At 40.9% G+C, this 55,022-nt stretch overlaps 2 protein-coding genes across 4 annotated transcripts; both read right to left on the bottom strand.

Moving 5' to 3' along the window:
* Window positions 1–8,177: 8,177 nt before the first annotated feature.
* LOC117819044 (proline-, glutamic acid- and leucine-rich protein 1-like) lies at window positions 8,178–12,024 on the bottom strand. Of its 3 annotated transcripts, none has more exons than XR_004632428.1 (3): window positions 11,548–12,024; window positions 9,047–10,120; window positions 8,178–8,919 (listed from the first exon to the last, which is right to left on the bottom strand). XR_004632428.1 is itself a non-coding variant. In XM_034692248.1 (3 exons), the coding sequence occupies exons 1-3, from the start codon at window positions 11,627–11,629 to the stop codon at window positions 9,333–9,335; spliced, it is 789 nt and encodes a 262-aa protein (XP_034548139.1). In that variant the 5' UTR covers window positions 11,630–12,024; the 3' UTR covers window positions 8,178–9,332. The 3 variants fall into 3 exon arrangements, 2 of the variants coding, with proteins under 2 accessions (XP_034548139.1, XP_034548138.1); XM_034692248.1 differs by having other exon boundaries at window positions 8,178–9,979; window positions 10,061–10,120; XM_034692247.1 differs by having other exon boundaries at window positions 8,178–10,120.
* Window positions 12,025–16,468: 4,444 nt separating this feature from the next.
* fkbp15b (FKBP prolyl isomerase 15b) lies at window positions 16,469–54,704 on the bottom strand. Its single transcript, XM_034692542.1, has 29 exons — window positions 54,482–54,704; window positions 45,921–46,024; window positions 45,750–45,828; window positions 45,579–45,648; window positions 45,419–45,493; window positions 43,073–43,171; window positions 42,842–42,991; window positions 42,681–42,749; window positions 42,413–42,556; window positions 42,130–42,296; window positions 41,995–42,043; window positions 41,760–41,876; window positions 41,452–41,581; window positions 41,269–41,369; window positions 41,089–41,170; window positions 38,050–38,159; window positions 37,873–37,971; window positions 37,184–37,278; window positions 35,096–35,198; window positions 28,394–28,565; window positions 27,846–27,982; window positions 27,551–27,706; window positions 26,153–26,305; window positions 25,970–26,062; window positions 25,660–25,782; window positions 23,120–23,227; window positions 20,997–21,616; window positions 19,024–19,132; window positions 16,469–17,052 (listed from the first exon to the last, which is right to left on the bottom strand). The coding sequence occupies exons 1-29, from the start codon at window positions 54,529–54,531 to the stop codon at window positions 16,972–16,974; spliced, it is 3,645 nt and encodes a 1,214-aa protein (XP_034548433.1). The 5' UTR covers window positions 54,532–54,704; the 3' UTR covers window positions 16,469–16,971.
* Between the last annotated feature and the right edge of the window lie 318 nt (window positions 54,705–55,022).

Genomic DNA, 55,022 nt, shown 5'->3' with positions numbered 1-55,022 from the left:
AGAGGACACAAGACAAGATCAAATTCTGAAATTGTGCAGAAAAGGCAAAATTTGGTGCATCAAAAATGTTCAGAACTCAGGAAAATAATTATTTTGTTCTTAAAATGTTGCCTGCTTGTCAGAAAGGTCTTAAAAACCACATAAAAAAGAAGTGTGATGGAATCTAGATCATGATCCTGCCATAGGAAAATAATGATACAATACTTTTCCCACATTGCCGGACCCTAATGAAAAACACTTTCCTTCAGAAGAAGATAACATTTGCTCATGTGTACATGGCTTGTGGAGAACTGAGGACTACCTAGTTACTGATTTATTGAGACAAAATTTAAAATGATTGTTATTAAATGAATATTTCATATATAACTTTTGGGATTCCTAAGTCTCAGTAGGAGCCACTGGCCCTGAGGTATTCTGACAACATCATATGTGGCCCTCTTTGAAAAAAGTTTGGACACCCCTGCTCTACATCATGGCAGGAAATTCAGACTTAAGTGTTTAGCTCCTGTTATCTTTGATACTTTGGTCATAAAATTGTCAGCCCACTCACTCACTTTCAGAATATACGCAGGTCTGAGCTCTACCTGTCAATAGTACACAGGGTCATGCCACATTACCTGAAGTCATGACTGAAGTAAAAAAAAAATGTATTATAAAGTAAGCTCCCGAGCCAGAGGACTGAACCACCTGAATGAGGGAGGGCTTATCTCTCCACCTGCTGCAGGATAATGTATAACATGTGATATTTAATATTTTTACATTGAAACATGGGCTGAAGATATGATCACGGGTGCTCAGGTGGAGAATTGTAGCCATCATTACCACCACTAAATGAACCGCCTGATCTGAGCGACGTCTGCTCTGTGATTGCTCTACGTTCAACCAGGGAGACACGACATGTACAACCTCCTCTGATGCATGTCCCGGGGCTTTGTGCTCATCTTACATTTGAATCAGTTTATTGTAGGTGGATTTGTTTTTTTAGTGGATTAAGTGTGTCAATAAACTGAGTTTCTCTGTGTGCTGTCTTGTGAACTGTCGAAAACTACTACAAACTAATGTTTGGATGAGGTTGTGGAGCAGGGGAGGAGCAGGGGGATTGCAAAGACCAGGTCATCACCTTTCGCTGACAAGGTGCAACTTCAATTCACATCTATCATCTTCGTCATTCGTTTTTGAAAATAATCTCTGATAAATGACCTCATGAGAGTCTCAAATCTCAAAAACAAACATCCTATCAGGTCAGAGAGATAGCAGTCATAAATCACAGGCAGCCCCACCCATAATCACACCCTGTTTATCAATACTTTGACTCTAATGAGAGCAATAATTGATTAAATGAACTCTGTGCTTTAAGAGAAAAAGCATGAAAAATACTGTTAATGCCACAAAGTCATTAGGAAAAGGTTTATAAATCAACTGAGAAGTAAGCTTCAAGCAGCCCCCTGCTGGCCGTTTGAAAGAATGCAGTTTGAAAGCTCCTTAGGTTGGCTTTCATTTCATAGCCCAAAGCTTCGTCCACTTCTACGTCCACTTCTCACTGCGGTTGACATTGTTATGAAGCGTTAAACTTTTAATTCAGTTTCTGTTTGTCACTGAAATTATCATATCTAAGGAAAATAATCTGTGCAGCATCATTTTAAATAACAGTATCTGTGTGACTCAGCAGGAAGGGATCCCTCACTCAGCTCACTCACAAGACATAAAATACACAGCACCACATTTTGCACATCCTTGGCATACATCTAACGTGAAATCATGGAACAAGTCCTTTCATTTATTTGTTTATGTGCGGATAAGAAGGAATTCTTACAGACTTCCTGCACGGCACCCTGAGTAATCAGGGAAGCATGTGACCAACACTCAGACTCGAGACGACAAGTTAAAAACACTGAAGGAGAAATGTGTTGTGTTTGTGACGGCTATCAGAACTTGCATCTTTGGCATGCTGGCTCTCACTGAGGGGGATGTTACTGATGAAAACACACACACACACACACATACACACACACATGTTATTGTAGACGTGTGTAATCAGACCCACCAAGTAAGTGATGATCTTTAAATGTCGACACTTTGAATAACTCAACTCAACTCAGTTTTATTTATAAAGCACCTTTCAATCATAAAAACATGCAGCCCAAAGCGCTTCACAGAGTAACAGAGACAGAAAACAACAGCAAAGGTAAAATTATAAAAGGCATGATTATAAATAAAATACTTAAAAATAAAATAAAATCAATACAGTAAAATTAACAAGCACCGCCTGATGTGTGCCACCGCGTGATGTGCTGCAGGTGTTGCTGTGCTGCACTTTAGAGGCCTAGGCTGAAACTGTGAGCATCCTCGTGCAGCTATCAGCATAGTGTACATTGCAGTACTGCCTGTCACCAGTAGGTGCTGCTGTGACTCTAAAGGTGACATATCATGCAAAATGGACTTTTTAATGGTTCTCTACCTGAAATATGTTTCCCTGGCATGTCTACAAACCCCCCGAAAATGAAAAAAATCCATTCTGCCCCTGTTTTGATTTCTCCACCTTTCTGTAAATGTGTGTGAAACGAGCCGTTTCAGACTTCCGTGTTTTTGTTACATAACAACAATATCCGGTCTGTCACGGAGTCAGAGCTCGGAGCTTGTTCAGCCCATAGACTGTATAAAATAATACTGAATCCCCCCTCCGTTTTTCATTACCTGCACAAATGTGTGCTAACAAGGAGCTTAGGAGGGAGGCATGCTAGTTGTAGGCTGTCTTAATAAACACAAAGGTCGGTTTTACTCCCCACGTCTGCAGATTTGAAGATCTAGTGGATGATTTTTATTTGCCATGGATAAGTGCTAGCGCTAGTTAGCATAGCTACATAGCTACATGTCGTAGCTGTAGCTGTGTACCAAGACACACGTCTACATACTGACAAATAAAACAACAAGAAACACAGAATCTGTGACCAATGGTTCAGAAAAGGTCCTGCTGCCTCTCTGGCAGAGGTCGGTTTTACTCCCCACGTCTGCAGATTTGAAGATCTAGTGGATGATTTTTATTTGTCATGGATAAGTGCTAGCACTAGTTAGCATAGCCACATAGCTACATGTTCGTAGCTGTGTACCAAGACACACGTCAACATGCTGACAAATAAAACAACAAGAAACACTATTTCTGTGACCAATCGTTCAGAAAGGTCCTGCTACAGGCGCCTCTCCGTCAGGATCAGATTCTGGATCAGATTCAGGGGGTTGAAGTAACGTGATCTCTGAGCAGCCGTGTATATTCAGCCAACATGTAAACATTAGATCAACGTGCTGGAGAGCCGAGGCACATCCACTTCCAGAGGGGGCGTGGTCAGAGAGAAAACAGAGTGTTCTGAGGAGGACTGAAGAAGAGGGTTTTTCAGGCATGCCAAAATCTGATTTCAAAGTGTTTTTTTGAGCATAAACTTTAAAGACATGTTTTGGGGACCTCTTAGACCAATATATATTGATGAAAAAAGCGTGATATGTCACCTTTAATTATGTACTGAAGGATTGTTTATCACAGATCATCACAGAAAGAGTACAGATCACAAGCATGTTAAAAAAAAGGTTCTGAGAGTAAATACCGCTTGTGTCCAATAGGTGGCGCTATTCATATTGGCATAATGTTTATGTAGATGAGTTAAGGCTGGGACCATGATGACATTTGCAAAATTTGGAAGAGATCGGATAAATGTATGTATGTAAATGTCAGTACCATGTATTTCCTGTGTGTGGCGCTATGACTATAGTAGATAAATGAGCCCATAGATATGTTGAGGGATAGACCCTGATCATGTGTATGCAATTTAAAACAGAATGAACACTTATGAAGGAGCTATAAAGATTTCCTGGTTTGTGGCGAGACATGTAAGTTTAGGGCGTTGGCAGGGACACATCCTTTAACGACAGGTCACAGTCTGACCTGTGATGCTTCATGAAGCTGTAAAGGTCATTTCTGAGCACATTTAAAAAAAAAAGAACTGTTTAAAACATTTCATCACAAAGTAAGACATGTGACTTCCTGTTGCCAGTAGGGGGCTCTATAAGATATAGGTGAGTATTTGCATACAGGCGCATTAAGTCTGGGACAGTTATCATACATGTAATATTTGGTCCTGATCTAACATTGTATGTCAGAGATATTAAGGTTTTAATATACTAAGAGATTTGGCACAGTGCCAAAAACAGTGAAAGCCCTGATGTGGGTGCTGGAGGTATACCTCAAAATTTTGCACTTCCTGTATAGAAGTGCCCCAACTTATGTAAATGGGATGACTTTGGGACACATTTTGGTGAGTTTTGGTCCACGTTGAGGCATGCAAATTTGGCTTTGAAGCAGCAGAAGTATCCTAGCCATCCTTTGGGATACAATAGGGCCTCGCCGCCACTGCGTGTCAGTGCTCAGGCCTTAAAAATAAGGTAGAGTTAAAAAGATCAGATGAATACAAGAAATAAATAGATAAATAAATAATTAAATAAGATAAATAAATGTCAAAGCAATGATTACAATAATAATGATTAAATTAATACAAATAATATTAATGCAGTCCAGGGTTAAAAATAAATGACTCCAAATTAAAAGCTAGATTAAAAAGGAAAGTCTTCAGTTTACTTTTAACTGGAGTTTTAAATCACTGTGAGAGGGCTGAGGGTGACTGGACTGAGTATCACTGATTCTTTTTCTATTGTTCCTCCTTTATTCACTGATTTTTGATATTAAGTCTAGTTTTCAGTATTTTTAAGCACTTCCACACACTTTCCAAATGCCATGTGAGCTTCTTAGTTGGGAAAACCGCTTCGTCCAGACTTTCTGACAGAAGGAAAAACAATACTATAAATACAATAAACCATTTAAATATTTTAGAATTAAAGATGTATGTGCTCAGCAACGAGACATGGACGTTAGGTGACATTGGCACATCATGTACTTCTAAGGTTAGCTACACCTGTTGACAAACACACCTGACATTCTAAGACTATATGCTAAAGATTAGGCACTTAAATCCCACTGACATTTTATGTGCATTATAATTATCTCGAGAAATATCACCGCAAAACTTGCAAACCAAAATTTGGCAGCTCAGTATTTTTCTTCCTTTAAAAATAAATCCCTTTGGGGTGCTGGTGGCCTAGCGGTCTCTCTTCAGCTGTCCTGTCAATAAAGGCAAAAAAGCCCCCCAAAAAATCACTTTGCTTCCCTCTTTTCTTCTCATTTTCCATTTAAAATCTGATACTAAACACAAATATTTACCAACTTCCTTGCATACTCTGCCATTACATCTGCGTACACCACTGACTGCAGACATGTGTTGGAGTGACGTGCAACCTTTATTAGCATGTAGGACTTATATTAACGGTCTCATTATCTCCTTGTGTTTCAGCAAGGTAAGACATTCTTTTCACTAACATCAGTGTTCATAAGAAACTTCAAATGTAACAGAAGAGACACAGCTTATTGTCTACATGCTCCTCTTGGCAGAGTGATATCAGCTTTGAAGAAATCCTCTTCACATTAAGACTTTAATGGACCATCGATGATGTTACAGTACTTTTGTGACTTGACGTGAGCTGCACTCAGATATTAATCTAAACTGAAACAGTGAAATTAGTCTTAAAATCTGTCAGATGATCACTGATTGGTTTCCATATTTCATTCTGGTGACTCTGCAAACATACTGAATCTGTTTGTAAAGACTGATTTAACTCAAGGAAGAGGAAAGTAAGTGTTCATCAAGTCGAGTAAGATATAGAAGGCTCATTCATAGCATGATCAAGTATCTCATTTCTGAGATAGTTGGGGAGTGTGCGGACACAGTTTGGGAAATGTGTCTCAGGAGATATCTGACAAAGATAAACCATGTCAGTGAGGAGGGATGGTGACATTTGGGGGCCAAAACAAATATAAGAATGCCATACATTTCCTTTTTACTCTCCTCTCTTCTCTCAGTAGAGAGGGGAGCTGAGCCAGCCTAAAGCCTGGTTTATACTTCAGAGTCAACTCTACGCCATAACATAGCACTGTCCTACACAGAAGTCAAAGTACGTAGCCTAATGTGTGACTTTTTAAAGATGGGGAGCCAGTGTAAGCTTCTCTACACTGGCTCCCCTTAAAATCTAGACTAGAATTTAAAATCCTTCCTCTGACCTACAAAGCTCTTAATGGTGAGACACCTTCATATCTCAAAGAGCTCATAGCGCCCCATTACCCCTCTAGAACACTACGCTCCCAACATGCAGGCCTGCTCATCGTACCTAAAGTCTCTAAAAGTAGTATGGGAGGTAGAGCCTTCAGTTATCAGGCCCCTCTTCTTTTGAATCATCTATCAGCCAGGGTCCAGGAGGCAGACACCCTCTCTACTTTTAAGAGCAGGCTTCAAACTTTCCTTTTTGATAAAGCTTATAGTTAGAGCTGGATCAGGCTTGGACCAGCTCTTAGTTATGCTGCTATAGGCTTAGACTGCCGGGGGAACTGACACACTGGGATCCTATGCTATCGTTGTATACCTTGAGTTGTTCTTTTATAACGACACTTGGTTTCTCTCTAAGCTACATGTAGATGTCTGTAAACTCTAACTCTGGCCATTCAGTCAGAATCTTAGACCCCGGACCCGGCAGTGAGTACGGGTCAGGAAACCTCAGCCCATTTCTCAGAGTTAGCCTCTCCCTATACCTTGTCACCTTAACAATTAAAATAATTTGAGAAGGCGTCCAGCTGGTCCACAACTTTCTGATTAGCACTGACAGCTAGCTGCAATATGACAAGGAAAAGAAATGCACTGCTAACTAGCGTTCAGGCGGAGTACTGCAGAGCAATGCAGGCACTCCAAAAGTTAACTGTGTGGAGCTCACGACAGTGTAAGTATACACCAGGCTCAACCTGTCTTCTCACCAGTCCTCTCTGTAGGACTCTCTGCAGACTCCTCTCTCTGTTCTTCTCTTCTGTCTGTATGATAGTGTTTAGAGCTGGCATGAAGAGTCACGATAGGAAGTTCACCACCCACTGAAAATGGCTCCGTGGCCCACTTCTTTGTCCCGGCCCTCCAGTTGAGAACCATGTCTCTAATGAATATCCAGTCCAGGTATTGAATGTGAAAACTGATTTCCAAAATTTCAGCCTCATAATCTGCTCTCATTCTTCTGTCATTTTACTTGAGTTTACAGCTCCCCCTGCTGGTCAGAGGCTGCTTTTGCAACCATGAAGAATACTATACCTCTAAAGTCTTTAATTAGTGCCATCCAGTTACAGTATTTCTCAATTGCTAAAACACATTTCTTGACATCCACCACGCTTTTCTCAACACTATAAGCACAAAACCCAATTTTCAAACTACATTCACCAAACCTCTGACTCTTGCTGCAAAACCAAACAATGTTGTCAGATCATACCCCAAGTCAATCAAATGAAAACGATACTGAGCAGTCATTACACACTACATCAAAAAACTTAAAACACAATGCTCAGGATGTGAAGCTGTAGAAACAATGTGTATTGTTCACAGTAGGCTAAATTAATTTAAAAAAAAAACCCTCTTTCTTTGTAGCTTCTGTATCCAGTAAAAATAAAGTCAAAACGAATATAAAAGAGAAGAACACAGTCTATCACAGCAACTTGGATTTCATCAGAAGTTACTGTTCTTTGTCTTTCTCGATTTCGCTCCCCTCCTCTTCCCCCTCGACCACCTTACGCACTCTTCCTCTGCCTCTCAGATTACTAGGATTGCATTAGTGTCACAGAGTCTCTCTCCAAATGTTATTTGTTAGTTATACTAGTATACAGTATGTGAAGTAGCCCTAGGTCAATAGTGTCAATAGAATAGAATAGAATGTACTTTATTATGGTGTGGTGATGTGAATAAAGATAATGAAAAAAAAAAATATATATATATATATATATATCTAATAATAATAATAATAATAATAATAATAATAATAATAATAATACTAATACTAATAATACTAATACTAATACTACTACTAATAAAAAAAAATAATGATAATAATAGTAATAATAATAATAATAATAATAATAATAATAATAATAATAATAATATAATTATTATTATCAGTAGTATTCTTATTTAATTGTTTTGTCACAGTATGAACTTTAATGAAGAAACATTGTATTTTTAATTTAGTAATTTCTGACACTTTATTGATTGGATAAATGTACTGTAGGCACATGACAGATTCATATGATTTATAGTAGGTTTATTGTGCTCTTCCTGGTTTTAAATCTGGATTATTGTGTGTTATTGTTTTCAATATTGTTTTTAATCATGTAATTAGTGTGGATTGTACATATTTTCCAGAGTGGACCTGAAGAAGAGGAGTTGCTACCTTGGTAGAAGCTAATAAATTCAAAATAATACTAATACTTTAAGGAGATAGAGAAGTGTAAAGACAGCATAAAGTAACAAATCAAACATGTTATAATGGTCAGGATTTAATTATTTATTTCCCATTAATGTCTCCGCTTGTACATTAGATGTGATGATGTCTCTTTGTGAGTCTCTCTGTGTGTGTGAGGAGCATCCCAAACCCTCCAGCCCAGAAGAAGCTGAAGTTAACAGCCTCCTCTGTGCTGGTCGGGTGGGGGCGCTCCTCCTCCTCTGGGCTGGCGGCTGCAGACGGTGGTGTTGGGGGTTGAGGGGGGATGGATCCAAAAAACACCCAGAGGAGTCCGACCCTACGAGACAGAAAAACAAGTGAGGAAAAGATCAAACACAACTTTTTAAACTCAGCTCTATGACTTTACTGTCACAGCTGTAGTCTCAGAGAGGATCACTCACCGAGCGCTCTGAAAGAAAGGCCTCCACCCCTCTGCTCCTGGGCTCATCCATCCTCCTCTGGTCCAGGATCTTCTTCTCTCCGTGTCCGCTCTTATTCCTCCTCATCGTCTCCTCTGGTCTATAAAACAAGAGAGTGAGTCAGAAACTAACCAACGACAGAAACATGAGAGTAAAATCATCTTTGAATCATCAGTGATCTAAACTAACAGGAGACTTTGAAACGCTGTGATCAGGAGGGAACTTACCTTTGTCTGCTTCACCTCATCAAGAATCAAAACAATCACAGAGTGAGTCAGAAACTCATCTCTGAATGATTGTTTCACTGAAGATTTGAAGAACATTTGAAACGCTGACATTAAAGCTACTCACCTCTTCTGCAGACGTCTACATTTCATTAAATCAACAATCAGAGCAGTTATTGTACTGTCAGAGTGTGTGTGTGTGTGTGTGTGTGTGTGTGTGTGTGTGTGTGTGTGTGTGTGTGTGTGTGTGTGTATACTCTCCCTTCCTGCAACAAACAGAGTCTTAGTCTCAGTCAGAGTCAGAGTCAGTGTCCTCGCTCCATCCTGTGAACCGAGAAGGACCGTGCCAGAACTTCCCGCTAGTGCTGGAGCCGAGGCCGGACGTTGGAGGAGCCGAGTCTTCGGGGCGGTCTTCATCGCTCGTCCTCTGCCTCTTCGTACTTACCTGCTCCGTGCTGCTCTCCTCCCTGCTCCTCTTCCAGGTGGAGCCGAGGCCTGAGGTCGAGGGGACACACTCTTCTGGACTCTGAGGGACGAAGGATGGACCTGGAGGACCAGAAGAAGGACCAGGGGGAGGACCAGTGGGGGGACCAGCGGAACGACCGGCAGGAGGACAGACTGGGGGACCGGTAGGAGGACCAGCGGGGACAGGAGGACCAACAGGGACGGGAGGAGACACCTGGCGCCATCTCATCCAGAAGCCATCTGGTGGGAGCACCTCCTCGAGGGGTTCCTCTTCCTCATCTTCCTCATCTTCAGCCTCAGTCATGGAGTCGTAGCCAGAGTCGTCACTGTCTCCGTCGCTCCAGTCGTCACTGTCGTCAGTGTCGTCAGTGTCGTCAGTGTCGTCAGTGTCGTCATTGTCCTGCTCTGCTAACAGTCGGCGAATCTCGTTGATGTCATCGATGAAGTATTGGGGAATGCCTGGCTCTCCACCTGCAACAAAAACCACATCATCATCATCATCATCATCATAATCATGATGATCAGGGTTGATGAAGTTTGGAACATCATCACCTGGATCGTCGTTCAGAACGATGATAGGTCCAGGACGCTCGTTGATGAAGACCACGTCATCTGTTGAGAAAGAGTCAGAGCGTTTGAGAACATGGTTTCATATTTTCACATCTCCTTTAATGATGAAGATTTGTTTTACATAAATGACAAACTGAGTAAAGGTTAGAAAAATGTCATCCACATGGACTTAGTACAACTAATGCACATATTCACAAAACATATTTACAAAAGTCACAAATGAATATTTTGAATGAACTCAGGTGAAAGTATTTCTTAAAAAGAAACTTTCTCTTTGTTCACAATGATCCTCAAAAGGAGAGTGAATGTTTACAACGCTTTAATATGAAGCTGAAGAGGTGCTCAGGTAAATGAAGCACCTGTACAACTGAACTATATCAAGGCCTTTATTGTTCATACGGAGGAATATCTTCATATTTTACAATAAGCTGCGAAACATGCGCTTTGCCCTCCATGCGTCATTACGCACGGCGAATAATGGATACATTACAATACAGTCAACAGTTACACCATGCTCAGGCAACAGCATGCTCCTCCAGAATCACCACAGTGACCTCTGTGCAGATCACACAGTTCAAACTCATCTGTGTTCTAGTTTACAGGCTGCTGTCACGGCGCGTGCTGGACGCAGGGCGCGCTCATCCAGACAGCTGCATCTTAAATCCCTCTATTCCCCTTCAAAATAAAACACTCTAATAACATAAATAATAATAATAAACCAACACGTCAATAACATGATGTGTGATGATTTAACACTACAGATCAGTTAAAGTCCAAAGCAGTCAGACATCGCTCACGTGTTTCACATAACTTCATCACAGCAACATGAATCTCTGGGTTTATTTTCAGGAATATCTCAAAACATGAATTCATTAAAGAAGATAAACCCACTAAACGGACTACATGTTTCTGGATCAGCTCCGGATCAATAATGAAGCTTTAACAGTGACATCAGTCGATTCCAGGCCCACATACACACACACGAACGAGCCCTGCGTCCTGATGTCATGACGTTCACAGCTCAGAGTTCCATCGTCTCCATGGAGATCAACGAAATATATTTAAGCATTTTTTAAAGAAAGTTTGATGGAGTCAACATTCTATCTGAAAATTCAGTGAAAAAGTGGAAACTTTGAACTTCCTGGAAACAAAATCCAAGAGCTTTAAACCACTACACTAACTGTTCACACCTTCACACTCTTTCCCGGGAGATTTGAGAAATTCAAAAATAAATATTTTTTACCTTAAAAAAATCGTCGAGTGAAAGTCTACTTGTCCGAAGTTGGAATCATCTCCAACAGAAATATGAACACAGTGTGAAATCCTCTTTTCATTTTACAAAACTCTCTCAGATTTCTGCACCCATGAAGCTTTACAGTGTTTGATTTACTGATCAAGGTAAACCCACGCATCCTTAATGAATCAAATATAAAAATATTAAATAAGGACACAGGTAAAAGTAGACCTACCTGCAGGGTCACGGTCAGGGTCAAGCTGCTCGGCTCCCAGCAGCAGGGGGTCCGGGTGAAGAGGTGGTCTCCTGTGGGCCATATTCAGACTCGTCAGGTTACCACAGTCGATGATCGATCCGGAGAGTTAGTTTGTCCAAAAAGGAGTCTCTTTCCAAAAGTGAGTTTCTCACAGCAGAGTTTGCAGCAACTTGTTTCCAAGGTCAAATGCAAAAGGGGATTCAGAATGGGCCGAGGGCCTTATATAGCCTTGGTTCTGTTACCATGACAATGACTTACGCACGTGCGTGTGCATGTCACCTGTGCTGTAATTTCAGAAAAGTTCAACTGTTATTTTAACTCAGATGTAATTTAGTATTGGAAGTTGTGCACAGTTGTTACTGAAGACAGAGCACAGAGGTTCCTTATGCATCACCTCCAGACTCATTTCTGTTGTGGCCCTGAGAAATAACATGCACAAGTCTCAGCAGCTGACGGTGATAGCAGGCCTTTCAACTCAATTCAATTTGCTTCATTGGCATGAACAAAGACATGTTGTTGCCAAAGCACATAAAATCCATACACATACATTTCAAATTCATTAAATATTATATGCATTACATATATATTCATTACATATCAGTTCTATATTACATATTTTATACGCATTAATGAACGATGGTTCATATCTCAGGGCCCTCACTTGATGTGGTATGCTCATAAAACCTTCAGCTAAAATCAGATATTATATGGTGTGTCCCTCAGGCTGTGACAGTGTGTCTCACCTTCTAGTTAAAAGTTGTACTGTTTTGATCTACAAAGAAAAAAATGACAGAAAAGAACTGATGTACTACTGGTTTACCCCAGCTCTAAGTTATTCAGTCTGAATAAAATATTGATTTGTTTCTACTTTAAATGGATCAGGAAAGTTGTTTGAATTTGGGAACACATTATGACACATAATGAATATCTGTGTTATGTTAGAAGATATCTGATTGGCCCTGGTACTTATAGGTTTTAATGGGTTTGATAATAGGTCCTCTTGACCTGTCGCTTGACCTCACTATGTCCTACAACCTGCACTCATCACAGGACACCTACTTAAAGAGGGAGCAGACTAAATATGAGAGGAGATAAACAAACAAACAAACATCTAATGAAGAAAAAGGTTCCTGAAAATAAAGCTAGTGCTCTCTTCTTTTCGTTCAAATATCATCAATATCCACACTCCCTATATTAATACATATGTGTCATTTAAACAGTCTTCTGCCTTCATTTTCAGTACCTTAATGAAGCCCCTTGTTATGCATCATATTCTTAAATCATAATTATGAGAGTGAAAGTGTAAATGAGGATACATATTTTAAATACGTCCTTAATTGTTGTATGTTTGAACATTTTTCAAAATCTCCCCGTGCTCCCATGTTCAGAGTCACCATATCTGTAATTACAGTATCTTTATGTGCAATAATTACTGAAATAGCAAAACCTTTAAAAATCTGGGTTGTCCTGTAACCAGGGGGTACGGGCAGTGGCTTCACACACGCGCAGGTTGTAGTAAGAAATCAAAAAATCCAGTGAACGCTCATTCAAAGTTTCTTGGGAGGTTTATTGCAAAAAAGGAAGCAACAGCAAATAAACTAAATGAAATAAATCTTCTCGTTGAGTTAATCTGGGGGGAATGTCGGGAGTCTTTTCTCCTGCAAAAGACAGACAAAATGTACAATGCAAACAAGAAAATAAACTAGAATTAGGCTCCTGCAATTACATTTGTGTACACAGTGTAAAGTTTTTATGACTATTTTAATCTAAACTAACATTTTTCAACCTTTTTGTTCTTCTTGTATTTTTCTTTTTTTAATAACTTGTTTACAATGTTTAGTTTTCCCTTCTTGTGAACTCATTGAACAATTAAGCGTCCTCTAAAGGGATCAGTAAGGCTTACATTACCACATCTTATGTTCTGTTTTTAATGCACATTTCTATGCACTCCTTATTTCCACTTTATACTGTACCTTAAACTATAACTACCTCACACTGCACTTTATATTTTGGTTGATTTTAATACCTCGTATCACTGTATACATCATTCAGGGGGCAGTTTGTTGACTTTTATCATTATGTCGCTTTATCCTTTAATGTCCACTTTAATCTGTCATCTCTGCATCACATCCATGTGTACAGTCATGGCCAAAAGTTTTGAGAATGACACAAATATTACATTTTCACAAAGTCTGCTGCTTCAGGGTTTTTAGGTGTTTTTGTCAGATGTTTCTATGGTATAATGAAATACAATTAGAAGCATTTCATAAGTATCAAAAGCTTTTATTGAGAATTACACAGAATTCATGCAATAAGTCAATATTTGCAGTGTTGACCCTTCTTTTTCAAGACCTCTGCAATTCTCCCTGGCATGCTGTCAATTAACTTCTGGACCAAATCCTGACTGATGGCAGTCCATTCTTGCATAATCAATGCTTGGAGTTTGTCAGAATTTGTGGGTTCTTGATTGTCCACCCGCCTCTTGAGGATTGACCACAAGTTCTCAATGGGATTAGATCTGGGGAGTTTCCTGGCCAAGGGCCCAAAATCTTAATGTTTTGTTCCCCGAGCCATTTTGTTATGACTTTTGCTTTATGGCAAGGTGCTCCATCATGCTGGAAAAGGCATTCTTCATCACCAAACTGCCCTTGGATGGTTGGGAGAAGTTGCTCTCTGGGGACGTTCTGGTACCATTCTTTATTCATGGCTGTGTTTTTAGGCAAGATTGTGAGAGAGCCCACTCCCTTGACCGAAAAGCAACCCCACACATGAATGGTCTCAGGATGCTTCACTGTTGGCAAGAGACAGGACTGATGGTAGCGCTCACCTCGTCTTCTCCGAACAAGCCTTCCTCCAGATGCCCCAAACAATGGGAAAGGGGTTTCATCAGAGAAAATGACTTTACCCCAGTCCTCAGCAGTCCAGTCCCTGTACCTTCTGCAGAATATCAGTCTGTCCCTGATGTTTTTACTGGAGAGAAGTGGCTTCTTTGCTGCCCTCCTTGACACCAGGCCTTCCTCCAAAAGTCTTCGCCTCACTGTGCGTGCAGATGCACTCACACCTGCCTGCTGCCATTCCTGAGCAAGCTCTGCACTGGTGGTGGCCCGATCCCGCAGCTGTAACACCTTCAGGAGACAGTCCTGGCGCTTGCTGGACTTTCTTGGGCGCCCTGGAGCCTTTTTGGCAACAATTGAACCTCTCTCCTTAAAGTGATAATTGGATAGACGGTTGACTGAGGTGCAATCTTACTCGCTGCTATAAACTTCCCTGTTAGGCCCTTTTTGTGCAATGCAATGATGGCTGCACGTGTTTCCTTGCAGGTAACCATGGCTAACAGATGAGGAACAATGGTGTCATGCACCATCTTCCTTTTAAAGTGTCCAGTCACTCAATCATGACAGATTGATCGCCAGCCTTGTCCTCATCAACACCCACACCTGTGTTAATGTGTGTGACACCTGTGTGTCATTGAAATGATGTTAGCTGGTCCTTTTGTGGCAGGGCTGAAATGCAGTGGAAATGTGTTTTTGGTGATAAAGTTCATTTTCAAGGCAAAGAGGGACTTTGCAATTAATTGCAGTTGAGCTGATCACTCCTCATAACATTCTGGAGTATATGCAAATTGCCATTATAAAAACTGAAACAGCAGACTTTGTGAAAATGAATACTTTTGTCATTCTCAAAACTTTTGGCCATGACTGTACATCTTAATTATTCCTTTAGTTATATACACCTCAACAGTTAACATTTTATTTTAATTGAATGATTATTAATATTAATATATTTTCATTGGCTTACCATGTCTGTGTTGATGCAACAGTGGTATCCTGTCATATTGTATCTTACAAAGAAGTTTCTTCTTCTGCTGTTTATCTCAGGATTTCACACACACCACATAGTTCATGTTCTCACAGAGTTTTAAAAGTGGTCAGGCTGCTCCAGACAGACATTTTTTAAAAAAAAAGGACAGAAACATTGAATTCAATACATTCATCATGTCTCATTAAAGCTCCTGTGAGGAGTTTTTTTCTGGCTGGTTATGAAGCAGAGTGAAAATAATACTGCTGCCTCTTTATGAGCAACAAAGCAAACAACACCTTCAGGGAGAAAACTGAATATTTCCATCATGTCATTGTTAATGTCTCAGAGTGAAACAAGGAGGCAACAGATTCTTACAGAACGGGGTGAGATTTGTTAGAAAACACAACTGAAACATGTCCAGAACAAAACCACACACACCCACACAAACCCATACACAAAAGTGTGATGCATTCACTAACATCTAACACCCTGCAAACACAAGATGCACCCATTTCCTTGACTGTGATATCCAAGTGGTCTTTAGTCTTTCTAATTGTCTCACCTTGTTTTATGTTAATGTCTGTTGTTGTCTATGATTATGTTTTTCTGTGCACTGTAATGCAATAATAAAAAAATACAAAATAAAACAAATAAAAATAGATATAGAAAATGTCTGACAGAGAGCTCTCATCATCCTGAAACATGGGACTCTTAAAATGAGGATCCTGATATGAATCAGTATTTCACATGGTTTAGTGGTTTTGTCTGGGAGCTTGGCCCTGATGCAGCATTTCTTTAAAAAAATCACTCAACACAAAAAGTGAGATGGGATTTATAAAGTGCGATCACATTATTTAAGTCATAAAAATCTGTAGTAAAGAATAAATCAGCCCAGAGAGTAGGATTCATGAGGAGAACATTTAACACTTTGTCAGATCATTAAAACACAAACAGAAGTTCAAATCAAACACACATTTGTACAGTGCTTTAAGATGTTTTCAAGTGCAAAGCTTTACTTTGACAGTTCTTCAGATATCTCATTTAAAATGTAAGGATCAATAACCGCAGAGGAAAGATTCAACAACACAAAGAGGAGAGATGAAGGCCACATTTCCATGTTTTTATTTTCTGGAATAAATTTCAGGTTAGCAAAAGTTTTTATTAAAAGTTCTATTCCTAAAGCAGCGAGCTAAAAATCAACAACCATTTCATGGTTTACAGTCTGACAACATGATTACTGCTGATTCAACAAACTAATCTGCTACAGTGCCATGTAAAAACCACAATTTAACTGCATCATCGACGGGCATCACATAACAAACGAAATGTATTGGTTTTTGATTCTTCTGTGAATTACAGGCTTGTTATTTTAACCAAAATCAGCGTCTGGAGCTGCAGCTTCGATCTCCAGGAGTCAGTCTGCAGGACGACGACACCGACAGGAAGAGGAGGGCGCTCTGACTGCTCTGTCCAATCAAGTTCAGCAGCAGAGCCGTCTCCTGTCATCTTCTCTGCCCCGACAGGCAGACAAAGCTGGTGAAGCACAACACACCTTTTTTAGTGTTGGGAAATAAGTCGCACACCTGTTTTCTCCTGATGCCTTCAGTTCAGCCAGTCCAGATCCTCCTCATCCTCCTCGTCATCACCAAACAGAGGGGCGGGGGGAGGGCGGCCCTTCAGGCTCTGGACAAACATCAGAGAAATAACAACATCAGTGTCTTTCATTAATCATGTTTTTAAAGATTTGGTGGCAACAGAAGAAACTGTTTTCACACTCAGGACACGGCTGTCTTCTTTCTGATTGGTCACACGGAGCTACAAGCAAAGAGACAAAAACTGAAGGCTTCAACTGAGTTACCTGAAACTGAAGATGGGGAATGAAGGAACATTTTATGGTGATGTTTAAGGACTGATCAAAGGTTAAGAAAATGTCAGACTCTCGAGGCAGAGAATCTTAACAAGGTGCTGCTCTGATCTTTGGAGACGCACCTTTGGATAAAAGCGTCTGCTAAAGGAGATTGTAACATTGTAACATTGTAACATTGTAACATTGCAACATTGTAACATTGTAACATAACGCCCATTTTAGCCTCCCTCCACTGGTTGCCTGTGCATTTTAGAGTCCATTTTAAGATTATTTTATTTGTTTTTAAATCATTAAATGGTCTCGCCCCGCCCTACCTCTCTGAGCTGATCCATCTCTACGCCCCTGCTCGGTGCCTCAGGTCAGCTGATCAGCTGCTCCTGGAGGTACCGAGGTCCAAGCGGAAGCTCAGGGGGGATAGGGCTTTTTCTGTCGCTGCTCCCAAACTGTGGAACGATCTTCCTTTAGCCGTCAGACAAGCCCCCTCACTGTCCACTTTTAAAACTCGTCTTAAAACCCATTTTTATTCCCTGGCTTTCGACTCAGCATGAGACCCTGCTCTTGTTTCAGTGCCTTTTTATTTTTATTTTTATTTTTCAACTTTATTTTATCTTATTGTTCTTATTGATTTTATGATTGTATTGTTTGTTTTTATCCATTATGTTTCTGTACAGCACTTTGTGTCCAACTGCTGTTGTTCTTAAAGTGCTTTATAAATAAAGTTGAGTTGAGTTGAGTTTTAAGGCAGTTCAGTATTTTCAGAGCTCAGCTGCACGCAGTTTCTCTGCATTTACTGCAGTTGCTTCCATGAACAACCAATTAAAATCTAGAAGGGGTGGGATTTTGACATCAACTTTCAACACATATATCTGAGTGGAAATTAACCACACTTGTTTTTTTTCCAGGCACTACTTCCAGGTGCTGCTAATCCTGTCCTGTCCCATTAAAGTTACTAACCACAGGCCTTTCTAGAGTTCCTGAGCTCCCTTGTCCCGTAGGTTCCTCTGGATCTCTGCTATAGATGTCCTGCTGCTTCAGATACTACCATCCATTTCACCACTATCATCTCTCTTCATCTTTCTCTATCCCACTCTCCTCTCTCTGCCTGTCTCTTACTTTATCTCTCCCTATCCCATTAAAGTTCCTAACCATAGACCTTTCTGGAGTCCCTGAGCTCCCTTGTCCCGTAGGTTCCTCTGGATCTCTGCAGTAGATGTCCTGCTGCTTCAAATACTACCATAGTTTACACCACTATCATCTCTCTCTCCATCTCTCTCTATCCCACTCTCTTCTCTCTGCATGTCTCTTACTTTACCTCTTCCTGTCCCATTAAAGTTACTAACCACAGACCTTTATGTAGTCCCTGAGCTCCCTTGTCCAGTAGGTTCCTCTGGATCTCTGCTGTAGATGTCCTGCTGCTTTTGATACTACCATAGTTTTCACCACTATCATCTCTCTCTATCCCTCTCTCTCCTCAGTCTGCCTTTCTCTTACTTTAACTCTCCCTGTCCCTTTAAAGTTACTAACCATAGACCTTTCTGGAGTCCCTGAGCTCCCTTGTCTTGTAGGTTCCTCTGGATCTCTGCTGCTGTGGACGTGCCAGACTCCAGCTGCTACAACTACTACTATCCGTCTCACCACTATCATCTCTCTCTCTCTTCATCTCTCCGATACAGTTAATTCAGACAAAATAGAAAAAACTAAGTCAACACTGAGACACAACAAAACGAAGGGGCTGCAGAGTGCTGGATTAAATCTGGAGAGCGTTCACTCTACACATTCGTCCTCACCAGCTCATCCTCCTCTTCCTCCTCGCTGGGAGCTGCGGGGGGTTTGGCAGGAGCTGTGATCTGGAAAAATGGCTCCTCTCCATTTTCCTCACCCATTCCCCCAGTTAGACTGAGAGAATAGCAGAACAGAGTTCGGGGGAGAGGGGTGGGTCGGACAGGGGGAAGAGAAGAAGAGAAGGAAGAGAAAAAGCAAGATGGGGATAAAGAGAGGAAGAAACAACATAGAAGAGAGGAGGTTAGTTCAGAGGAATACATGCGTTCATCATTAGAGAGGGGGGGCAAATAAATAACACCTGTGGGATTAAACCTGGACAATACAAATGTTAATTATGGCCAAGCTGTCGTCTCTGATGGACATTTTTTTTAAATATATATTCTTGTTGAAATTCTTGTTCTGTACACCTTCTTGTTTGCTGCTGTAACTCCATGAATTTCCCCGTTGTGGGACGAATAAAGGAGTATCTTATCTTATCTTAATCACTGACCTGATAAAGATTTAGAGTTTATAAAGAGATAGAAATAAGATTTAAAAAATAAGTAGAAAACATAGGTAAATAGATCAAAATAAATCAATCAATCAATTTTAGATATTCTAGGAGGTATTGTTTTTATTTTATAGGTTTAAACTGGTCTATATGATCCTGTATATCTGTTCACATTTGTATTTATTTTGTTTATTTATGTGTTTTCATATAATGTCATTCAACCTGGACAGGAAGAAAAGGTTAAAGCAAACAATAACAGGAGGGGAAGAGGTCGATGTATAAGATGAATCAATGACATCATACAAAAATAATAAATACAAATTTCAATAAATGTATTGATATACAGGGAAATAGACGTGTTTGCTTAAAACAAACATATTCCCAAGAATTCATAGAGATAGATCAAATGATTTAATAAATTAGTATAAAATAAATGGGAGCAAAAGTGAGAAAATCTGCAGTGTAACTAATTCAGATTTCATAAAGTAATAACCTTGAAGATCCTCTTTTAAAAGTTTTGATTTTATAAAAGTATTTCTCTCATTTGTCTTTTATTGTCTTGTATTTCATTATATTGTTTTAAATTTCAAAAGTGCTAAAGTTTAAAATTATTATCATAATTATTATTGTTATTATCATTATTGTTGTCTTTATTATTATTATTATTATTATTATTGTTGTTATTATTATTATCATGATCATTATCAACATTATTAACAATATCATTATCATCATTATCATTATTATTAATACTATAAGTATCATTATTATCATTATTATTATTATTATTATTATTTTCATCATCATTATCATTATTTGTATTATTATAATTATTATTACTATTATTATTGTTATTATTATTATTATTATTATTATAATTATTACTATTATTATTGTTATTATCATTATTATTATTATTATTATTATTATTATTTTCATCATCATTATCATTATTATTATCAATATTATTAATACTATTATAATTATTATTATTATTATTATTATTGATAGTAGATTCCTTAAGTGCTGTCTTCTCTTTCTTTTGGGTCATTTATTCCCTCAACTGGACCTGAAACCTAAATAATCATCATAATAAAAACATTTGTGAACACAGTCAAAGGCACTTTGAGGAGTTTCCAAGTCAGATGAAATCTGTAGTTTTTTCCTGGGATTAGGACTACATTTCCCATGAGCACCATCACCCTCTGTGGTAAAGATGATTCTCATTCATTGTGGAAGTAATGAATGAATACACATCTTCTTCCTACTTTTCTTTGTTCAGACACTGTATTGTTTTGTAGCTACCTCAAATTTGTATTTTCCAATTTTAATTTTCATACTCCAGAACTCCCTTGAATCAATCTACTGGCCTTGTGAGGTTGTCTTTACCTCCATGGAGTGTGCGAGTGTGTGCTTCACCTCCACCACACCTGGAGGTTTACTGTAGGCTGGACTTTGTGTTGTTCCACTGACAGCCTCAGCACTCACCTCGTGTCGTCTCCTGAGCTCTTCTTCTGCGGTGCGTTGGGCGGTGGAGGCGGGTTCACCGGCGGTGTGAAGGCTTTCTGAGAGGCAGCGTTCACTTCTCCTTCATTCTCTCCATCCTCCACGCACTCTTTCACCACCTCAGCACTCACTGCAGCTGTAGTTTCTGACACAGTCTCTTTTATGTCTGCAGGTGCTGGTCTTTCATCAGGTTCTTCATTGAGGTCTGTGTTCTCCTCGGGAACAGAGAGCTCCGCCTGCTTCTCCTGTTCTTCAGGTTCTGACGGCGTCTCTGGTGGTTTTGGTTCAGAGGTTGAAGCTGGTTCTGGATCTGTGTCCTCTAAAGCCTGATTTTGTGTCTTTGACTCGTCTATCGTCTCTGTCTCCTTCTCTGTTTCTACTTTCTGATCCTTCTCGGTTTCACTGATGCTGTGAGCATCAGCCTCCTGCTCCACTTCCTCCTTCTTCTCTTCTCTCTCTCCGTTCACATGCACGCTCTGCTGAGAGGTCTCCTCTCTTTGCTTCACATCATCACTTTCTTCTTCTTTCTCTGCTTCCTCTTCACTCTTCCTCGGTTTCTGAGGAGGTCCGTCTGTTCGACTGAGCAGCTGCAGGGTTACATTCTGCAAAAAAAACCCACACAAATCCATCAGAGGGAAAAATTGTCAACAAAACATGTTTAAGAGTCCAGAATCATCTTCTCCAGAAAAAATATATTCACAGCTGACCAAAAGAATGCAGAATTGATTTATTATGTCCTCTCTGTTTTTTTAGGTATCAACCAATCACAGCTTTTGAAAGACTGCTCTGACTTTGAGCCCTGACTCCTTTAAGGTTATTTTAAGCTAGAAGCCTCAGCCTCAGTGTCTGTGAATGTGAGCACTGGAAACAAGCAGTTTATCACAAACATGAGACACATCCTATCTCAGAGTGTCGCAGAAAAATTAGTCCATTTATTTGTTACCTCCAGGTTGGATTACTGTAATTCCCTCTTATCAGGCTGCCCTAATAAGTCTCTAAAGACTCTTCAGCTAGTTCAAAAAGCTACAGCTCGAGTACTGACTAGACCTAGGAAGAGAGAGCACATCTCTCCAGTGTTAGCTTCTCTACACTAAAATCTAGACTAGAATTTAAAATCCTTCTTCTGACCTACAAAGCTCTTAAAGGTCAGACACCTTTGTATCTTAAAGAGCTCATAGTGCCCTATTACCCCTCTAGAACTCTACGCTCCCAACATGCAGGCCTGCTCATCGTACCTAAAGTCTCTTAAAGTAGTATGGGAGGTAGAGCCTTCAGTTATCAGTCCCCTCTTCTTTGGAATTATCTATTAGTCAGGGTCTGGGAGGCAGACACCCTCTCTACTTTTAAGAGTCGACTTCAAGCTTTCCTTTTTGATAAAGCTTATAGTTAGAGCTGGATCAGGCTTGGACCAGGTCTTAGTTATGCTGCTATAGGGATCCTGTCTTTCCCTCTCTCTCCTCTCTCTGCCTGTCTCTTATTTTAACTCTTCCTGTTCCATTAAAGTTACTAACCGTAGACCTTTCTGGAGTCCCTGAGCTCCCTTGTCTCGTAGGTTCCTCTGGATCTCTGCTGCTGTGGATGTGCCAGACTCCAGCTGCTACAGCCACTAATATCCATCTTACCACAATCAACTCTCTCTCTCTTCATCTCCCTCTATCCCTCTCTCCAACACGGTAGGTCTCAGCAGATGTGCGTCTAACATGAGTCTGGTCCTGCTGGAGGTTTCTGCCTGTTAAAGGAAGTTTGTCCTTGCCACTGTAACTTGCTAAATGCTGCAAAGTGCTCTGCTCATGGTGGATTAAGATGAGATCAGACTGAGTCCTGTCTGTAAGATGGGACTGGATCTTATCCTGTCTTGATGTTGGGTCTTTGTTTATAATGGAACATAGAGTACGGTCTAGACCTGCTCTGTTTGGAACGAGTCTGAGGAGAACATTTGTTGTGATTTGGTGATATACGAATAAAGATTGATTGATTGATACAATCTTTTAAAATCTATATAACTCTGTCTGTTTGCAAAACTCTGGGTATGTTCTGTCCATGTGATACAAAAATATTGCCACAGCAGGACTCTTCTGGTGTTTCAGAGTAAAAAAAGAACTCACCTTGATGGTGGTGATGATCACCCCGAGCACAGCCTGACCGCTGTACGACTCACTCACGTCAAACTCTCCTCGTAGAGAGTGAAACACTCCGTTCATCACACGCTTCACCTGCAAACACACACACACACACACACACACACACACACACAGTCACTTTCACAGCTCAGAAAGAGCAGTTTGTCTGAATTATACAACAATGTTCGTTGTTCATTGCAGTGAATCCATAACAGATCAGCGAGGAGCGTGGAGGGGTGCGTGGAGTCAAATGAATGAGCGGAGAAGCAGCCCCCTGGCTTCCTGTTAGTCAACACTTCATTTTCACTTCAGCTTTTGAAGCAGCTTTAAAAAGTGTGTACTTAAAAGAAGTATACAACAGGAACACTCATCTTTAACAGCCTGTGACACAAAGGTTACGCCTTCATTTTGTTGTTAGGGCTGTGGAGCATGACAGAGCAGGAAGCCAGGAGGGAGAGGAGCACCATGGGAACAGGGCAGCAGGTTGAAGTTGAACTGAGGCTGCCTGCTTGAGAACTACAGCCTCTGTATGTGTTATACTTTAAATGGCAAATACAGAACACAGTGCCTCTTAATCAGCCACAGGATCACGTAGTTTATCAATGAATTTTACAGACAGCCAATGAAGAGATGCATTGTGGGACAGAGGAACAGCCTGTCAGCTGCATTTTGAGCAAATCCTGAGTGATCAAGAGAAGTTTGACTGAGGGACCTTTATAAGGAGTTTAAAAATCAAGACAGTATTTAATGAAATCAAGAATTAAAGGTGACATATCACGCTTTTTTCATCAACATATATTGGTCTAAAAGGTCCCCAAAAATGTCTTTAAAGTTTATGCTCAAAAAAACACTTTGAATCAGATTTTGGCATGCCTGAAAACCCTCTTCTTCAGTCCTCCTCAGAACACCTCTGTTTTCTCTCTGACCACGCCCCCTCAGGAAGTGGATGTGCCTCGACTGTCCAGCACGTTGATCTAATGTTTACATGTTGGCTGAATATACACGGCTGCTCAGAGATCACGTTACTTCAACCCTTGAATCTGATCCAGAATCTGATCCTGACGGAGAGGCGCCTGTAAGCAGGACCTTTCTGAAGGATTGGTCACAGATTTAGTGTTTTCTTGTTGTTTTATTTGTCATATGTAGACGGTGTGTCTTGGTACAAAGCTACGAACATGTAGCTATGTGGCTATGCTAACTAGCGCTAGCACTTATCCATGATAAATAAAAATCATCCACTAGATCTTCAAATTCGCAGACTCTGGGGAGTAAAACCGACCTCTTGCCAGAAAGGCAGCGGGACCTTTTCTGAAGGATTGGTCACAGATTCTGTGTTTCTTGTTGTTTTATTTGTCAGTATGTCGACGTGTGTCTTGGTACACAGCTACAGCTACGACATGTAGCTATGTAGCTACGCTAACTAGCGCTAGCACTTATCCATGATAAATAAAAATCATCCACTTGATCTTCAAATCTGCAGACGTGGGGAGTAAAACCGACCTTTGTGTTTATTAAGACAGCCTACAACTAGCATGCCTCCCTCCTAAGCTCCTTGTTAGCACACATTTGTGCAGGTAATGAAAAACGGAGGAGGGATTCAGTATTATTTTATACAGTCTGTGGGCTGAACAAGCTCCGAGCTCTGACTCCGTGACAGACCGGATATTGTTGTTACGTAACAAAAACACGGAAGTCTGAAACGGCTTGTTTCAGCACACATTTACAGAAAGGTGGAGAAATCAGAACAGGGGCAGAATGGATTTTTTTAATTCTCGGGGGGTTTGTAGACATGCCAGGGAAACATATTTCAGGTAGAGAACCATTAAAAAGTCAATTTTGCATGATATGTCACCTTTAAAGGGGACTTCTGTGTTTTTTAAACATGAGTCAAACAGACACACAAGCAGAAAGGCTTCTCACTGATCGCTGCAGTCTGTAGCCGTGATACAGTTTGTGTCATACTTCATCCTTTGGAGCACATGTGCCCGATAAAAGGACATTAAAAAAAAGTAGTGACAAAGGTTTCCCTTCAAAAAACATAGGAGTTAAAGGCCCCCACTGCTTCCACAGTGTAGTTACACGAGTTATTGTATATTTTAAAGAGCACTCATACAAAAACTCAATCAGAGGAACAAACTGTGGCAGCAGCAGGTCAGATTTTCTCTGAGAGAGAGATAAATCCCTGTTTCTGTCCATGGTGTCTGGTGACTTTGAGGAAGGAAAGATGTAACTTTGTGTCTCGCTTTTTTTAAATGAAGGTCCACCTCTTTGTTTCTTTTACTTTGTGTAATGATGAGGAACCTCTGATGGGAAATAAACACTTTAAGTGTTTTGGATGAATTTCCCCTGAAGTATTTCACAGCTGCTGCCCAGTGAGTGCTACTGGTACAATGCCAAACACATTGTAACGTTTATAACTAAACAAAGAAACTTCTGATAGTTGTTGAGAAAAAAAGATGTTTAGTTAAGTGAAACCTGAATGAAATGCACATGTGTTTGTGTTTTTTGAATGTCTGACTCCTTACCTCTGCAGCAGTGTCTGCCGTGTCAACAGACGCCTCCTGCTCTTCCAGTTTCTTCTCCAGTTCAGCCACTCTCTTCTCCAGCTTCTCCCTCACAGTAACTCCCTGCTGTTCCAGAGCTGTGCACTGAGAGAGAGAGAAACACATGTGGAAACACATGGCTGAGTGAGGGGAAGTGGATGCAGCCAGAAACACAACAATCTTTTAATTTCCTCACTGAGAAATGATTCAAGCAATTAGTTCATAAATGTAAACAAGTTTAAAGCAACATCTCTGAGCAGGCATCTCCTGTAATGATGATCATGCTTCTTACTTTGTCCTGCAGAGCCTGGAGCTCTTCAGTCTGCTCGCCCTGTGGAGTCAAACTCTGTCCTTCTGAATCTCTCGACTGCTTCAAAACCGTGAACTAACGAGAGGAAGAGAGGAACAAACAATGAAAAACAGACACTCATGATTGTGTCTGATTGTTCATGTTTATCACAGCTGGCTCGCGTACCTTCTCCTGCAGCTGCGTTAGCTTGTCCTGCAGAGCCTCTCTCTGCTCCGTTAGCTCCACCGACTCTCTGCTGTGCTGCTCTTTAGCTGAAGCCAACATCTGCTCACACTTCTTCTTCCACTCGTCCTCCAGATCCGCCTGCAGCTGAGACAGCTGAAACACAAACAGTGTGTTCAGTTAGAGCTCCCGTGTGATCTAATTTATTCAATCAGAGAGGAGACTTTTAGCTGCGGCTGAGTGACAGGTCTCCATGAGCACTTTTTTTCTCTGCCGCCGGACTGATTATGACCCAGTTGCACTCCCGGCTGACAACTGACAACCTACACATGCTTATTTTTCTCAATAAGAATGATTAGACAGAAAACTGGACAGTGTGAGTCTAAAATACAGTATCTCACAAAAGTGAGTACACCCCTCACATTTCTTCTAAAGATGATGCACAATAAACCTGCAAACAGTTTACTAAAGACAGCAGACTAAGGACATGGATTACTGGAACCATGTCTTGTGGTCTGATGAGACTGAGATAAACTTATTTGGTTCAGATGGTGTCAAGCATGTGTGGCGGCGCCCGGGTAAGGAGTACGAAGACAAGTGTGTCTTGCCTACAGTCAAGCATGGTGGTGGGAGTGTCATGGTCTGGGTCTGCATGAGTGCTGCCGGCACTGGGGAGCTACAGTTCATTGAGGGAACCATGAATGCCAACATGTACTGTGACATACCGAAGCAGAGCATGATCCCCTCCCTTCAAAAACTGGGCCAGAGGGCAGTATTCCAACATGATAACAACCCCAAACACACCTCCAAAACAGCCACTGCCTTGCTAAAGAAGGTGAGGGTGAAGGTGATGGAGTGGCCAAGCATGTCTCCAGACCTTAACCCTATTGAGCATCTGTGGGGCATCCTCAAATGGAAGGTGGAGGAGCGCAAGGTCTCTAACATCCACCAGCTCCGTGATGTCGTCATAGAGGAGTGGAAGAGGATTCCAGTGGCAACCTGTGAAGCTCTGGTGAACTCCATGTTCAAGAGGGTTAAGGCAGTGCTGGAAAATAATGGTGGCCACACAAAATATTGACACTTTGGGCCCAATTTGGACATTTTCACTTAGGGGTGTACTCACTTTTGTTGCTGGTGGTTTAGACATTAATGGCTGTGTGTTGAGTTATTTTGAGGGGACAGTAAATTTACACTGTTCAAATATCAAGGAAAATACTTGAAATTTACATCCCTAGCTCTGACTTTAAAATGTGTCTACCTATATGAAAATGACTGTATAAGACAGTCTTGTAGCTGATTGATGTAAACTCTAGTCTGTTTCATAAATTTCTCACTATCTTTAAACTGTCACATAATCCTTTTAGTTTCCACATCCTCTTTGTCTGTTTCATTGGATCTCACCTGTTCAGATGCAGCGCTGTCTGTGTTGGTCCTGGCCTTGCGAAGCTGAGCTCGAAGATGGTCCACTTCCTGCTGGCTGTTCCTGCGGAGCTCCTCCACCTCCTCATCCCGGCGCTGACGCTCATCCTGCCACTTCTTTTTCCTCTCTAGAAGATTCTTGAAAGGGAAAAAACAGATCTTGCTCAGCATTTATCTGACAGTCATAAGTGACCTTTGAGTTTTGTGATGTTCAGTTAAAGTCAGAATCTTGTTTCCTTTCAGAGGATGTAGAAACAAAAGAGGGATGTACACTCACTCGTTCCAGGCTCTCTTTGTCGGACTTCAGGTCCTGGATCTCCTCGTCCAGGTTGCTGATTCTCAGCTCCATCTCTTTGCGTCTCTGCTTTTCGGAGCGATACTGAGCCTGAGACCTCTCGACCGCCTCCTTCAGTTCTGGAGTAAATAAAGAAGCATTGAATGATCCGAGTCAGTACTGAGTCAGCATGTTAGACAAAGGCTATCTTTGTCAGGGAGCATTCATTCACTCTTTGAACATGGAGTTACTTTGATTCAACAACAGCTGATCTGTTGCATCCTAGTTCATCCTATTAAATTCCACTCTGATCCAGATACATGTGCAGACTTTAAACTATAAAGAATCACAATGAGAAACCCCTCTGAACACCTCTCTTCAAGCAGCAGCTGAGTATTCTAAACATTATGAATGTAGGGTTTATAGCAGATTCCCCAGGAGGAGCTGGATAGTGTTGCTGGGGAGAGGGGTGTCTGGGTCGATCTCCTTGGACTGCTACCTCTGCTACCCGACCCCAGAAAATGGATGGTTGGATGGATGGAAAAACAAACCTTCAAGCTGAGCCTCCAGCACAGCGCTGCGTTGGTTCTGACTCTCTGCGTCCTGCAGTGCCGTGCTCAGCTTCCCCTGCAGCTCAAGAACCTTCTGCTGATGAGCCGAGGCCTCCAGCTGCAGCTGAGACAGCCGTGCTGTGGACGAAGCCAGATCCTCCGTCAGTCGGACCTGATGGAGAAACAGGAAGAGGAGGAAGAGGAGGAGATGTAAGCACATGTCTGCGTAGAGGAAACCTGACGACACACAGACGGTGGAACGACAGACTGACGGCCTGATGAGAGTCTACTGGTGCTAGTGGAGTGAGCAGCGTGACCCTGTGGGGGGAGAGTGATGAGTGATGGCTGATGGGAAAAGAGACAAAGAGAAACAGAAGGTAAATAAAGTTAGTTAAATTTGATGTTGATGGTTATAAACAGGATGAATCCAGGAGCAGAGGGTCAAATAGCAGTTCAACACCACGCTTCATGATTTCTGCAGCTGTTATAAAAACTTTGCAGAGACTGTTTCATGTCTCAGGCGCCTGTCTGCTCTGTTTCTCTACATGGACACCATTCAGGAGAACTTAAAGGCACTAAAGGAGCATTTTAAGACAAATTCAGAGTCAAACTGTCTTTTTCTTTGTTCGTTCAATACGACTGCTGATTTGGAAGAATGCATTTCAGAGCGCTTTCACAACCTCCAGCCGTTTGTTTCTGTCATTGTCATCTGCAGCTACTATTTGACCCCAGCCTGGTGGAGGCACACAGAGAGAGCAGGCTCACCTGGCCGGAGCTCAGGTCCTGAGGCAGAGCCTGCTGAGGAAAGAGACCAGGAAACGCTAGATTTTCCTCAGAGAAGCAGAAAGCAGTTTGCAAAGAGGACAGGTTTATATCAGGAAACAGTTTTTGATTACATTAAATCCAACCCGGTCTCTAGGTACAGTGGTAATTTTAAAGAGTAAGAGGTCGAAATCCTACCCTGAAAGTCTGTCACACAGAAAAAAAATGGAAAGATGCAGAAAAATCTAAGTTAGTACTCCAAATGTGCCGCTCGAACGAGGTGTCAGAGTACAGTTAGCTGTGTTTTCACATTGTTTGAGTCGTTGAGAGCCATGCAACTGGAAAAAACAAAACAAAATCAAGCCCGAGAAACCAGCCCTGTGTTTCAGCCATGATGCAGAACAGAAGACATTTTGTTTTAGCTGTATTTGCTAAACAAATATAGATATTTTATTCAATTATCTACACTGTCATTCCAGTCCCACATCAATAATGTCTACTCAGAAACATCTCTCGTCTGCATCCATCTCTCTCCCCCAAAAGTACCGTCATTTACTGCAACTCCCTTCTTTTTGGTTTACCTGACAAATCCATCCAGAATCTTCAACTGGTTCAAAATCCTGCTGCCCGCATCCTCACCAGAACCCCCTCCACCAGCCCACGTCACACCTGTCCTGCAGCAACTCCACTGGCATCTCATCAAACACTGCATCATCTTTAAGATTCTGTTCCTCACTTTCAAGGCCATCAACAACCGAGCCCCTCAGGACCTCATTGAGCTCCTCCATACCAAAATACCTCACTCGTAGTCTGAGGTCCTCCTCTTACACCCAACTCACCCTCCCACCTGCTCGCTTGACCACCATGGGGTCGAGAGCCTTCAGCGGCTCGGCCCCCCCGCCTCTGGAACTCTCTCCCCCAGGATTTACAAAATTCCACCTCTCCCACCACCTTCACATCTCGCCTCAAAACTCACCTTTCCCTCCAAGCGTAATCCCTTTAATCTGTTTTTATGGGACTGGAATTACTTCACTTTCATTTCGTTAGTATTGCATTTTTTTTTTTCTGTTGAATGTTTGTTTTTATTTACTGCTGAGTGTTGTTTTTATTTACTGTTGGTATATTGTAAGGTGACCTTGAGTGTCCAGAAAGGCACATAAATGAAATGTATTATTATTATTATTATTATTATTATTATTATTATCATTATTATTATTATTAACTATGATGGACCCATTAAAGGGCTTCCTTATAAAAGCTGAAATTCAAATAGTCATGGATACGACTCTGAGTGGGCTCAGATGTTGAAACCTCAGGAATGTTCCCTTCAAAATAAACAGACTGTTACTAAAGGCTGTAAAAACACTGAATGGAGCTGTTTCATGTTGAATTATACGTCTCTCAGTGTGTTAATAATAATAATACATTTTATTTATATAGCGCTTTTTCAAAAACTCAAAGACACTGTACAATTGTTAAAATCAATACGAGCAAAATAAACAAATAACAAATAACACAGGTCAAACAAAACAACACAACAGTACAATCACAAATGAAAAGCTAACTTAAAAAGGTGAGTTTTTAAAAGAGATTTGAAAGCTGAAGGGTCAGAGCAGTTTTGTATATGGGAGGGGAGTGAGTTCCAGAGGGTGGGGGCGGCTACTGAGAAGGCTCTGTCCCCCCAGGTTCGGTGCTTGGTTCTGTGAGGTGGGGACAGGAGGTTGGCGTGTGAGGAGCGCAGGTTACAGGAAGGAGTGTGATGGTGGAGGAGGTCAGTGAGGTAGGAAGGGGCCTGGTGGTGGAGGGCTTTGTGGGTGAGGAGGAGGATTTTAAACTGTATGCGGTAGGTAGGGGACGGGGAGCCAATGAAGATGTTGGAGGACGGGGGTGATGTGGTCACGGGAGCGGGTGCAGGTGAGGAGGCGTGCAGCAGAGTTCTGAATGTATTGCAGTTTATGGAGGACTTTGGATGATGTGCCGTACAGGATGCTGTTACAGTAATCTAAAGGGGATGTGATGAATGCGTGGATAAGGGTTTCTGCGGCAGAGAAAGAGAGGAATGGACGGAGGCGGGCGATGTTTCGGAGGTGGAAGAAGGCTGTTTTAGTGAGCTGGGTGACGTGGTGTTGAAAAGAAAGGTTGCTGTCAAAAATGATTCCAAGGTTACGGATGTGAGGTGCAGGAGATAGAGTAGAGTTATTTAAAGTGAGAGTGAAATTTGGAATGGGATTTGTGAGGGACTTGGGGCCAATGATTATGAGGTCTGATTTGTCGTAGTTCAGTGATAGGAAGTTGGTATGCATCCATGTTTTTATTTCAGAGAGGCAGTTTGTGATAGTGGAGTGTGTTACAGTGTTAGAGAGTGAAGCATCATGAACTGTAAGATTTTCTTTGCTTTTTGGATCCCTACACGCTCACTTTGAAATGCTGACATGGAGAACAGATCGTACACTAAATAAAAATAAGTGATAATAAAATAATAGACATAGCAAAAACAGTCACTAAATTTAATTTGTTTCGGTCTAATTTCAAGTGGAGATGAATTCAAATAAAACCACTGAAGCTTTGATTACAAAGACTCCCATCTTCCTTTGGGAACTTGACCCCGGGGTATTAGATTTTTAGAAATTCATTCCAGTCCTGAAACTTGAAAAGTTAAAACGTTTGTGTTTAAGGCCAGTAAACTCAATTTTTATATAAATGAGTAGGAAACATTTTCAAGAAATACCTTTTTAAGTTAGTTTCTAAAGCAAGTCTACATCATGGAACAGATGACAGCAAATCTACAACTGGAGACAGACTTTTTTATGCAAAGATGGAACTGTGTCCGTATTTATTTGGACATGTAACCATGTGATCTGCATGACGTAGCTGAGCTCGGCATAGAGCGTAGTTATACGGGTGGGCCTGACCCCAGCCTGAAATGCCTATCATTAGGTTATGTTTTATTCTTATTTTTACCATTTATTATTATCTTTTCTTCCTGCAGTGGTCAGACTCTATGATCAATAATATATATCTAATTTATATATATATATATATATATATATATATATATATATATATATATATATATATATATATATATATATATATATATATATATGTGTGTGTTTGTGTAATTTTAAGATATGTTTATCATTTACCTCTTTGATTTTAATTTTAATTGCTAATAACTTTTTAATAATTGTTAATTTATAGGCTCTTGTTTGCTTTATATATTTATTTTGCACTGTCTACTCTGTTACTGTAACACTTGAAATTCCCATTGTGGGACGAGTAAAGGAATCTCTTATCTTATCTTTTTTTTTAATTTAATTTAATTTAATTTAATTTAATTTAATTTTACTTTACCTTACTTTATTTATTTTTTTAAATATATATTTAATTTATATATAAATGTTTATTCATTATTTTAATTTTCTTTCCTTTTTTATTATATAGATGGTAAGTACTGTAGAAACTGTGTCAAGCTGTGAAAAATCGAAACATTTGTCTAGGATGGGAATCTAAAACAGCACATCAGTGCTCTCTGGTGGTCAAACTATGCAACTACAACAAACCTTTCACATCTCTAAACTGTGAACTAAATCTGGTCTTTCACATCTTTCAGACAATAACTCCGTTCAGTTCTACTTTTAGACAAATCAGAAGAATCAACTTCAAAATCCTCCTGTACACATTCAAGTAAATTCACAACCTCACCCCCCCTGTATCTTTCTGATCTCCTCCACATTAGCACCTCCTCTCGCTCCATCAGGTCTTCCTCCTCCCTCCACCTCTCTGTGCCCCCTGCCCGTCTCAGCACTATGGGGAGCAGAGCTTTCAGTCTCTCTGCTCCCCAGATCTAGAACTCACTCCCACCAGACATCCGAAACTCTGACTCACTACCCCTGTTCAAATCCAAACTCAAAACTCATCTGTTTCAAACTGCATTCCCTGTCTAACTTCACTGCCTCATTTTAACTTGATGTAACTCTGCTTGTTTTTATTTATTTTATCATGTTAGTTTTATTTATTGTGTTTTATTCTGTCTGTAAAGTGACCTTGGGTGTTTTGAAAGGCGCTTCTAAATAAAATGTATTATTATTATTTATTATTAAATCACTAAAATGCTTGAAATAGTTTTTCCACCATGTTCTACGAGGGTTTATCCAAACATGCACGATACTCTGTTGACTTTTCAAACAGATTGCACAATGTCTCTGTGACAAAGTTCAGCTGTCATGCCTCCTTTATACTTTTATGGACCGATCAGCGGTCCAGAGTCACCACAAAACTCACAAGGAAACTTACACCAAATATACTTTTTATCTTCCTTGTAAGTTGATAAATTGCGATGTGTTTCAGGACCAAGAAGAATCAGGATTTATTGCCACTTAACAGCCTTGGAGCTCAATCCTCTTGTTGTTCGTTTAGGAGGCTTGTTTTGGTGACAAGTGCTGCACAAGCCCAGTGTTAAGCTCTGACCCTCAGCCCTGTCTCTTAGCTCTGACCCTCAGCCCTGTCTCTTAGCTCTGACCCTCAGCTCTGACTGTCAGGTACAAGTCATCCCTTCACTCTCTCCTACATATTTCCCACTGTGTCTGTTAAATAAAGGCTACTGCAAAAACAAATTAAAATGCCTGTTGGATTCAGAAGATTTATGAGTTTCATTTATGTTGATCATCAAACTCTACTTTTCATGAACACCACGTGTCCTAAAACTGATCTGAAACTTTAAAGGTGACATATCATGCAAAATGGACTTTTTAATGGTTCTCTACCTGAAATATGTGTCCCTGGCATGTCTACAAACCCCCCGAGAATGAAAAAAATCCATTCTGCCCCTGTTTTGATTTCTCCACCTTTCTGTAAATGTGTGTAAAACGAGCCGTTTCAGACTTCCGTGTTTTTGTTACGTAACAACAATATCCGGTCTGTCACGGAGTCAGGGCTCGGAGCTTGTTCAGCCCATAGACTGTATAAAATACATTCATTCCCTGCACACGTGTGTGCTAACAAGGAGCTTAGGAGGGAGGCATGCTAGTTGTAGGCTGTCGTAATAAACTCAAAGGTCGGTTTTACTCCCCACGTCTGCAGATTTGAAGATCTAGTGGATGATTTTTATTTACCATGGATAAGTGCTAGCGCTAGTTAGCATAGCTACATAGCTACATGTCGTAGCTGTAGCTGTGTACCAAGACACACGTCTACATACTGACAAATAAAACAACAAGAAACACTAAATCTGTGACCAATCCTTCAGAAAAGGTCCCGCTGCCTTTCTGGCAGAGGTCGGTTTTACTCCCCAGGCCTGCAGATTTGAAGCTCTAGTGGATGATTTTTATTTATCATGGATAAGTGCTTGCGCTAGTTAGCATAGCCACATAGCTACATGTTCTTAGCTGTGTACCAAGACACACGTTGACATACTGATAAATAAAACAACAAGAAACACTAAATCTGTGACCAATGGTTCAGAAAGGTCCTGCTACAGGCGCCTCTCCGTCAGGATCAGATTCTGGATCAGATTCAGAGGGTTGAAGTAACGCGGGTCTGTGAGCAGCTAACATGTAAACATCAGATCAACGTGCTGGAGAGCCGAGGGCACACCCACTTCCTGAGGGGGCGTGGTCAGAGAGAAAACAGAGTGTTCTGAGGAGGACTGAAGAAGAGGGTTTTTCAGGCATGCCAAAATCTGATTTCAAAGTGTTTTTTTGAGCATAAACTTTAAAGACATGTTTTGGGGACCTCTTAGACCAATATATATTGATGAAAAAAGCCTGATATGTCACCTTTAATCGGTCGTCAGAATTTAAGAATTAACTCATCAGTGTTTGATTAACCTCATCTTAATGAACTCAACAGGTACTTTGGGTTTCTTTGAAACTTTAAGTTTAAGATTGAAACCTCTACATGTGTCACTTTTCAATTCAACCACCACAGACGGAGCCTCACCTTGTCCTGCTCGGCCTGCAGGAGTCTGGCCTGACTCTGTTCGCTGGATGACTTCAGGGTGTCGTGCCTCTGTTCCAGCAGCAGGTTACTCTGCTCCATGCACCTGATGCAACAGCAAGAACAAGACCAAGACCTCGTTACATTCCCTTCACGTCATTACAACATCATGACTGAAAACTTTAAAGACGCTCTCTTAAAGCTGAAAACATTTTGCCTGCTGTGACTTTTAGTCCATCAAGAACTAAACGTTTCACAGAACTGAAGTAGATCCTCTTTTTGTCTCTCATCTCTTGTTCATTGTTTGTATCTTTCTCATTCTACTAATTGAGGGTTTGAAGCTTCTGCAGAATCCTCAGAGGCTCTTTAATTACAACTAAAAACTAAAACAAACGTTATCAGTCCCTGCAGCAGGATTTTCTGTAATCGTTGCAGACCAAGAGTCTGGTGTCACATCTACTGTGAGAACTTTAGAAAATGCTGATATAAAACCATTAATTCTCTGGGGAGATGTTGGCTTTCAAAATGCATGTCATCATCATGCAGGAAGACATCATGATCCGGTCTTTGGGTGCTTCTCAAAGCTCTAAACGTCCATCCTTGCGTCGTTTCCTCGCATCTCTTCCTCGCATCTTAGTCCCGCCCACCAGAGATGCGAGGAAATGAAACGAGAGGAGAGAGGAGAGAGGGGAGAGGAGATTTGTATTTAGAGAAATCAGACGTCCTCTCCTCCGGAGTGTCACGTGAAGCGACGTCAGTTTGTGATGATGGCTTTAACAGCTGTTTGTGTCTGCACACATGTTCACTGTAATAACTCTGATAAATATAAACAATAACAGAGCTCTGTCTCTGTGTTTACCTGTTTAACACACACCTGCACATGAAGAGAATCAGCTCTCTGTTTATTCTGTCCTGAAGCATCACGGATCGATTCACTGGTAAAATGCCTCATTATTAAATTATTTATTACTTTAAGGGAAAATAGAAACCAACTCTTTTCAAACCCTGTGCTCATTAATGATCAGCCTCATATGAAATGTTATTAACCTGACAGGAAAAAGTGTTTTTACCAACAGACAAACTTTACTGTCAGACTTCTCTTCATGAAGAAAACAAGAACAAACGGGGAAACTAACAGGAGGAATAACTGATCATATATTCTATCTATGATATTAGACTCTATTAATCTATTTCATTAGTCAGTGAATCTGACAAAAACAATCAGATATAACATCCATCCTCTGTAATGTTGAATTTATGATTTTACGTTCAGTATTTTGTGTTTAAAACTCACATCAAACACTTTTTAATCTCAGCTCATCACAGACAGACTGTTTAGAAACCAACGTATGTTTATGATCTGTTTCAGGGCACCCTTAGTGACTGTTTTAAGGTCTGTTTCAGGGCACCCTTAGAGACTGTTTTAAGGTCTGTTTCAGGGCACCCTTAGAGACTGTTTTAAGGTCTGTTTCAGGGCACCCTTAGTGACTGTTTTAAGGTCTGTTTCAGGGCACCCTCAGTGACTGTTTTAAGGTCTGTTTCAGGGCACCCTTAGAGACTGTTTTAAGGTCTGTTTCAGGGCACCCTTAGAGACTGTTTTAAGGTCTGTTTCAGGGAACCCTTAGTGACTGTTTTAAGGTCTGTTTCAGGGCACCCTTAGTGACTGTTTTATGGTCTGTTTCAGGACACACTTAGTGACTGTTTTAAGGTCTGTTTCAGGGAACCCTTAGTGACTGTTTTAAGGTCTGTCTTTTCTCTGTTATTAAACTCAGCTGATGTTAAGTTTCGGTTAAGTCCGAGCCGCTGCAGTGTCCAATCGGTGAGTGATATTCGATAAGGGGGCGTGTCTGTCAGAGAAAAGACTTCCTCAATGTCTGCTCTCGTGTTTCCCCGATTATCCCTCCTCGGATCAGTCTCCTCGCTCCTCTCTCCTCTCTCCTCCAGCAGCGTTTAGAGCTTTGGGACGCAAGTTAAAATGGCGCGTCAGTAAGTACTTCCGGTTCGGCCGAGGAGCGAGGAGACTGCAGTTTAGAGCTTTGAGATGCACCCTTTGACAGCCGTTACTGTGACCTTTCAACCTTCATGACTGACCTCTGGTTCTCGTTGATGAGCTCTCCGATCTTTCGGTTCTGCTCCTCAACACGGGAGCTTTTCTCAAACACCTCCTTCTTTAAACATTCGTTTTCCTGTAAAGAAATACACACGTGTAAAAACACAGAGGGATGTAATGAGTGTCGTGGAATTTTCATAGTCTTATATATATGTATGTAAGAATGTTTAACTCTTGTATACTTCCAGTCTAAGTGTCAGGGGCAGAGTAACTGTTCTTATGTCAGCTGTGGCTACGGGGGGGATGGATGAGACAGGGTCAGTGTAGTAATCAAGGTCTCTCCCTCTGTTTCTGTCTTCATCTTTGTGTTGTGACCAACTTACTGTCTCCATACTAGAGCACAGCTCTTCTTCCCAATTGTTTTGTTTCCTATTGTCCAAATATGGGTATCTAACTGTAGTGTCATCTTTGGGGGGAATAAAGGTACATGCCTGAGGATTTGTCTGACAGAACTGACTTGGCATTGCACTGCACTCCCCTGCCTGTGTAATGTTATGTTATTTCTCCTTGGCCAAGTTCTACATAAACTATTTCAACGTAAGCCGTCAGAGTCTCCTCAGTCTTCTGTGTCCAGTGTCCAGTTTATTGATGAATTCCATCACAATGAGACAGTCCTTATCTTTGTCAGAAGACATTCTAAACTGTAAAAGAGACGCTCAGGTGTGCTCACCTGGACTATTCTTTGGATGTTGTGCATGATCATGGAGGTCTCCATCGACATGTTGGGCACACCCATGGAGAGACTCCCCTGCTTCTGAAGGTCATCTATCTGTTAAAGCAAAAAGACAACGGTATGAATCTATTTCCTTTCTGTTAACTCTTTAATTACTCTGAGTTTTTTGTTTACCTTTGAGGACAGCTGATCCACTTTATCTGCTACTTTTCCAACAGATAACCGGATCTCTGTGTTGTGCTGTCGGGCCTCTGTCATCAGGAACGAAGTCACCTCACTGGAGCCTGGAAACACACATACAGGAAGAAGGTTGGCAGCGCGTCAGCTCCTGAACAGCTTGAGTTTCGTTTTTGCCACGCATGTTAACAGATTAGATGATTCGCGAGCAGCATGAGCAGTGTGAGCAGGGCATCTCACCCAATATTTTCAGCGCGCCGTGCATGGATCTCGGCCAAGATAGAGAGAAAAATCATAAGCTGAGGGCTGTATTGGAATGCTTCAGGATTGCTTTCAAACCTGATCTATTTCATCAATGCTTTTATTTTGAAGTTGTGTCCAGGACACTTACTTGGTAAATAAAGGAACTTGCACTGTGCTTTAAAATCATTAAAAGTCATTAATCATGTTGGCTGTAGATAACTATGGCTATGGTGATGTTCTTTATATGAATGCTTCCTCAGCCCCTCTGAAAATGTTGGACTCGGTGTACCATGCTTCATTGTGGTTTGTTTCTGGTTTAGGATTCTGCTAACATCACTGTAACTTGTATGAAAAGGTAGGCTTGTCTTCCTTACGCAACGGAAGAATGGAGCATTGGTATATCTGTCTTTATAAGGCCGTACTCCAGGAGCTGCCGTCTTATTCATGCTCTTTATTGACTCCTAAAGTTGTCAGTGGCTGTAATCTTCAGTCCCATGGGCAAATTATTTTTGTCATTCCTCGGGCTCGCTCTGTCTTTGGTAAAAGTACTTTTCATGTTTTTGCTCCCTCATCTTGGTTTGAGCTTCAGGGTCGCCTAAAACTGGAATATTAGATTTCATTGGAGGATTTTAAAACTAGGATAAAGGATCATCTGAACAGCTTGTGTGCATGTTTTAGAGGTCAACACTGCTAACTAATTTATTGATGTAATTGTTACTTGTTACTGTGTGTTTTGTCTTGTTCTCAATGTGAAACTTTTTTATATCTGCTGTCTTGGCCAGGACTCCCTTGTAAAAGGAACTTTGTATCTCAATGGGACTATTCCTGGTACAATAAAGGTAAAATAAATAAATAACCAGGTTTTTATTGTTAAATAACATCAGGTTACAGAGAATATTTCTTATTGTGCGATCTCCCTCTCCAATTGCATCCATCACTCTGTCCCTCTCTCTAAAGAAAAAACTGAGGTGATTGTTATTGGCCCCAAAAAACCTCAGATAGACTTTTTCTAATAATATGAGTACCTTAGACAGCATTAGTCTAACATCCAGCACCTCTGCTAGGAATCTAGGAGTCCTATTTGATCAAGATTTATCCTTCAACTCTCAAATTCAGCAAATCTCAAAGTCAGCCTATTTTCACTTGCGCAATATTTCTAAAATTAGACACTTCCTGTCTCAGAACTAGTCCATGCATTTGTTACCTCCAGGTTAGATTACTGTAACTCCCTCTTATCAGGCTGCCCCAATAAGTCTCTAAAGATTCTTCAGCTAGTTCAAAACGCTGCAGCTCGAGTACTGACTAGAACTAGGAAGAGAGAGCACATCTCTCCAGTGTTAGCTTCTCTACACTGACTCCCAATAAAATATAGAATATAATTTAAAATCCTTCTTTTAACCTACAAAGCCCTTAAAAATCAGGCACCCTTGTATCTTAAAGAGCTCATAGTGCCCTATTACCCCTCTAGAACACTACGCTCCCATCATGCAGGCTTGCTAGTTGTACCTAAAATCCCTAAAAGTAGTATGAGAGGTAGAACCTTCAGTTATCAGGCCCCTCTCCTTTGGAATCATCTACCAGTCAGGGTCCGGGAGGCAGACACACTCTCCACTTTTAAGAGTAGGCTTCAAACTTTTCTTTTTGATAAAGTTTATAATTAAAGCTGGCTCAGGCTTGGACCAGCTTTTGTTATGCTGCTATAGGCCTAGACAACTCGGGGAACTGACACACTAACACACTGGGATCCTAGCTCACCCCCTTCCCCCCAACCCCTTCATCACTTACTTTAACTCTGCCTGTCCCATTAAAGTTACTAACCATAGACCTTTCTGGAGTCCCTGAGCTCCCTTGTCTCGTAGATTCCTCTGAGCTGCCGTAGACGTCCTCCTGCTGCAGACGTTCTGGACTCCAGCTGATACAGACGTACTGGACTTCAGCTGCAACAGCTTCTACTACTCGTCCCATCACTATCACCTCTCTCTCTTACTCCCCTCTATCTGTCTTTCCAGACCCAACTCGGTCGAGGCATGATGGCTGTCTAACATGAGTCTGGTTCTGCTGGAGGTTTCTGCCTGTTAGAAGGACGTTTTTCCTCGCCACTGTAACTAGCTAAATACTGCGATGTGCAATGCTCATGATGGATTAAGGTGGGGTCAGACTGAGTCTTACCCTGTCTTGAAGCTGGGTCTCTGTTCATAATTTAACATAGAGTGGTCTAGACCTCCTATGTTTGTAAAAGCGTCCTGAGTTAACGTTTGTTGTGATTTGGCGCTATACAAATAAAGATTGATTGATTGATTGATTGATAATCAGCTGGTGTCTGTGTTAAGCACCAGAATGTTTCCTTAAAAGACCAAAACGACACCTGTATAACACCTGAAAGCATCCCCTGATAATTCATTACAGCAGATAATGTCACTGATCCTCCTCTCTGTGTCTGGCTCCACCCTTTAGGTACGAAAGGTACGCTTGCTACTCAAACACAAATAATTGCGTATGTGTGCCAAACAGAACTCAACCGGACTACTTGGTGGAAATCCAGCTTTTTAAAAATGACACACAGAGAAGTAGGAAAGTAACATAACACTCACTGAACACTAATGTTGGCCTGACTTTAAAGAGCAAAGGGAGAACTCGTAAGGAGTCTGATCAACAATCAAAGAAAAGAAAACAGTTCGGATTTGTGTTTTGATGAATTTCTATCCTGATGACATGAATTAAAGCATTGGCAGTAACATGACATATTTTAGTTGAAACCTAATAGACTCCTCATGCTTGGACTGATGCTCTTACCCATGTATGGGACTGCTGGTGCAGGATACACCTGGCTGACAGGCTGCAGCTGTGATGGAGCGGTCTGTGTGTACAGGTACGGCTGCGAAACAACATAACACATCAAAAACAGATATTCAGATACTTCAGATATGCACTTACTCATTATATAAGATAGTACAACATGTGATGAGATGTTACCTGAAAGGCGTGGCTGCTGCCTGGCAGCCCAGACTGAGGGGCAGAGGTGCTCATTATGGGGAGTAAGGCAGAGGGTTGAACGGTGTGAGGGTGAGGATGTGCTGCAGGAAAAACAAAGATCAGGTTTAGAGGACTTTCTTGAGAAACTTTAGAGCATGCTCAGGGGGGGGAGAAGAGGGTTACCGTGAGCTGGAGCCGGAGCTGGAGCAGAGGCTGGAGCTTGAGCTGAAACAGGAGCTGGAGCTGGAGCAGTCGAGATGGGGACCGGGGAAGGAGCCGCAGGCTGATCCTTCGCTCTGCTGCCACTGGTGTCCTGCAGAACGAAGCAAGAGGTAGAAACAGTAAATATGAAATCTAAAGATGATGGTGAAATGAATATATGACTCAAAGAAGACAGATCAGACTGCAGAGCATCTTGATCTGATCATTTCTCTCTTGATTTGGCCTTTGATGTGTAAGATAAATATCCTTTATAAGATTCTTTGACCCACCTCAAGCTCAGAGTCGCTGGATTCAGGCTGGCCGGCCGCTCCTGTCAGAAAAGGCAGCATGGGCTGACCCATCTTTGCCATGCGAGAGATCAGCTTAGCTTTTGTGGCGTCTGGATTCTAGGGTTGGAGAAAGAAAGTCACATTCAATACAGCTGCAAAATAACTGGACACAATAAGGATAGGTAAGTTATTGTCACTGAAACTGTTCATCATTTAAGGTGAATGTAAAACCTACAGCCAGCTGTTCACTCAGAGAGTTTGACTTCACACGAACCGGCTGCTCCCTGAAACAAAAATACATCAAGGTAAATTAGCGAGACAGAAGAGATAAGATAAGTAGGTCAGGCATTCCCAAAGACTGAAATCTCACCCTGGTCTGCCTGGACCTGACACTGGGGTCTGTGCCAGGGGCTCTGGGGCTAGATTCTCCACACTGGGGGCCGGGGAGGGAGCGAGGGAGGGTGCAAGGGAAGGAGCAGCTGAGTCTCTGGAGCAGGTGCTGGCTCGGTCAGAGCCGCTGTCCCTGGCGAACTTAACCTAGAGCACAAAAGATCTTCAGTTTACGTCCGAGGTGAGGTGGAGCTCATTTACAAGTGATAGAAATAATAAGCAAACACAAGAGAAGGTGAGGAAAAGCTGGGTGTGTGAGTTACCCGCCGAGGTTCTGCCTCAAAAATCAGTGTGCTGTTAGCCGGGACTCGGTTTGGGACTCCTTTGGATCCGTATGCGAGGTTGGGTGGGATGATTATGAGGCGACGTCCTCCCTTCTTCATCCCCAGCATCCCTTCCTCCCAGCCCTGAGACAGAGAGGAGGACAGGATGAGAGATCTACATCATCAGTTTGTCTTTAATGTCCATGTTAAACACTCTAACTCTTATTAGTAAAGATGTTTCTGTGGAGTTTTAAGCTGCTTGACTCACTTTGATCACTTTTCCAGCTCCTACTTTCAGTCGTAGCAGCTTGTCCTTGTTCTGGTTGGAGTCAAACATCTGGAATAATTAAGAGGAGGTGAGGTCAGGTACAAAGAGACAAAAGGACAAAAGGACAAAAGTGTTAGAATAACAGTGGAAGAGTTCCTGACCTGTCCTAAGCTGTGGTTCTGCAGGAGCCAGCCTGTGTACACCACCTCCAGAGAGTCCCCGTTCTCCACCGCCTGGCCCTCCCCCAGACTCAGATCCTGAACCACCACGATGTCTAACGAGGCGACGCTGTTCGCTTTCGCCAAACAAACCTGAAGAGCAGAAGAAGAAGTCTCAGAAGGATCTCACACACCTCCTGATCGGGGAGGAAGGTTTGTCTCTGTGCTGCTCACCTCTTTGCAGAAATCTGATGAAGTTTTGTCCGACTCAAACATCAGCGACCAGTTCTGCCTCTGGTCGTCATAAAAAGTGCAGTAATTGTTTGGTTGTACCTGCAGGAGAGGAGACACGAACTGTCAGGAGCTCTGAGGACTCTGGATTAAGAACTGTTTCTCTATTAATGCAACATTTATGATCAATAATCTGCTTATCTGTGCAGCAGCGTGCTCAAAAATCTCACACTTTTATCCCCTGAGGATTCTAGCTTAAATGTATTGTCCCTTTATTTGTGTTATGTTCAAGATTTCTTATCTTCAAATACACTTAAGGTCTACAGGGTTCATTAAAGGGTGTTATTGTAATAACTTCAGGTGTGTGTGAATGATCTCTTTAACAAAAGTATGTTTGGAGTATCTGTAAAACTACTCAAATCTTAGTGTGTAACATTTCACAAGCACTAACTGAGGCTGCTTTCTCTGCTGTCACACAAAGGGAAGCTTTATTATCCTTACGCGATCATTTCCTGATACCAAAGCTTACAGCTCTGCAGCAGTAGTTCAGAGAAGCAGCCATGACATATTTCTGATTCATCCATGATGCCTTTTCAGCAGGTAGACTTTCTTTTGTTCTTTAATCTGTTTGTGTCTCTGTCTCTTTTGTGCTGTTTATGGAAAGCACTTTGTCCTTCCTTGAAAAGTGCATTGAAACAAGATTAGGTAAGGCCGCTTTGTTTATTCTGCACATTTCACAATTCAGAGAACTTTACAGAAAAGATTAACTCTAACTTGAAAAGAAGATTTTTCTTTTTTTCTTTTAACCTACTAAAAGCCTCAGTATCACAAAAAAAAAGCATAAGGACTAAGAACAGGTTTGAAACCAGCTTTAGCTCTAATCTCTATGTGCATAACATCAGTTACTACAGCTTGTTTGTGACAGGCAGAAGTTGTGCTAATTAATTTGCCTTGTCTCTTTCAAATAAGCTACATAAATAAATAAAATATGTAATGTCTTTATAACATAATGAGTGTGCTGAGTTTAAGAGCAGGATGACTCTATAAAGAGGAGGGGGAAGGGCCGCTGAAATAATCCTCCTTGTGGCACAAACTGAGATCTATATTTCACACTTTAAAGCTGGGGTTGGTAGTCAGATTGAGATCCACTTTTTGTTATACTGGTTAAAATGATCTTTATGTCCTGATGGTAATCAATACATAATGTGTTCTTAAAAAAGAGGGGAAAAAAGCTGCTATCTACAGCCGGAGTAAACCTGGGAAAACACCAACCAATCACCTTTTTTGGGTCCCAAAATTTTAAACCAATCAAATCCCGTGCTGCCGTTCTGCCCGCCTCCTATGCGTACATTTCCCCAGCGTTCACTCCGAGTCCCCGTCCCCTGCCTCTGCTTCCCCTGACTCTACTGACTGCCCCTCTCGCTCGACCTCGGGCCTGTCCCCTCTGACCCGATGAGGTGCTTTGATCAGGACTGTAGTCCGGATCAGAGTCTAAAAAGCTCTCACCACGGGGACTCTGACAAGCAAAAGAATGAATGACATTCAGTAAGTCCTACATAAATGTAGATGTATTGCAGGGATGACGAGCCGATTGGTGAACACGTTGATCTTTAATAACCGGTCACTGTCGGCCGTGATCATGCCAACCAACAAAGCAACAATCAATGTTTGAATGAATGAAGAACTTCTCCTCTTGTTTCTCCTCTCTCCCGCTCACACACTCTACACCTCTCCTGATGCCTTCACTGACTGTCAACACTGTAGGAATTAAGAACATCTACACTGAACAGGTTTAACAAACAGTAGAGCTGTTACAGTATTATATATATGTTAGAACTTTTCTCCTGATATCATGTCACCAGTACAACTGGATAATGCTAGCATGATAGTTGTGAGTACTAACAGCAGCCATGTTTGTTTGTGTTTTTAACTTTCACTATGAGAATGTTTTGGTGAGGACCGGTTTTGAATCAGTCACCATCATATGGTCATGAATCAGCGGCGCTCGTTCATGTGAGCGGGGGGGTCGTTTTGGAGGAGATCCGAGGGGAAGGGGGGGAGGGGTTAGACGGAGTCCTGAGGAAATGCTACATTCAAATTCATGCTAGTTTTCCGAGACTACCAACCCCAGCTTTAAAGTAAAAACTAAACTCCTGCTGCTTCTTTTAGGACTCATTCGTAAAAACAGAGTGTGTTTGATGCTATAAGTGACACATCAGTTGATCTAGATCTGTTCACATCATCAGACCTGATAACCCATGCCATCACGTCTCCTCAGCGTGAGGTGTGATGCGTCCCATCGTCTGTTTGTCAGTCTGCATTCCCCCGCTTCGTTACATCTCTACTCACCGTGAAAATAAAGCCCACGTGAATCTTGGCAGCGGTCACTTGCTTCTGTTGGCTCAAGTACAGAAGAAGCTTGTACTGCAGAAAAAAAAAAGGAGGAAAAAAAAATCAAAAGCCATTCAATTAATCTGAAACAAGTGACCAGTTTATAAAAAGTTCAGACCTCCTTTGTTGTGTGGCTGCCCAGCACGGCTGCTCCCAGCTTCCCCTGCTTCACATACTGTCCGTTAATGCTGCACAGGAGAGAGAGAGGGAGAGAGAGAGCTTGACTTTTAGTGATGATTTGTATGATCATGTATGAGTGATTCAATGTTTTAAATCTTGGGGTGCTCACTATCTGAAGGCTTGGACAGCTGTGGCGAACAGCACTGCAGGAGCTCCGGGTGGTGGAGCTGGTTTCTGGGCGGGTGGTGCTGTAAGGAGACAGAAGACAGATTCAGTTCAGCTCAGGGTTCATACAGCTCGATGCGAGGGGACTGATTCTTCTCCTCTGCTGCTGGTTTACCTGCGTTGGAGCTCTTTCTGGGCTGTTTGGGAGCCGTGTACTGAAAGGAGTCGTTCCCCTGACTGGCTTCCTGGTCGAGTCCGAACAGAGAGGCCAGCTTGGCCCTGAGAGGAGAGATAAGAGCATGTTGGTCATAAAACATCCACACCACCGTGGACTAACAGAGGAAATATCCATGGATATTTCACCCTCTTATTTTTCATTTCAGGGATCTCAGTGATTTCTGAGACTTCAGCTGCTCCTTACACCGATATAATCCCCATGAAGGCTTAGAAGTTACAATGGGCTTCATTATGTTCCAACTGTCTGCACAAATCAAGTGAAAAAAAATCTGAAACTAATAAAGACGAATCTTCTCTATCACTTCATTTCATAACCAATCTTATATTTTTATTACAGTCGACTTATGATTTGTCTAAAAACTATGTCTCCAAAGATTTTATGACAAAGACCAAAGCAGGCACAAAACAGATACTTTTAATCTGGTGGATACCAGACATGTGGAAACTTATTTTTGTACATGCTGAGGCTCTCATTGGTGGAGTTATCATCGTCATTATGTCTGATTTTTGCAGCACAAAAAGAAAAAACTAAAAAGCATAATTACATGAACCATACGTTCATCATTTTCAAGAAGACTTTTAAAGGAGCATACCGTCACTTCTTCTTTTATCACAGTGTGTATTTCATGACGTTAAATCATCTGATGATTACTTAATGAATCTGATATGATCCGTGCCTTAAAGCTAGGGTTGGTAGTCACAGACCACAAACTAGCATGAATTTGAATGTAGCATTTCCTCAGGACTCTGTCTATTTTGTAATGATATCATTATTATTGTTGCATATATTGTGTTCTTAACCTTAGTATTGTGGGGTTGCTTTGGAGTTGGGGCATGGGTAGGGATTAGGATGGGTGGGACTTTTTATTTTTATTTATATATATATATATATATTATTATATGGGTTTTTTTTTATGTATTCTATTTCAAGTTGTTTTTACGTACAGCACTGTGTGACAATGCCATCATATGAAAAGCACTTTATACATAAAGTCTGATTGATTGAACTATACAGACGTTTACAACTAGCCAATCAGATCGTGTAGTGGGCGGGACATGAGGCGAGACAGAGAGGTGAGTAAAAACAGAAAGAAAGACACACCAGCAGTGGAGCCAAAGAAGCCCTTTTTAATCAATTAACTTCTAAGGGTCATTGACATGACGTGCATATTTTTTGTGTCTGAATCCATTATTTTCTTTTGAAATAATTTGTTCTTTTTAAGACATACATCAATTGATTCTATAAAACCTACTTATTTAAATACAATTTCAGTACATTTCAAATATTGAGATTTATCTTATTTTGAAGTATCTAAAACCCTGAAAATGTCAGGTGGCGCAACCGTCCGAGCAAGTGAACTGACTTAAAACACTATAAAAATGTATTTTAATAATAATAATAAATTTAAATTAAAACACCATGGCATGATTTTACATATAAGAGCTTTGAACTAAACATCATTTCATAAATATCAATAGTTTAAAGGCACTTAAGGTTATTTAAAAGCTTTTGTCCAGCAATTTGCATGTTCTCAAATGTCAGGGTGGCATCTGACCTTTTATTTTGAAAGTAGGTAGTTATAATGGACTTCAATATATGAAATCATTCAGAGGAAATAATAATAGAAAAGCTTTTATCAACTTATAGGTGGACTGTAACACTTTCCATGTCAGGTGGTACAACCAAACTAAAACTGTAAAAAAACTGTAAAACTGTAAAATGATATTTTATACCTGGCCAATAGAATGCAAAAATCCTATTATATTGTAAATAAAAAATATACTCACAAAATACAAATGTGTAAAGCACTTTAACCACTCTAAGGGATACTTCCTAAAACTTTCAGTTAGAATAAATGATAGGTAATTACATATATTTTGACAAATATCTGGTTGCGCCAACTGACATTTTTTTGGGTGTCCAAGTTCAGAAAAGGGTAAAAAAAAAAAAAATTTAAACACTTAAAAAAGTTGTTTAACGTACAAGCCTTGTTAGAACACATTATTCCAGACACAAAAATATGCCTTGCGACCATTCTGGAAATACTTTTTTTTTTTAAAACATCTCTTTTTTAGGCTTATTTGTCAACAACCCCAATACAGTACAGCAAAATAGTTGCAGTACATCAAGGTGTTGAATTCAGAAGTGGCTGTTCAGCGCACTGGGACACTTAAAACACAGGATGTAATTCATTCAACACCTCTAAATACTGACAAACTGAAGTAAGAACAGAGGTCATTGAATGTGGTATTCAATGACCTCTGTTCTTACTTCAGTTTGTTGCTGTCTGGTTTCCGTTTACCTGCATTTAACACTCATGCATTTAATGCTTTGTGTGATGCTCTTTTGTGTCATTTTGGAAAAATCCAGCACCAGAATTTCCTTCAGGGTGAATGAAGGTCGGTTTTACCTCGGCTAAATTCATCTGATGAAGAGCCTGCATCGCTTCAGCATTTTTAAAGGTGCATCTTAATGTTCTGTCATGTCTATTATCTAACTTTAAAGACTTGATAGGACATCACTAACGTTAAGATATCATCATCCATCCATCCATCCATCCATCCATCCATCCATCCATCATCTATCCCTGGGTGAGAGACAGATACACCCTAGACAGGTGACCAGGTTCTCATGTAGACACACTCACACCTACGGGTATCTCAGATCGACCAATGAGAGTGTCTTTGGACTAAGGAGGAAGAAGAGAACCCACACATGCAACAGGAGCCCAACACAGACAGACCTCACCAGAGGACTGAACCAGGAAGAGTCAACAGCACTCTCCACTGCACCGCCGTGCAGCCATGAAAAGAGAAGCTGTTATCATTAACTTTGTGACTACCTGTATGACATCCAATGAAACTTCAAACATACTCCCTCACTTCAGAAACCGTCTCAGGTACCAAACAGGAGCTGACGAACACAGCTCGGCCGTCATGTTGCTCCATGACCATCCTGCAAACTCCATTAGCTGCGTAACGAGGGTAAATAATCGCGTGTGAATCGTATCTCTCTCTCTCTCTCTCTCTCTCGCTCTCTGAGATCTTCCAGTTGAGCTGGTGATGAAGCCATCCGTCACAGCATGACACATAAAAACGACCCAGGGAGAGAGTGACGGCTCCTCCAGGTCAGGTTCTGATGAAGCGATCTGCAGCAGACTGAAGAGCCTCTTTGTTTACATGTTCCCAGCACAGTCTGAGAGTCGGAGCTGCAGAGGCATGTTGAAATGGGATTTTTCCGAAGAGGACGACTCTCACAGGAAAGATCAGAGATAAATGGAGACCGAGCTGATCCTGAACCGTCCTCCGACTCCTCCACAGGTCGGTGGTTTCTCTCTTCGGTTCATCAGATCCACTGAGAGGTCTTTCTGTGTGCAGTCTGTGACAGTCATGGTGGATGAAGCGGTGAAATAACTTGCTGATAGCGTTATGTTCATGCTGGCCTTGCAGAGCTCAATCATACTGCTGCTGGCTTATTTTTATAAAGACCAAACTTTACAGGGAATGTTAATAAGTTTTAGCTTCAGCAAATAATTCTAATGCAAATCACCAGAATCTGTTTGCTGAGGGAGTAATGAACGAGTGTTGCAAAGAGCTGTGTTAAGACGTCAAAGATAGAAGCACAAGAGGTTTCCTTTCCAAGCAAACGCACACACTCGCAGGAGAGAGATCTGTCCACAGGTGGAGACAAAACCTGTGCATCATGATTAATCATGGCTGCTTTAATGTCAATGTAATTCATGCACCAGAAGGACGTCACTTCAGACATCTAAAATGGCCCACTCCAGGTTTTTCAGGGATATTTTTATCCAAGTTTGAAAAAGTCTGGATGAAAAAATTTCATTTTTTTTCTTTCAAATTGTTCCTGAAACTTCAAGAGAGGACTGAGAGGTTCAGGAGGTCATTCATCCCGGCTGCAATAAGACTATACAACAGATCTTGCTAATATGCACTTTATTAATACTACTGATAGTAGCTTTTAACTTATTTAATCACTTCACCTTGTTGGTGTTTTTAACTGTACTGCCTGACTTTGAGAGTGGTTGTGTATGGCACACACAATAAAGTATCCATCATCATATATCAAGAGGAATAGTTACTGGATTGATGCGATCTAAGACTAGTTAAGATCATGCCTTAATTTATAGTCAAACCATGTTGACAATGTGTGAATCTAAATAGATACAGCAGGTACATAAGGTCATTTATTTACTGATCTGTCAATCATCCTTTTATTACATTTCATACATTATTCCATAAAGCAACATAAAGTCTTTTTATTATTTAGGATCACATTTAAATGACATAATGAGGCATATTTCCAGTAGAAATTGGTATATTTATATTGTATTTTAATATATGAAACCTGCTGTATCATGATGATTGATGACTGGCTGAATGTTGCCATGGCTCCATAGTATATAATTGTCTTTTGTTCATTGATTTCCACTAAAAATGTAACAATTCAAAGAAGAAATATATAATAAATTAGTTTTTTTTGCAACAAAATGACGTTGTCGTGCAATATGGAAAAAAAATAATTTCTAGGGATGAAATTACTTAGGGAAAAGTTTGAAGGAAACTCAAAGTTTGATAGTAGGGATGCACCGATCCTAATTTTTAGGACCCGATACCGATATTGATACCTGGGCTTTGGTATCTGCCGATACCGATACTGAACCGATCCGATCCCTATATTGATTTAACAATCTCTATTCCTTAATGTGAGGATAGAATCATGTTTTAGCAACTTCAGGCTTTTCTGACTTTGAAAACCAAAATAAAAGGAACATTTTAAAGTGACAGTAACATTATTCAAGAGATAATAAATGTGTATCAGCAGTTTGGTGAGTAAATCTTCATAACCAACTAGGGATGGGTACCGAATTCGGTACTTTTATAGGTACCGACCGAATTCCGTCGGTACTACCGAGTACCGACTCAAGTAAAATCAAACGGTACCATGTTTCGGTACCTGAACGCATCCCTGTGACTGTGAGGGAGAGGAATAGGTGGCGAGTTTCCATACTTTCGCCCTGTAATAAAGTCAGAGACTGATCGGGTTGACGTCTCTGCTCTCTGCACTCTGCATCTGCGCGGGAGCGCACCAAACGGAGCCTGCAGCTGACGGGCGCACGCACTCAACTGCAGCAGGATTGAGTTTCTTTTCTACAGTCTATGGTTGAGACGGACTCTCTGGCTCCGACTACCTGCCCTGTTTATAACGGTTCCTGTGTGCGTGAATGCCCAACAAGTAAGTTGTGTGTCCTGTTATCATAAAGAGACGGAGAACTGACTTATTCCCGTCTGCAGGCGTTCACGTGTGTTCATTGATAAACTCCCGAAAGAGCAATTAGACGCCACGAGCATGTGTCAGCTTATATATCTAATCACCTATATAATCATGTTTCTGTTCATTTCATGTTAAATTAAATACATATGTTCAATTAAACAAATATGAGATTTTTTTTTTTAAATTAACATTTATTACCACAGAAAAACACAAAAGTACCGAAAATTGGTACAGTTGAGTACCGGTACCGAGTCCCAGGTACCGGGTATCGGTACCGTATCGGTTCAAATGTGAAAGGTACCCATCCCTATAACCAACAGATATTACAATTCAGCTGTAAACCCAAGCAGTGGATAAGAGGAATTAAATATTCTGTATAGAAAAACTGCTTCAAATGAGAAAATGAAAAATAGGTCAACATAGTGTTTCCATAGTGTTTCCCACAGAATGACCTGTACCTGCGGCAGGGAGGAGGGACATTAAAATCGGCACTATATATCGGCCCCTTGTCGACGATATCCGATCTAGCTTTTTGAGTCCGATATCGGATACCAGGATCGTATCGGTGCATCCCTATTTGATAGGCTAAAAATGTTGTTTTTATGTTTTAGTTTGTTTAAAAAGAAAGAAACCTTGAGCAAAAAATGTACACCAAAATCCCTGATGTATCAAATATGATAGAAATTAAAACTCGTATATAAAAACTGCCATTCACAGTGTTAAGGCTCCAAAAAACACAGATTCAAACTCCTGATTTCAAAGTCAAAATGAGCTTTCATCCTCAAATGACTCATGCAGAACATTGTCAGCACGTGTCAGCTTATATATCTAATCACCTATATAATCATGTTTCTGTTCATTTCATGTTAAATTAAATACATATGTTCAATTAAACAAATATGAGATTTTTTTTTTAAATTAACATTTATTACCACATAAAAACACAAAAGTACCGAAAATTGGTACAGTTGAGTACCGGTACAGAGTCCCAGGTACCGGGTATCGGTACCGTATCGGTTCAAATGTGAAAGGTACCCATCCCTATAACCAACAGATATTACAATTCAGCTGTAAACCCAAGCAGTGGATAAGAGGAATTAAATATTCTGTATAGAAAAACTGCTTCAAATGAGAAAATGAAAAATAGGTCAACGTAGCGTTTCCATAGTGTTTCCCACAGAGTGACCTGTACCTGCGGCAGAGAGGAGGGATATTAAAATCGGCACTATATATCGGCCCCTTGTCGACGATATCCGATCTAGCTTTTTGAGTCTGATATCCGATACCAGGATCGTATCGGTGCATCCCTATTTGATAGACTAAAAATGTTGTTTTTATGTTTTAGTTTGTTTAAAAAGAAAGAAACCTTGAGCAAAAAATGTACACCAAAATCCCTGATGTATCAAATATGATAGAAATTAAAACTCATATATAAAAATTGCCATTCACAGTGTTAAGGCTCCAAAAAACACAGATTCAAACTCCTGATTTCAAAGTCAAAATGAGATTTCATCCTCAAATGACTCATTCAGAACATTTGCATTGATTTGAAGGAGTTAGAACAGCTAACAGCCTCTATTAAACAGCAATATAAGCTGACTCAACAGCAGCAGTTTGAGCTAATGCCACTACAACACACTGCCACACCACAACGACTCCACCATCTCCATGATTTGCATCAAAAGGTACCAAACTAGAAAACTTATCTGCGGTTTAAATAAAAGACCGGCCCTTGAAGTCGACCCAGCTGACCATACTGACCCCGGTAACTCCCTCCAATGGTAATCACTGGGATCTCCAAGAACGGCCATGTTGAGAGCCTTCAGGCCCTCATCCTTGAAGGTAAGGAGCTGGGATGAAGAAACAGAGTCCCTTTGCATGTGTGAGTAAAAATCCTTCTAGCGCCCTTCGTCCCAGGCTCTCTCACACCAACATGGTACATTCAACAGCATAGCAGAGCAGGAGAGACTGGCTGAGCAGCTCCCACTTCTTCTCCCGTCGGGCTGTGGCAGGAGAACTTCACCTTACTCCTCTAACAGGCAGCATGTGAGAGGAATTATCCGCCATAGCACCCCTCCCTCCGCCGGCACAGCAGACCCTACACAGGCTGCTTTCAGGCTGATATCACACAATGCTATCACACAAAGTGGTCAGGCTGAAAATGTGGCAAAGCTGTGACCGAATGCCTCGTAGTTTGGAGTGGAGTCGTATTAATAGTGAGGGAGTGAGTGTCAAAACAAAAGGAGCTCAGTTTACATTCAGAGAGCATCTTATTTGCTTGTCAACACCACTATAACTTCTATTTTTAGTGCTTTTTCAGAAGTAAACAGAGAGGATTCATGTTTATTCCACCATCCCTGCCTGATGTTAATCAATAACTTCAATAACAAGCTTCAAGGACAAGTTAGAGCTATAAATAACATTCAATAATTGTATTTACAAGAGGAACTAAAGGCTGAGATGCTTAGTGATACATGTAAAATCTAATTTCATGGCAGACCTGAACACACACACACACAAAAAAACTAGGCTGCAACAGATGACGGCAGGCATGTGATAACTCATGCAGATGGATTGAACCTGATTTGATTTGAAATAATGATCCATGACCTGAACACTCATAAATTTAGCAAAGATCTGATCTTTTTATTGTTTTTGCACTGTATTAAAATAAATTACAACTGCTTACTTTACATGGCACAATAATAATCAGCATGTAATCAGGTTGTAAAGGCACAATTTGGGCTCTATTACAAGGTTACACTCTGTAATGGGGATATTTTTTTAGTTTGATCACATATTTAGTCATATATTATGGATTCTTTACTAAAATAAAGACGACTTTTATTCATCTCATGTGTTGTTTTCTCATTCGGCCTTCATATGTCTGATTTAGGTGGCTTTATGTGAATAAAATATCATGGTTTTGCTGTGTTTGTTTGCTTTTCTCGTTATTTTAATACACCAGTTGTTTTAAAAGGGGCAACATTATTTAAATACACAAATAAAAGCTTCAAAGTCAAACATGGATACAATGGCAGTATGTGACAGCTTCTGAGTGTACAGACATTCACTTTAAGGTCATTTCTACTGATAAAGTCGCTTAAATTCAACACATTTTAATTAGATTTGGGCACAAATGACAGAAAGGCTAAGCTAGTTAGCTCGCTGTAAGCTAGCAGCCTGGAGTATAAACACAAACTCACCCTCCTGCAGGGAAGAGAAAGTCCCCGTCCTCATCGTCTCCGGCAAACATCTTCACACTTTCAGAAGATTTGTTGTTAAATTAAAAAATAAGCCGAAATGAGTGAGCTATTTTGACATGACTTGCTTGTTAAACTGTGACTTCCCCTTCCTGTTTGTGGGGGAATCGATCAGCTGACTCGCCACCTGACCCTGAGACAGTGAGTTCCGCCGGCCGCCAGAGGGCGCCAAAGACCCGCTGAGGGTGAAACATGACCTGAAGACAGAACAGCTGCTTCTCACAAGACCCCCATGCTGCTAACCTTACTAAATCAAACATTTACTCAGAAACACAGCGTTTATTCTGGATTTTATTCACAGTTACTTCTTCTCAAAAGTTAGAGACCTTCAATTTCCAGCTGTAGTGTTCAAAAAACATTAAAATGACCATATTTTCATAAACAAATGATTCTTAATTTATACACATATAATTTCTCCATCACAGGTATTACATTTGGAACTATATACACATACTGTATAAACCCTGTCTGTTGAAAACTGATT

Source organism: Notolabrus celidotus, chromosome 9, assembly GCF_009762535.1.
Source record: "Notolabrus celidotus isolate fNotCel1 chromosome 9, fNotCel1.pri, whole genome shotgun sequence".
Classification (NCBI taxonomy): Eukaryota; Metazoa; Chordata; class Actinopteri; order Labriformes; family Labridae; genus Notolabrus; species Notolabrus celidotus.
This window is presented reverse-complemented; position numbering and strand designations above follow the sequence as displayed.

What these genes read in the sequence shown, in the direction of transcription:
- LOC117819044 (XM_034692247.1), bottom strand. Translation starts at nt 11,629, where the DNA reads ATGGCCCACAGGAGACCACCTCTTCACCCGGACCCCCTGCTGCTGGGA. An exon ending in CCCTGACCGTGACCCTGCAG is followed by an intron (nt 10,121 to 11,547) that starts GTAGGTCTACTT and finishes CTTTCTCAACAG; the next exon opens with ATGACGTGGTCTTCATCAAC.
- fkbp15b (XM_034692542.1), bottom strand. Translation starts at nt 54,531, where the DNA reads ATGTTTGCCGGAGACGATGAGGACGGGGACTTTCTCTTCCCTGCAGGA. An exon ending in CATCAGATTTCTGCAAAGAG is followed by an intron (nt 42,992 to 43,072) that starts GTGAGCAGCACA and finishes TCTGCTCTTCAG; the next exon opens with GTTTGTTTGGCGAAAGCGAA. An exon ending in AGCTCCGGCTCCAGCTCACG is followed by an intron (nt 41,370 to 41,451) that starts GTAACCCTCTTC and finishes TTTTTCCTGCAG; the next exon opens with CACATCCTCACCCTCACACC.